The sequence below is a fragment of the Glandiceps talaboti genome, chromosome 8 (genome assembly GCF_964340395.1).
Source record: "Glandiceps talaboti chromosome 8, keGlaTala1.1, whole genome shotgun sequence".
Taxonomy (NCBI): Eukaryota; Metazoa; Hemichordata; class Enteropneusta; family Spengelidae; genus Glandiceps; species Glandiceps talaboti.
This window is the reverse complement of record NC_135556.1, coordinates 27,185,004-27,257,092: the sequence shown is the minus strand read 5'-3', so window position 1 is coordinate 27,257,092 and position 72,089 is coordinate 27,185,004. Positions and strand designations below refer to the sequence as shown.

Sequence of the window (72,089 nt, the reverse complement as noted above, 5' to 3'; positions counted from 1 at the left end):
CCACTGCTATACTGAAACTTGTTACTCATCTTTCTTATGTAATGAAACGAACTGTTAAGGATGGTAAACATCTCATGAATATTAAACCAACTTCTTGCACATAAATTTTCTAGGTGCATTGGATGTTGACAATTAATACCAGTATGATAAATCTTGAAAGGTTTATCAATTTCTTGTAAATTCTTATCTTAGGTATTGTGGACAGTGAAGATATTCCATTGAATCTTAGTAGAGAGTTACTTCAGAACAGTGCCCTCATTAGGTGAGTTTTTAAAACCATAGTTATTTGTAGAAATGTAAATATAAATTATCATTTTGAGACTTCAGACGTGTATTACAACGTACACTGACACCTTATGCACTTGTTCTACTACACAATTTGAACACATACACTTAACCCAAGACATTACATGAGGTTCATACACACTTTGAACACATACACTTAACCCAAGACATTACATTAGGGGTTCATACACATTTTGAACATAAACACTAACCCAAGACATTACATTAGGGGTTCATACATGAAATCTTGTATGAATGCTCCTGTCAATTAATGTCATCCACAAAAGGAAAAGAAGATTAAACAAAAATAATCATTACAATAGGCAAACAATAACAGACAAAAAACAAGTTGATCTTTGGAGCTGAAGACAAATTGATCCAGATACTTATTAACCAATCATGCCTCATTTTTAAAGGAAATTAAGGTCTGTGATCACATCTAGAATTGTACGGTTTCTACAAGACCAATCCAAGAAGGACCGTGGCAAGTATGATAAATTTATCACAGACTATGGCCTCTTCTTCAGAGAAGGCATAGTTACATCAGAAGAACAGTCAGAAAAGGTGAGATTGAAGCCTGATTGATTGGGTGCACTCTTTTACTGAATGACTGATTAGTCCCCGCCGGACGAAGTCCGGACGGGGACTTATGGATTGGGTTCCGTCTGTCCGTGCGTCCGTGTGTCCGTCCGTCCGCAGCCGTTTCTTGGAGATGCCTGGACCGATTTTTTTCAAACTTGGTGCAGGGGCAACATGCTATGGCATACATATGCACGTCAATTTGTTTTATGATACAATCATGCTATGGCATACATATGCACGTCAATTTGTTTTATGATACAATCCAATATGGCCACCTAGCAGCCATTTTGTTTGCGAATTTTCCCTGTCCAAAGCCATAACTCAGACATGCTTGAACAGATCTCATTCAAAGTTGGTATTAGGACAGTGTTCTATAACATACATGTGCATATTCATTGTTGTTGTGATGCGATCCAATATGGCTGCCTGGCAGCCATTTTGTTTGCGAATTTTCCATGTCCAAAGCCATAACTCAGACACTTGAACAGATCTCATTCAAAGTTGGTATTAGCTCAGTGTTCTATGACATACATGTGCATATCCATTTTCGTTGTGATACAATCTGATATGACTGCCTGCCATTTTGTTGGTGCAGTTTTCATGTCCAAAGCCATAACTCAGACATGCTTGAACTGAGTAGTGATATCAAAAACAACCATATGAGGCCAAACAACATTAACCAGGTTAGAAAATGACAACATAAACTGCCAGTTCCTTAAAACCCAATCATAGCAGGGACTATGTCATTTTCAATGCGAAAACTCCTGTCTGGTAATAGCTCGCGCAGTGGCCACATAGCAGCTCTGACTAGTACACATGCATGTCCTATATACCATGCAATTTTTGGGGGTTGTTTTTACCCAAAGATAAATTGTGGTGCAATGACTATGCATGCACGTTCTATATACTATGTGCATTCTCCACATGGAGGGTGCTGTCTACAATATCATCGTGAGACAGCCCAGGTAGCCAGTCACAAATGAATCTACCCTGCGTGAGCTTATGGGTTTTGCCTAGTTATGATATTACTTCCATTATCCATAGCGGTACTGAACAATGGCTGCATATTTTGACACTTGGAAGATTAGAATTTGTTGACAATTTTCACTCGGGTGATCACTTTCACTTTTGCATTTTAATAATTTTTATACTCATTTGAGACTTAAATCTGAAAACAAGTGACATTATTGTAATCTTTCATTTTGTGCCCAAACTAAACAATGTGGCTTGTTGAAAAAGTATCTGAGATTTTCAGTCTTCATGAAATGCTTACAAGCAAAGATCAAACATTTGATAATTTTCACATGTTCTTATAATAACACTTGAGGGGGAAAATTTATTACGAGTTCAAAGAAAAAATTACATATACAATTGTCAAGTTAGTTGTGAACTTTATCCCAGAGGAGTGAAAGTGTATTTTGATTTCCACTCATGAATATGTCTTTCTGAATCTTTGCAACATTCTGAGACAGTCAGTCTATGCCTTAATACCATTCTAAATGTATATCATTGCAGAATACTAAGACAGATTTATAAATAATACAGATATCGTCACTTTATAGTCACTGCTTTGTTTGACAACATGTTATGTAAATGATTGCAATCAACAGGAGGAGATAGCCAAGTTACTGAGGTTTGAATCATCAACTCAACCTGTTGGTCATAAAGTGGGTTTGTTAGATTATTGTAATAGAATGGAGGCAGGACAAAGACATATTTACTATCTGTGTGCACCAAGGTACAGTCTTTCTTTGAAGTGTATGTGTGTGTGTGTCTGTGTGTGTGTGTGCATGTGTGTGTATGCATGCGTGCATGCGTGTGTGTGTATGTGTGTATGTATGTATGTATGTATGTATGTATGTATGTATGTATGTATGCATGCATATATGTACATATGTATGTATGTATTTGTGTGTATGTATGTATGTATGTATGTATGTATGTATGTATGTATGATCGGGGTGAACAAATCCACTGATCCTGAGTCCGGGACTAGCCATTTTTTTGGGTGAACCACACAGATTTTACCTTGTCTGGTCCGTTGGACCAGTACCTTACTGTTAATAACTATGTTAAAAAGTCGTCTGAATATACAGACTTATTGATAAGGGCTGTATTACTTCTAACGTTTGCACCTGTGTGTAGATGTGTAGGCATGTCTGCAAACAGTATTTGTCAAGGATGATAAGTTGGTAATATCTACCTGTGTGCCACTGGTATGTTTTCCACCAAAATTATGGTACAAGGTATGGATATCTGTACATAAAAAAATTAACCAGTTTTCTCAATCTGTGACAATTGTTCCCACAACATAGCAAAGAAAGAAAGAATTGAGCATTTCACATGACACCACCTACAGTTAACCCTCAATTTTATAAATTTTGAATTATTTTGATACAGTCGACAGCTAGCTGAAAACTCACCATATTTTGAAGCGGCAAAGAAGAGGAATTTAGAAATTCTTTATTGCTATGACGATTACGATGAACTATCACTCCTACAGCTGAGAGAATTTGAGAAAAAAATTGTGACATCAGTTGAGAGTGAAATGATGGCTACATCTGATAAAGAAACAAGTACTGAAGCTGTTGAAGGTGAGAAGAGTAACACTCAAAATCTAATAATAGTTTGTTTTATCTTTCCTCTTGAGTCATTTTGAGCACCACAAAACCAATGACATAGACATATTGCTGTAGAATGACCACAAAGTAAATCCTGTATTTTCTATTTCAGCGTGTACAATTTGGTATGTGCATAATAATTAATCAAATTATCTGCTATGCTACTTGATGTTATAGTTGCATTTTGAACTGGATAAGTTGTGGCATGTATTACTAGAATTTTATAGTTATTCTTATTCAAAACAACCTCATGGATTGCATTGCTGGATCAATACACTAACCTCATGTCATGGTTATATGTACAGAAACAGATTAATTGAAATTGATATTTTATTGAAGTACAGCAACAAATGAATTGTAGAAGAAAGAATAGTAAAAGTCTTTGTTTGTGTGTTTTTAGGGGAAGGCAATCTGTCTGTCACAGAAACAGATTCACTAACTGAATACCTCAAGTCAGCACTTGGAAACAAAGTAACACAGATTAAGGTAGGAGTTGTAAACAGATTCACTAACCCAGTTTTACCCAATACCTCAAGTCCGTACTTACAATGTAACACAGATTAGATAAGTTAGTTCCAGTGTGAACAGTCTAAATCGTCCCAGAGTCAGACTAAGTTAGTTCCAGTGCAAGAGGGTGGTTAGAGTCTGAGCTAAGTTTTAATTACATAAAAGCATTTGCCAGCATCGTCGAAACAATGTGCAGATTCCAAGCCAACCACTCTAACCATTCAACCATCAGAACTCCACATACCACATCATTTAAATTATTCATATGACCTGTCATAATTCATTTCAGGTCAGTAAAAGATTAGATACACATCCTGCCATGGTAACCGTTCTGGAGATGGGGGCTGCTAGGCATTTTCTACGAAATGCCTTGAAAGGACGCAGTGAAGATGAAAAACTGCAAGTTTTACAGCCAACTCTGGAAATCAACACCAGGTATTATATTAACATAAAATTTACTTATGAAACCAACAAGGACTAAGCCATATTTGTTTCAACAATGTTACTCATCATCATATTAGCTAGTCTAGATGCTATCCATGGCTTCAAATCTCAAGATCTCTCTTTGCCCCATCTAGCTCAATGAGAAATCAACAGTTATTCATGAGTAAACCTCCAACTGTTAGAATGATGTAGACAATGTATAAGTAGTGTCCTGATCTGACAAATGTACCATATTTGGACGTTATGGAGCTATCACTAACTTACCATTGGGCAGAATGTTTTGATGATGTGAATGACTAGCTGTGAGGGTGGTTTCATTTGAATTTACCATTTCATCTCAGGACCTCATTCAGCTAGATGTGAGAAGAAATTACAAACCATGGATAGCCTCTAGACTACTTCTTAGCTATGTGATTTAGAATTGTAAACACGATAAAAATGTGAAGAATAAAGTTTGAAAACAGATGAATGACACCACATCTACCAGAATGCAAAAATCTAGTGTAAAAAAAATCATCATGAACAATGTTCGGATTTCATACAAATTCATTTATACAAATTTTCGAATTCCATGCAAATTTAGTTATACTAATTTTTGAATTCCATGCAAATTCAGTTATACTAATTTTCGAATTCCATGCAAATTCAGTTATGCTAATTTTTGAATTCCATGCAAATGTTAGCAATTTCAGGAGTTTTTAATGAGCTGTGTTTCCAAAGCACATCAGGGTAAAAAAAAAGAAAGAGACGAGGTAAAAAAAAAAAGAGGATTTGATTATTGCATCGTGAGTATCCTCCTAAACAAAGTAAAGAGAGATGCCAAGAACTTGTAATTCCTGAAAAGCCTTCTTGCTATCATGAAAATCATACTCCAAAACACTTCATTTTATTTCAAAATACACTGTATCAAACCAGTCACATATACATGTATTTCCCATGCCTTCTTTCCAACCGACATGTACAGAGTATGTTATTGTACTTGAGTGTTCTTTTGAAAACATTCTAAAATCACCATACATGTTGGGGAAAATATGTTTTATATTTTATCATATGGTAATGACAGTCATGAATGAAATAAACACTATTATAGTGCAGTACTATCATTTTATAAACCACAAGTGTATTTTATCATTGCAATATTTTGGAAATGTCCATGTTTGTGATAATAATGATAATAAATAAGCACTTATAGAGCACCTTATATCCAGAAAGTGCTCATAGGCGCGTAACAGGAAATATTAAAATGAGACAAATCAAGAAGAAAAAAATGATATGTCAGTCAGATGATTTGTGATACAAGTCAGAAATTATCTTTACTTTATATACCTCCCTAATAAACAAGTTTACCTTATACTTGGCTCTAGATAAATCTATTTCTAATTTTTGTAATTTTTATCTATTTAGTCATCCAATCATAAAGAAGTTGTATGAATTGAAAACCAGTGATCCACCCCTTGCAAGACTTGTTGCTGAACAGGTATTTGTGCTCATTTCACTCTCTCTCAGAAAAAAACCCCTCCGTGTTGAAACCTTCAAAATCAAAAGTTTTACACTAATACTTTCTCCTTATAGGGGACAGTTTATCATGTCATTTCCCTGCCTAGTGTTTCCTTAGACTGTTTACCCTCGGCACCATGTTGCATTTTGTCATGTGATAGATGTGTATGAGGATTCAATGTAATAGCACAAACTCTACAAAGGTTCTAAAACTAGGGTTTAAAAGTCTGTGTTTCAGTGAGAAATTAATTGGTTCAAAAAGTCTGTGCATCCATGCATCAATATGGTGAATTTGCTCTTGAAGTCATGGAATGCTAGCGGCATAACAGCGCCACCAGTGCTGATAATCAGGTCAGGACACTGGGACACAGCTGAGCCTGCTATGGCCTCAAAAATGTGAAAAGTTAAAGCTTAAAAAATATTTACGAAGTGATGTCAAAGTAGGAGCTGGGCCAAACCTCTACATTATGTTTCAAAATTTAAATGAAAATCATGATTCATATGTCTCTCCCCCCACCCCCACCCCCCCCCCTTCTGTGGGGGTACTTGTAGTACTAGAATACTTGGATTTGTCTACCCAGTAAAGGAGTGATATTAAAACAAAACTGTATAATTTTCATATTTTACAGGTCTATGATAACGCCATGATGGCTGCAGGTTTAATGGAAGACCCAAGGTCAATGTTAGGTCGTTTAAATGAACTCATGACGAGGTCACTCAGCAAAAACTGAAATGAAATGGACAACGTGAATTGTGCTACTGTAATGGGGTGTCAATATTGGTGACAAGTGACACAGTTAATATATGTGAATACTTTGTAGAGATTTGTCTGATGTCCTTTGTCACAAAAGATACTGTTTGTACAGATATTGTGTGGAGTGGAATAGAGGAGATAACTTATTATTGTTCCATTTCAATTTCACCTTATAGTATACATGTATTTGGCTGTAGGAATGATAAACAATGGTTACTGTTATTCCAGAATTCTTTTTTAGCCCCCAATGGGCACCACCAGAGGGGGCTATTACATTGGTTTCTCTCCGTGGGTCCATCATTCCATGTATGGATTCACCCTCATATCTCTGGTATGCATCATCTGAGTTCAACCAAACCTGGTATAAAGGTAGATGAGACATCGGCTTGTCACTTTGTTTTACGACCAAATCAAATATGGCTGAATGGTGGCCATATTTGTTGTATATGCATTCACCCTCATATCTCAGGCATGCACCAACTAATTTTCACCAAACTTGGTACAAAGGCTTAAATGATAAAAAAGATATATGCACGTCACTATGTGTTGCGACTGAATCAAATATGGCCGAATGGAAGATAATTCCTCCTGATCTGACATTGTTCACTTGCAATATTTACAATAATACCACATTTCACACTAAAAGTGACTGTGATCCATATCACATTGGTATCTATAGGTCTTCCTGACTCCATAGACTGAAATTGAGAGATGTGTATTGTTTGTGATAGAGGGACACGAGAATAACTGAAACCAAAATAATGATGATGATGATGGTGGTGGTGATAACAGAGGGACATGAGAATAACTGAAACCAAAAGAATAATGATGACTGTGTCTGAATTAGCTGTTTTGTTTTCTACAAGTATAGTCTGAGTAATGATTTTGTTTTTGCATTTCTGTACTTCGTAGTGTTTCTCAAGTAAATATATATTGTACCAAGACACACAGGTCTGTTGTATTTCAGATACAAAGCAATCATTTTTTGTAGCAAAACTGACAAATACTATATTTCCAAGTCATAGATATTCTTGGTTACCCAGCCTCACTGTAGGATATTCTTGGTTACCCAGACTCACTGCAGGTTGCTCACTTATTCTGATTTGTCCCCAGCAGAGACTGGAGAAGTGATTGGGAACAATAAGTAATCTAACTTTGATAGTGACTGTCTCAAAACTCTGATAATTTCTCTTTGGATGAAAATGATTCCTAATTTTGTTTTTCACCAACACAATATTACCATATTTCACAGAAATCATGCAATGAAATTCTTGAAAATAGTCAATATTAGAAGATTTAACCGAAAATTGTCAATAATAAAAGATTTACTGAAATTCTCTTTGTCAGAGTAGCCATTGTGTGATTTCACTCGGGTATTATAGTCTTGCTGCCAGACTTAATGTCCCCACACCGGATCACTTTCCACTCCAGGAATGCCCCCTCACCTCATCACTTTCCACTCCAGGAATGCCCCCTCACTTGATCACTTTCCACTAAAGAAATGTCCCCACACCGGATCACTTTCCACTCCAGGAATGCCGCCTCACCTCATCACTTTCCACTCCAGGAATGCCCCCTCACTTGATCACTTTCCACTCCAAGAATGCCCCTCATTTGATCACTTTCCACTCCAGGCATGCCCCCTCACGATCACTTTCCACTGCAGGTATGCCCCCTCACCTGATCACTTTCCACTGCAGGAATGCCCCCTCACTTGATCACTTTCCACTAGAGGAATGCCCCCTCACTTGATCACTTTCCACTAAAGAAATGTCCCCTCACCTCATCACTTTCCACTAAAGAAATGCCCCCTCACCTCATCACTTTCCACTGCAGGTATGCCCCCTCACCTGATCACTTTCCACTGCAGGAATGCCCCCTCACCTGATCACTTTCCACTCCAGGAATGCCCCCTCACTTGATCACTTTCCACTAAAGAAATGTCCCCTCACCTGATCACTTTCCACTAGAGGAATGACCCATCACCTGATCACTTTCCACTCCAGGAATGCCCCCTCACTTGATCACTTTCCACTAAAGAAATGTCCCCTCACCTGATCACTTTCCACTAGAGGAATGACCCATCACCTGATCACTTTCCACTCCAGGCATGCCCCCTCACGATCACTTTCCACTGCAGGAATGCCCCTCACTTGATCACTTTCCACTCCAGGAATGCCCCTCACTTAATCACTGTCCGCTCCAGGAATGCCCCCTCACTTAATCACTTTCCACTCCAGGAATGCCCCCTCCCAGGATCACTTTCCACTCCAGGAATGCCCCCTCCCAGGATCACTTTCCACTCCAGGAATGCCCCATCACTTGATCACTTTCCACTCCAGGAATGCCCCATCACCTGATCACTTTCCACTAGAGGAATGCCCCCTCACTTGATTACTTTCCACTAGAGGAATGCCCCATCACTTGATCACTTTCCACAAAAGAAATGTCCCCTCACCTGATCACTTTCCACTCCAGGAATGCCCCATCACCTGATCACTTTCCACTCCAGGAATGCCCCATCACCTGATCACTTTCCACTAAAGAAATGTCCCCTCACCTGATCACTTTCCACTAAAGAAATGTCCCCTCACCTGATCACTTTCCACTAGAGGAATGCCCCATCACCTGATCACTTTCCACTAAAGAAATGCCCCCTCACTTGATCACTTTCCACTAAAGAAATGTCCCCTCACCTGATCACTTTCCACTCCAGGAATGCCGCCTCACCTGATCACTTTCCACTAGAGGAATGCCCCATCACCTGATCACTTTCCACTCCAGGCATGCCCCCTCACTTGATCACTTTCCACTAAAGAAATGTCCCCTCACCTGATCACTTTCCACTAGAGGAATGACCCATGACTTGATCACTTTCCACTGCAGGAATGCCCCCTCACTTGATCACTTTCCACTCCAGGCATGCCCCCTCACTTGATCACTTTCCACTAAAGAAATGTCCCCTCACCTGATCACTTTCCACTCCAGGCATGCCCCCTCACCTGATCACTTTCCACTAAAGAAATGTCCCCTCACTTGATCACTTTCCACTAGAGGAATGCCCCCTCACCTGATCACTTTCCACTAGAGGAATGCCCCCTCACCTGATCACTTTCCACTGCAGGAATGCCCCATCACCTGATCACTTTCCACTAAAGAAATGCCCCCTCACTTGATCACTTTCCACTAAAGAAATGTCCCCTCACCTGATCACTTTCCACTAGAGGAATGCCCCATGACTTGATCACTTTCCACTGCAGGAATGCCCCCTCACTTGATCACTTTCCACTCCAGGAATGCCCCATCACTTGATCACTTTCCACTAAAGAAATGCCCCCTCACTTGATCACTTTCCACTAGAGGAATGCCCCCTCACTTGATCACTTTCCACTAGAGGAATTCCCCATGACCTGATCATTTGAACCTTTATTGAATGACAGTGTATACTGTAGCACCTGTGTATTCATCAGAAACGGTGAGATAATATGCATGTATGACTTTGTTTTGCATGTGTTAAAGTGGTCATATGGATGAGAATTGAGTATTTATTTTGGATTTTTAATTTATAAAACAATTTTATCATGGCTTCCTACTTGAAAAATTTACATGAAAAAATATATGCCAAGTCCTTGTTTGTAACTCAATAAATTGCAAATACAATAACAAACTTTTTACACATTTTTTAGCTTTTTGCAATGTATTGAGTTACAAACACAGACTTGGTCAGTTTTTGATAAATACCCAATCCTCATCCATATGACCACTTTAATATCAATTACTTTGAAAGATAGCATGAATTATAGCAGTCATGTTTGTCCTTTTTCTGTAACTAGGTAAATATCGCTGAGAAATACAGAAAGAAACTTAGTGTGTGCGGGGGTGTGTGACTTTGTGTGTACTGTAGATATTGGTGTCTGTAATTGCTGGTGTATAAGCATTTGCATAAAATATGACAACACATTTGTATTTTAACAATGGAATATAAATAGGACATGGAAATGACTAATATAGTCTTTTCTATTGTTCTGATTAAATATAGAGACAGTTGTATACACTGCTGTCATACTGTCTATGATGTCACAATAACAGCTGTATACACTGCTGTCATACTGTCTATGATGTCACAATAACAGCTGTATACACTGCTGTCATACTGTCTGTGATGTCACAATAACAGCTGTATACACTGCTGTCTATGATATCATATAATTAGTATGCTATGGGAGTATATAGTCCAACAGATCACAAGGATTGGTTTTTGCAGTCGGTGCAATTTTGATATGATTAAAGATAGCTGTATATGCATGGAGGAATTACCCACTTGATATTGATAAATGTACACTGTGTGGACTGCAGTTCACCAACAAATTAATTCCTACAGCCACCTCTCACCCAAGGGTCCTGTTCATTCTATACATATTCTATATACCAATTTTTTTCAACTGCTCTGTCAACAACTGTCTTTCAGACCCAATTTTATTCTTATCTAACATGTGATGTTTAAAGTCATATATATATATATAGATATATTATATAATTTCTTCCTTGGCCATGTCTGTGCAAAGTTGGTAAGTGAGGGTATATCCTGTACAGACTATGGAGTTATTTATCCCAATATAAGTACAGCCACAGAGTGTCTTCCTTGTCTGTGATATTGCCCAACATGCTGTACACCAGTATGTACATGCCTACATTATGCTACTGTATGCTGTGAATAGTCTCTGCTATCTTAATAAATTTAGAATATGAACAGTGAATGTACGTGCTGATATCTTGAGTATGGATATACCAACTTTTTAGCACAACTGAACTGATAAGGTTCAGTAGTCCTGAGTATGGATATACGAACTTTTTTTGTACAACTGTGTCAGTCAATGCACTGTCTTTCAAACAAAATTTTATTCTAACCCATCATGAGACTTTAAGTCATATATCAATGATCACAGAATAGACAGACATGCTACTGGTTCTTTTCCAACAAAATGTTTTGTAGCATATGTTAATTGTGGAGTTTAATCCACCTGATGCTTATAATGCAACTTTAAGTAGAATAGCTGGTTTCATCAACTGAAAAAAATTATTAAAGCTCTCCTAATCAAAGAATGGGCCCACGTAATCTGGCTCCACTGATGAGAAAACAGTTGTTTGGCAAAACTGTCCTAATCAAAGGAATGGGCCCATGTAATCTGGCTCCACTGATGAGAAAACAGTTGTTTGGCAAAGCTCTCCTAATCAAAGGAATGGGCCTATGTAATCTGGCTCCACTGATGAGAAAACAGTTGTTTGGCAAAACTCTCCTAATCAAAGGAATGGGCCCATGTAATCTGGCTCCACTGATGAGAAAACAGTTGTTTGGCAAAGCTCTCCTAATCAAAGGAATGGGCCTATGTAATCTGGCTCCACTGATGAGAAAACAGTTGTTTGGCAAAACTCTCCTAATCAAAGGAATGGGCCCATGTAATCTGGCTCCACTGATGAGAAAACAGTTGTTTGGCAAAGCTCTCCTAATCAAAGGAATGGGCCTATGTAATCTGGCTCCACTGATGAGAAAACAGTTGTTTGGCAAAACTCCTAATCAAAGCAATGGGCCTATGTAATCTGGCTCCACTAATGAGAAAACAGTTGTTTGGCAAAGCTCTCCTAATCAAAGGAATGGGCCTATGTAATCTGGCTCCACTGATGAGAAAACAGTTGTTTGGCAAAACTGTCCTAATCAAAGCAATGGGCCCATGTAATCTGGCTCCACTGATGAGAAAACAGTTGTTTGGCAAAACTGTCCTAATCAAAGCAATGGGCCTATGTAATCTGGCTCCACTAATGAGAAAACAGTTGTTTGGCAAAGCTCTCCTAATCAAAGCAATGGGCCTATGTAATCTGGCTCCACTAATGAGAAAACAGTTGTTTGGCAAAGCTCTCCTAATCAAAGGAATGGGCCTATGTAATCTGGCTCCACTGATGAGACAGCAGTAGTACATGCAAGGGCCTTGGATTGAATCATGGACCATGTTCATGAATCATAATCATAATAAATCTGTATCACTCTAATAATTATAATAGTAGAACATGTAGTCTCTTCAAAAAATAGAATTAAGATTTGAATAATGTAACTTCACTATTACTTCTATATACCACTTGTCTTCAACTATGTCATTTTCTTGAAGAAGCTCAATTTCCAAGACTCCTCATGTAACGTTACATAAATTCACATCAACTAGTGTCATCTTCCATGAGTATTTTGTAGTACTGTTTGTTGATCTAAAGGCTAACATATTATTTGTTCTGGCATAAAGTTTACTTGTCAGTCAGTAGGAATGGTTTATATGTAAAGTAGTATGCATGAAGAAATTTCTGGATTGCATAAATCAATCTGATTCACAGCTACACATCAAAATAAATTGTAAATCAGCAAAATTGGACTTTGCAAAACAGGTGTCATGTGTACATTAGAACAATTAGTTTTTACTTTTATGTGAGTATGCCAGTATAACCATGTACTAGATAAACAATTACACAATCACAATTCTTGTAGCAAGTTTTATACTTTGCTAATAATAAATGATAAGTGTATACCTGCAATGCACCTAAATGTGTGTCAAATATGATCAGATCATGCAACAATTTCAAATAATGGTTAAGAAAATATTACTGTTTAGGTGAAATGTTAGCAGTACTAGAGACATGAATGTATCTACTCCAGTAACCCCTGTACACTTGATATAAATATAAATAACTGATTGCGGATAATGAAAATTATAAATAACTACTTGGGGCTTATTACCTATGCTAATCACTCTGTATATAGGTATGCCAAGCAGATACCAGCATTTCAGATATAATTTTAAAAGCACTGATGACTGAATGAATGATATAGTAGTGCTTCCTAACCTAGTACCTGTGTCTTTTGATGTCATACCTACACATCACCATACAAAGGCTAATAACCTGAGAGGTAGGTTCTGTTTCTATGTTTATCAGTAAGACTAACAAAAGGTCAGTCATGCGTGATTAGTCAGGAAACCTGTGTTGCTCAGTAAGACTTCTTTTTATAGAGTTAATGACTGGTTACAACTGAAATTACAGAAATTTGAGATTTAAAATAACTGCATAAATCTGTACAGGGTGAAGTGTCGCAATTTAGAGTGGCAATCTTGTCATTTGAAATTCCATTGATTAGGGGTAGCCATTTTTAAAAGTATCATTCTTCTAGGGCAAGCTGTCACTGAAATATAAATATTAGCTGGGATTATATTTTTCTTACGTTTGTAGATTTTTGTTTTGGTACTGAAAAAAAAATTGTGACAATCAGTTTACCCAGAAATTCAACACAGCTTACATACATTTGATGAATTGGAGAAAATAAACTCTAACAAAATGGGCATTCAGAGATAGAGTCAGAGATAGAAAATTATGTACTGGATGGTTTACAATGAATTCTACCCTTGTTAAATACTTATGTCAAATGTCTTTACACACTGGCAAAATATGAGGAATTACATCAACAGACTCCTTCTGTAACTGATAGCATTATAATTCAGTCAGAATGGATGAAATCATTTCAAATAATACTTTCAATGCCACATACATATATGGTCTCTCCTGTAACATTCTCTGCAAGGATGTTAAATCAAATATTAAATGAGGAAACCTTGAAATGTAGCATGTTTTGTACTTTCCATATGACACAGCAAATCTGTACATAATTCCCTATTTATATTTTTGTTGTGTGATTAGCCTTTCATTTTCAAACACATGAGACAGACTAAAATATGTAGACTAACCATACAAGAACATTCAGTCATCAAATTATAAATTATGGCATGAACAACAATTCCTCCCTGATAATGAATTGAAACACCTTGCATAAGGTTAAATGTCTACCATACATCAAGCAAAAACATTTCAAGGTCAAAGTTCATACTCGGCTGAAAGGCTCCTTTATACAGCTATGTAATGGCCTTGTGCACATAATCAGTATCCTTCTCTCAAACTCATTCAAAAAGACACAAAACTACACAATAAGCATATCCACACTGAGAACATAATTTATTCTCACATTTGACATTGTTCAAGTACAGATAACTGATACATGACTATGTATTGCCCTAATACACTACATTCTCTCGTTTTAATAGTAGTTCCATACATACTGACTTTCAAGTTCAACATAAAAATGTAAAATCTACCATGCGATATCTACAATACATTTAAAGATTCCTACATCAACTTACAGATATAGTATGGAACATCCATTATGTACAATCTACATACAGTTTATTTCAAACCTTGATGCATGCATCGTTCAGCTTTTTTTCAATAAATAAACATCACATTTAAGGAATGATTTCATCTGAAAATCTTGATTTGACATGTATCAGAGCAGGCCCCTAATAGAACAGTCAAAAAATCAGCATTTCTGTACAAACCCCTATTTGAACATATGGTCCTCTTTTTCTCTTTTTTTTTTTTTGAATCTAAAGATAGACAGGCTGAATGAAAAATAATGGTATAATTCTTTTTGATCTAAGAATGGACCATTTCGGGCACTATTAAAAGTCAAGTCACATTTCTTGGCTGTATATATCATAACACTGAGATGTTTGATTCGAAACTACAAACTAATCAATTTTATATCTAAATCTAAGGTCACGTCTCCCCACCAGTGAACTATATACCATGCCTGGAAGACTGACCCCCTCTATTTCACCATTTCATCACATTTTGCACAGACAATCTAAATTCCACCCACAATAACTTTATTAATTTTACTGATATAAAGTCCTCCCTAGAACTGTTCCACTAGAAAGCAAACTGACATGATCACAATAAAAAATACACTGATAAAGACTGCACTTGTTTGGTATCTTTGGGTCACACTGAACCACAAAAAAATAACTTTGAATACGATGGTTTTCTTATATTGTAAATCTGGGGTACGAAACAAATCGACTGTACAACTATGATACTTTACATAATCTTTACAGGTGCCCTAGTGGTCTTTGTATTTTTTTTTATGGTTTTAAATTATAAACAGCCATTCTAGCATAGATCTTCACGATTGTCAATGTCACACATACAATTTATTGTTTAGTTGTCAGAAGCAGAGCGACTATAAGTCCGTACAGACCCAAGACTTCAGCGAAGATGAGGATCAAAATCATACCGACAAAAAGACGAGGTTGCTGTGCTGTACCACGAACACCGGCATCTCCAACAATACCAATGGCAAAACCAGCTGCTAGACCACTGAGACCAACACTTAGACCAGCACCCATGTCAACAAAACTCCTGCAAAATGAAAAAAGAAAACAAGCTACGTTTTACAATGGAAATATGTTTCATATAATGTCATGTTTTACAAAAATTACTTGCAAATTTTTTTTCTCATGTATCTGAAACTGGCCTGACATAGTCAGGTCATGACCTTTATGCATAATACAATACATTGTGAATTTATACATCACTACACATCTAATTTGAGTTTAGGTAGTTTTAACAGCTTACAAAACCTATTTTTACCATGCAGCTGATCATGAAATTTACTACTTTGTGCAAAATTAGCATGTTTGCTTTGAGTAAGCAATATTTTTTTTAATATTAATAATCAGATCCCCTTGGCAAGCTTTTTGAATAGAAAACCTTTTGAACTTGTAAACAGTTTAAAATATCTTGTATGTTATGTAAACAGAAGAAAGATCTTTGCTGTGATTGTTGTATAAGAATTACAACAGTTTTAAACAATTTTTAGCAGAAATGGTTATAAATATGGCAAACTATTTTGGGATGCATGTTTATCAAAATTACAGAATTATCAATGGCCTATCTTGTAAGTATGAAATATTGAAAAATCTTTACATGGTGGGAGGCTATATTTTCCTTTCAACTCTCCTGTAATCTAATTATATAGTGTTCATTTATGACTATCACAAATAGACTGAGAGAAAGCCTGAAAATTAATTCTACATTACAAGCCAGGTTTGAAACATGACAGTGTTGCTGGTTGGGGTGGGGTGATTAAATTACTTTGGTCAAGTATTGTTTGATATTTTAAAACTTACTTGAATAATGAATAATTTTCCTTTTCGAGACCATTCGATATTAGTAAAGCGACAACTAAACCATAAATGGCGACAATACCCGCCATAACCACGGGAATAATGGATTTCATGATTAACTCTGGCCTCATAACACTCATGGCGGCGATACCGGTTCCACTTTTAGCCGTTCCATAGGCTGCTCCAAGAGCTAAAATATAGGAATAAAGAAAAACCATCATTTCATAACATAAATATAGCAAAAATATATGGATGGTTTACATAGGAACCCATCTGTAGTTCGGTAAAATATAAGGGCGCCCTGAGTACGACGACGGCCCTATTTACGAACGGCTGTAATATTACGAAGAATCCAGTTCATGTTCGGCGGACACTGTCTCAATATTCGGGCACTTTTAGTTCATAATTTCATTATTTAGTAATTACTTTCATATATTTCGATTGAATCTTATTCAAGATCGTTGCTGAAATGCGAATACTGTACAAAATTATGTTAAAACGTCATGAACAATAAGGGGCCATTTTGGTTTTTCATCGTCACATGATTCTCATTTCATACGTGCTACTAGTCGTAGGGCTAGGCTTCAATCGCCGTGTAGACAGAATCTATCAAATCATTTTTGTTCGTACTTACCACTGAATACCATGGCTGATGTCGCACCAAGAACACCGAAAAAAGGTGCATACACAGGGTGGGCTTCGTCGTAAACCATGATTTAAAGAATATTTTCAATTTTGACAAGAAAAATTGGAAGTCAAATTTCCACAACGGCAACCACTAAAATGACCTTTCTAATGATGGTAGAGGGGCGAGTGATCATGTGATCATGTTATCAAATTATCTCCTTGCATAACAGCGTATGCGATTGGATTAGGTTCCCAGCACTTCAATATCGTTGCAACATAGACCAATCAGTGAGCTAGTAAGTAACGTGTATTCTCTGTATGACATCATCATATAGTGAGTCACATGACTTCCTGTTCCCGTCTACGAACGTCTGCTACTAGTATATCATTATCAACACGTGAGGGTGAACGTCGTATATTGCATTGGTACAGGAACAGGCCATTTGTGCGATCATCTTCGAAATTTAATAGCAAAGCGTGATTAATGTATTATCACAAAAACACTCCTGTATGCACGTAAAAAGACGACAATGAAGACCGCGAAAACTTCAAATATTGAAAAAGACTTTGTTTTAAATTGTATTAGAAATGGCAAGGTAAAAGAAACAGCTTTCATAACTTTATGATTGATACATTGTATCAATGAGTAATGAACTTGGCACCTGTTGTTTTCTGTTGCTATGGAAATTACATTTCACAATTTGGCATCTCATTAGTTAACAAGTATGTCACCAATTTATTTGCACAGTGATATATAAATTTGGCCTCGTGATGTTAAATTTCCTTCACTCTATTTGTATATATGTGATTGGTTATCTGAAAAACAAAATTACACCAGAGTTAGGTTTAATAGTTTCTTAAGTTTGTTGGTTAGTTAGTTAGTTAGTTTCTTTAAGTTTGTTGGTTGGTTATTTAGTGATATATAAAAGTAAAAGGAAATCCTATTGGTAATTATATATCCCACCATATAGTCAAATGTAGATGTGTATATCAAGTTGATATTTTGGAGAAAGCCAAATAACATGGGCATGTAACATCTTGCTTGTACAATTATTTCATATATATGAATGCTGCACAGAGATTTCCTGTATTCAATCAATCTCTGTCTTTCCTGCATTTTGCCAACTCTGGATGTATACACTGCAGGGTTTTGACATGTCTTCTCCCCTACGCTATGGTTCTTCCCAGTATTTCAAACAGAGAGATTTCATTAACACGGATTTTCGGAATAAAAACCACCCATACCCATGCTAATTAGTATATAAAATACAGAAATTAACCTTAAATCGCTAAATTCAACCTACATCTTGTCTATTCTGTCAATTATTGTCTTACATGCACTCGGGCCACAAAACGGACAACGGTAGGTGATGCAAACAGATTAACTCAATATTGCACATGCACACAAACATTTACACGTTTAAGCAGCTGTCATATCGTATATTTTGCAGCTCAAGTGAACGTTAGACAAAAAATGACAGAATAGACGACAAGACGTAGGTTGCAATTAATGATCTTCAGTTGTTTTCTGTACTTTTTATAGTCATTAGCAAGGGTATGGGTAGATTTTATTCCCCCAAATTCGTGCGAATGAAATCTGTTCGCAGTTTCACTATGTGAAATAGGGAAGAACCTTAGCAGAGGGGAGAAGATGTGTCGAAACCCAGCAGCATATACATCCAGAGCTACATTTTGGCAAAAAAGCTAGCATTGTCAAGCCTTCTAGTCTTGACTCTCTGGGCTAATCTAGTCTTGACTCTCTGGGCTAATCTAGTCTTGACTCTCTGGGCTAATCTAGTCTTGACTCTCTGGACTAATAATAATTTTTGGAATTGTTCATATTCTGTTAAATGTATATTATTTCAAGCGTATTGTTCGTCAATGTATTGTTCGCATATTTGGAGTGTTTATACCAGTAAGTGTTTTAATGATGTACGAGTTGCGTACAATAATGCTTTTAGAATTTTACTTGGTATCAAGAGGCGTGTTAGTATTTCTAACATGTTTGTTCGTAGTTTCATTATGACTTTTGAAAGTAAGCAGCGTATTCTGAAATCTAAATTTTATTTTAGACTTAAAGCGAGTAATAATATTTTGATTGCTGCATCGTTGTCAGATTTTGTCATTTTTAATAGTAAATTTTGGAGAAGATTCTTTATTGAATGTTTTTAAATGTGTACTGTAAATTAGTCTTTTTGAGTCTGTTTTTATGTTGTTCGTGCAATTTATTTTGTTTATGAGTTTGCTCTCGAAATAAAACTATTACAATAAGTCTTAACTCCCTGGGCTAATCTAGTTAAGTCTCTGGGCTAATCTATTCTTGACTCTCTGAGCTAATAATAAGTCTTAACTCTCTGGGCTAATCTAGTTAAGTCTCTGGGCTAATCTAGTTAAGTCTTAACTCCCTGGGCTAATCTAGTTAAGTCTCTGGGCTAATCTAGTTAAGTCTTAACTCCCTGGGCTAATCTAGTTAAGTCTCTGGGCTAATCTAGTTAAGTCTCTGGGCTAATCTAGTCTTGACTCTCTGGGCTAAAAATAAGTCTTAACTCTCTGGGCTAATCTAGTTCAGTCGCTGGGCTAATCTAGTCTTGACTCGCTGGGCTAATAATAAGTCTTAACTCTCTGGGCTGATCTAGTTAAGTCTCTGCAGGGTCTAATCTAGTCTTAACTCTCTGGGCTAATCTAGTTAACTCTCTGGGCTAATCTAGTTAAGTCTCTGGACTAATCTAGTTAATTCTCTGCAGGGGCTAATCTAGTCTTAACTCTCTGGGCTAATCTAGTTAACTCTCTGGGCTAATCTAGTTAAGTCTCTGGGCTAATCTAGTTAAGTCTCTGCAGGGTCTAATATGTGAATAACATAATTTCCTTAAAGCTATAGGATAGAGATGTTGTTTTTTCAAGTTGAATTTTTTTTCCCTCACTGGTATTCAACTTTGATCGCATATTTTCCCAATGAAATTATGTGAAAGTCAAATTTATCAAAAATAATATGTATATATTCTCTTTACTTCATCAGAGACTTGATGGCCGACAACCTTACGATATTCGCCATGTCAAAGTATCATTTGGTAAGGATAGAGGCTGCTGTGAAGTCCAACTAGGAGATACTAGGTATGTATTTACAAGTTATGGCAAGGAAAATGGAGTGACCACCCTACAATAAATATGCAGTTTTGATGAAAGTTTTTTGGACTAGTCCAGTCAGGCTTATTTCTGTCTATAGTACAGCGTACATATGATTTAGGTAATAAAATAGCACCTTGGTATTAAACCTCTGAAATCTTGTAAACAAGCCCGACTATACAACTATACATAACATATTTTCAGCAATTTTTGGAATTTCCTGCATTGGTTTATGGGAAAAAACTTCTGGTGATGACATAATCATATACCACAAACTCTTTGTCTTGACGCTCTGTGTAATTTTCACAGCAACGTGATTGTGGTAAATACAAATGTCCTTAGGCAGAAATAGTCTGATTTGACTTTCCTTTTAAGATTGCTCATATATAAACAATCTTTTAGATATTAGTCCATTTTCCACTCACATGAAAGGACTTTGGCAAAATCCATTCAAACTTGAAGGGAAGAAATAGAATTTCAAAGCCAGTATATGTTACTTTGCTGATTCACAGACATTAAGCAATAGGGAGGGCAGCATATTTAGCAGCATTAGTATGTATAAAATGATATACACAATGATATACCATCATGTCAATGATTTAGTATATTACCAGTGTCTATAGTGAAGTACAACATCACGTGTTCATCAGTTTGTATAACCACTTTGCTAAGAAAAAATGTTCCAGTTACATTGTTTGCAGCTTTGAAATGAATATGTATTTTTTTTGCTTCATTGAAATCCGTGGGTCAGAGTATCATTCCATAATAAGGTATCACAGTTTGATTTGTAGTTGTTACTATCAGATAACACTGTCACTTTGGATAGATATCAAATTTGTACGTGAAGGGACCCTAGGAATGTAGTTTGTGAATTCTTCATTGTCTGAGATCTGTTATCAGAATTTGTTAATAATACAGAATCAAAACTACTGTTGCAAATTTTGAGTCAGACTACACCATGAAAAGATAGAAATTCATACTCAGCACCAGGTATTTCCTTTATGCCAGCATTAGTCTGTGTACCAAGCAATTGAATGATATGACATGCCTACACGTAGTGGTAAATTTTATTTCAGGTAACAAGGATTTAAAGAGTTCAGCAATGAAATATCAGGTGTAATATGTGAGATAAAGCTTGAAGAATGAAGTAGTTAACTGCATATGAAGTGCATTCATGTCTAGTCTGACCATTTATCATGTAATTAAGGTTTTCAAATCACTCTGAACTAAAATTGGTAATTTCTTGGACAGAGTTCTATGTCAAGTGTCGTGTGAGATTGTTGAACCTAGACAGAATCGACCAACAGAGGGCGGTATATATTTCAATGTTGAGCTGTCACCAATGGCTTCACCAACTTTTGAAGTTGGCAGGTAGGGTAGCCCTAAATCACTTTAATTTAACCAATACCTGATTTTCTTGTAGGTGCAAAAATACAAAAAAGAGTAGAAAATTTTAGAAGCTCTATCTGTTTATATTCTCATGATCTGACATCAAATAAAATACTTTCTGAGAAAAACATTTTATCATTGTAACTTCTTGCTTTGAAATGCAGAACAAATATTTTTTTGTGTCTTTGTGTACAACATACATCCAACATATAATCAGGCGTGGCTTGAAAATAGCAGTAGTCCAGGGCAAATAGACTTATAGCTGGCACAGCAGCTCAATGACTAGTACACATGCGCATCCTATATACTATGCATTTTTTTTTTTTGGGGGGGGGGGGGGGGGGGGGGGGTACCCAAGTAAGCATTGCAGTGCAATGACTATGCATGCACATTCTATATGTTTTGCGCATTCTCCACGCGGAGGGCGCTATCTACAATATCATTGTGAGGCAGCCCAGGTAGCCAGTCACAAATGAATCTACCCTGCATGAGCTTATGGGCTTTGCCTAGTTATGATATTAACAATTAATGTCTAGACTACCAATTAAATTAGCAGTAGTCCAGGGCAAATAGACTTGTAACCATCAAGATCTAGACTACCAAATTAGCAGAAGTCCAGAGCACATAGATTACTACACATTGTATCAAGACTACCAAATTAGCAGTAGATTTCTAAACATTGTGTCAAGACTACCAAATTAGCAGTAGTCCAGGGCACATAGACTTATAACCATCAATGTCTAGACTACCAAATTAGCAGTAGTCAAGGGCACATACTTTTAAACATTGTATCTGGACTACCAAATTAGCAGTAGTCCAGGACACATAGATTTATAAACATCATATCTAGACTAACAAATTTATGAGTTAGTAATCTGTTAAACCAATGGAAAAAAGCAATAGAAAACTGTAGCTGAAGCAGCATAAATTGGAATTGAGCCCTGTCAGATAATCCTACTCATCGAAGTATCACATTCAAGATCCACAGCACCTACAGATGACTTATATAACACAGTGACAATAAATTTGCTGTACACTTTCAAACTGAGAAGACATCACTTTACTATAATTCTGTGATAACTTCATCACAGAGTAAATGAATACACACCCAGGAAAGTAGTCCACACTGTGGCTTGATTGTTAATTTGAACTCCTAGATACATGCCTTTTTAAAAAACAAAATGAATGAAATGAAAGTACTTTGTGAATTAAAACTTAATGAAAGACACTAGAGAGAGAAGAATGTAGTGTTTAATTAAAACTCACATAGCAAAAAAGGACAAATTTTATCATCATAAAGCTTTCATTTTTCAACACTTACTAACTGTCCTTTGGTATGAATATGATGAGAAATATGATTTTGGGAGAGATCAAGGTTTTCTTCACCTCATGTTCAATCTGTTTTTATTTCAACTATATATTTGGACAATATTCCGATATCACCTTTTTATTCATTATATCGCTGTGAGTGCTGTTTCCACAACATGACAAGAGTACAGTGAAACAAGTGTCATGTTGCAGAAATGGCATGAATGGTGATATGGCTAGCAAAGAGGTGATATCAGGTAATAACAGATTTATCATATTCCATATGTTAATAAAGCTAGATTGTCAACCACAAGCCTAACTTCTGTAGTACTGTAGTGTGGTGTGTAGTGTACACATAGTGGGTGGCCTACAGTCACATCAGTGATACCATTTGGAAATGCACATACCTGTACAGTGTTGTTATGAATTTGAAATTTAATGTACAATCATAAATAATATAATTTTGCTATGGATGTTTTTCTCAAAAATTCCCTGGTTTGAAAGATGTCTCAATTTTATGACCACATGCCATAATATCAGCATCCAAGATCGGCCACCAATTTTGTTTGTTTAATGATTGTTGATGTTCAGAATTGCCATGTCCAATCAGAAAGCCATTTTCTGATGACATATAACATGAATATCATGAGATTTAACATCCCATATCAGAAGTGATATCTGGTGTTTATAAACGTCATCATGAATGATTGATCTTGGCATAGGTATATAATAAGTGCTAATAACAACGATTTCTAAGGCCAATGTCCATGTTTTAACATGTTGAACTTTCATACACAGACAATCAGAGTTTGCTGTTGAAATAACCAGACTGCTGGAGAGGACAGTCCGTGACTCAAGAGCTATAGACACAGAATCATTATGTATCATAGCAGGTGAAAAGGTCAGTCTTTAATTCTTCATTAAATTATTTTGAATATAGAAATGTATGCGTTGTAGCTGAATACAAAAATCACTTGAATTTCTGACTAGTTTCCATTCATTACCAGACTTGTTCAAGAAAGCTGGAGATTCTTCAACTTAAAGTTCAGGACAATGGCAATGTGAGTGACTTGTGCCATTGTTGTAAAAGTTTGTAATCTATCCATGACATCTACAGCAATTTTGCAAGGGCAATGTGACTTACAATGAAGTTAGTTTATCAGAGTGCAGCGAGTCACTGGGAATACTTTATGGTCCATGAGATTCAAATACTAACACTAGAATATAAAGTGTTAATATGTTGAGTAAAAAAATAGTTGATTTATAAAATACAGAGTTTGAAATATATGTCACCACTTTCATTCATGTTGACTCGGTTGAAGATTATTTTTTCTGAAAGCCAATGTAATGGGATAGGGTACGTATTAACTAGTCTGTAAGGTATGCCCCGACAGGGCGCCCTCACACATCCGTCAACCCCTTTCACATGTAACAGGTCATGGTTGTATGTTGAGGGCAGTATTTATGATAGGGATAGAAGATTAGGGACACATTCAGGAAACATAATATTCAGCATAAAGCTAGCAAAATGTTTTTGGGCATATATTAAACAATTATACTGGTGAAATGCCAAAATCAAAAACTTTGCATATTTAGTGTCAACAATGGCGAGTCGGCCAATTGGAACAAACCACTGTAATATCATCGGGACACAAGTAAGCCTCAAAAAGTCATTAATTTACAATTCTTTGAACTATTTATCTCACTGTTCATACAATTGAAGCAATCTTTGACCTATGACCTAGCTTTAAGTGTTGGGTCAACTCTCACTCTACCAAATAAGCAATCATACCAGTATACCCATATGCTCATATGGTTTTGCACTTTTGAAAAAATGTCTACATTACCTTTCTCGGTGAAATGGGTTAAAAAGATGAACGAGTACATTATCAATACTACATGCAAAGTTAAATTAGCCAATGATATCGGTAATATAACTTTATTGCCTTTTGCATAAATTCATTGGAAATTGGCTTTCCATGTGCACTCATGAGTTGGTGTTGACACAGAAGCCATCTGACTTGTTGTCATATCCCAAGTATGCACACCACTGTTAGCTTACAGTTTTCAAAGAAAGGGAACATTCATACAAAATGCTACCTAATGGATCACTAACTTCATTTAACTGGAATATACCCACGGATAACAATATGGATGATCTGTTGTATGACAGTGTTTAGTGCCCTCCCAAGGCCATTCAAAGACTGCAGTTTTGTAACCTTTCCTTGATTGGTTGTAGGTTTGGGAAATTAGAGTAGATGTCCACGTACTCAATCATGATGGCAACATTATAGACTGCGTTTCCATGGCAGCAATTAGTGGATTGTCACATTTTAGGCGACCGGATGTCAGTGTCGTTGGGGAGGAAGTACAAGTGGTAAGTGTGTACATATTTGATACAATCTTTCACATTACAATTTACCAAAACAAAGGGAAGAGAAACATGTATATGAAGATTAATTATCCAGTCTTGAGATTTTATTTCAAGTGATTCCATAGCTTTTATCTTCATTACTCAAACATTTTAAACATGTGTCTTTGAATCCCTTATTCTTGCATACAGTATTGTCTTATCATTAGAGCCATATGAATATATAGGATCATTCTTTTGTTTAGGTTAAGTTAGATTGGCATTCAAATAAAAGGCCAGGGTTTCAAGCTAAGGTTCTCACATTAGTGTTATCTTATCAGTGGAGCCATGAGGATCCACTTTTTTCTATAACTCTACCAGATGACCGACAACTATAAGTGGAGCGTCCACAATGATAAACCTTTCACACCACTGCTCTACATTCTTGTCATACATTACCAATACAAATCAGGTTCAAGCTAGGGAGGCTAAACCTATCCCTATCCCTAGACATACCCTAACCCTAACTCCTTAGCTTGCATAGAATTATGTAATATCCATTATTCTGTATTTTTGCACAAGTAATTGCATGAGACACTCAGAAATAATTTAGAATGACATAACCATAAAGTTTTATCAACGTTTCTCATTTCATAACTTATACGTTATAGCTGGCTTACCATTTTGCCTTCTTTTACTGCTTACTATCAGAATTATTTACTAAGTCTAGTGTCTAAGAACTAATATACTGAATGTCAAGAATGTTCCATCTAAATTTTCAATTCTATTGACAAGATTGCTAAAAAAAATCTTGTTTTCCAGCTGTCATATTTGTTGTATATCTTTTCTATTTTCTAACCCCAGCATTCTGCCGAAGACAAAGACCCAGTTCCTTTAAGTGTTCACCATCTTCCTGTATCTGTCACATTTACATATTTTGATCAAGGGTATGTACAATCAGACATTTGTTGCCATAACAACCACATCAACATATTTTGATCAAGGGTAGGTACAATCAGACATGTGTTGCCATAGCAATCACATTTACATACTGCATTTTGATCAAGGGTAGGTACAAACAAACAAACAGTTGTTGTCATTAGCAATTATGTAATACATAAAAGTCTCTCTTGTGGTGCTAACACCCAGTGAAAATAGTTTAGTCTTCGAGAGGAAAGTTGACTGTAATATTCAAGTAGTCCCATTTGTCCAAAAGGAAGAAGTTGATAATATCTTTTTGGTAACATTTCATAGAAATTACTCAAAGTTGATTAAATACTGCAGCTAGGCTGAAAAAATTCAAAAGTTGTTTAAATACATGGATACTGACATTGCATGGAGAGGTGGCAGTGTTAGTTTCATAAACAGTTTAAATATATGGATACTGACATTGCATGGAGAGGTGGCAGTGTTAGTTTCATAAACAGTTTAAATACATGGATACTGACATTGCATGGAAAGGTGGCAGTGTTAGTTTCATAAACAGTTTAAATACATGGATACTGACATTGCATGGAGAGGTGGCAATGTTAGTTTCATAAACAGTTTAAATATATGGATACTGACATTGCATGGAGAGGTGGCAGTGTTAGTTTGATAAACAGTTTAAATATATGGATACTGACATTGCATGGAGAGGTGGCAGTGTTAGTTTGATAAACAGTTTAAATATATGGATACTGACATTGCATGGAGAGGTGGCAATGTTAGTTTGATAAACAGTTTAAATATATGGATACTGACATTGCATGGAGAGGTGGCAGTGTTAGTTTGCTAATTTTAAAACAGTTTAAATATATGGATACTGACATTGCATGGAGAGGTGGCAATGTTAGTTTCATAAACAGTTTAAATATATGGATACTGACATTGCATGGAGAGGTGGCAGTGTTAGTTTCATAAACAGTTTAAATACATGGATACTGACATTGCATGGAGAGGTGGCAGTGTTAGTTTCATAAACAGTTTAAATATATGGATACTGACATTGCATGGAGAGGTAGCAATGTTAGTTTCATAAACAGTTTAAATATATGGATACTGACATTGCATGGAGAGGTGGCAGTGTTAGTTTCATAAACAGTTTAAATTTTGTTAAAATGCATTCTTTTTGATTCGATAATTACAAAGAAAATGAATTTTCTTTTGCAAGGACCAAGAATATACTAGTATGAATGCCTTAAAAACAACATAATTTGCAAAATGTGTGGCCAGACCTCTGAAAAGCAATAAAAATGCTATCCATTTGGAGTAATTGTTGATTTAATTATTGCCCTCATATAGGTATAATTGAAGTGTATATAAGCACCTTATGGAAAGTGACATTTTTTGTGATAATTTTAGAGCCATGGTATGAAGAAAGTAAGGAACTTGAGGTCATCCATTAAATTGTATTGCCCAATTAGGCTTGGCGGTGGCCAAGCAGTTAACTCGTACACCTCTTGCCTCTGCAGTGTGGGTTCGAAATTTACTACACTGTAAGTAAGAAGAGTGTCATTCAGTTTGACTCTACCATACAACACAGGTTTTCCCCGGGTACGCCGGTTTCCTCCTGCACTGAACACTGAACCAAAGGAGCCTATAAATGGGACTAGCTCCCATTGGTCATCAAATAAATAAATAAATGAATTTATTTATTTATTTATTTATGCAGACATTTTTAAATCAGTGCAGAATCAGACTTAAACACATTAAGTTTAGAGTGACATCCCCTGTGGCATAGTGGTTAAAATGCAGTAGATGGAATGTCATGGGTTCAAAGCCTACTGGAGACAGGAGATTTTCTGTGTCCAACCCAAACACCTGGTGAGTGTTCTACAGACAGACTTGATGGATGGGCTGTATCACTCAACAGATGAGTGAAAATTTGAGGGGTCTCCTGGACTGAAGACTCAGCAGTTACGGGAGCCTGCTAAAAACAAAATGTTGATTTTGTTGATTTTCTTTTAGGAAATTCCTGTTAGTTGATCCTACACATCTAGAAGAGAGAGTGATGGATGGTAACATGATAATTACAATGAATGTCCATAGAGAAATCTGTGCAGTACAAATGAGTGGAGATATGCTATTAGTTAAAGACCAGGTAAAATCACCTAGTAACTGTAATGCATGTATAATATGTATGTAATGCATGTATTTTCAATGGTGACATAAATTTCATGTATAACTATTTTCAATTCAAATAGAACCTTACTCACAAGGTGTACCATAGAAATAACAATCATTCAATTTCTTGGTTGACACCAAGACTTCACCTCTACACACTACACATGTATTACTATAGACATGCCTAAGAATAGGTCAACCTTCTTGCTCTATTTTGGCCCTCTAGCATGAGGTAAAATACTATTGTAGGTACTGAGAATGATGGATGGATGGTAACACCACAAACGTTTGAGTTTGTGTCATTTGTAGGTCACTGTACCATTGCCCACTAGGTTCATTAAAAATTAGCCAATTCTGTAAGTAAGAATCAATCATTCAGTGAATATATAAAGCACTAATTTTCCATACAATTTAGAGTGCAAAGGCACAGTACAGATAGAATGCATCTGGAGAATAGATATGTCTTTTAAGTTTGAAGGAATTATCTCTTTGCTTTTGTCGTATTTCCAATGACAATACATTCCATAGACAGGGTGCTGACATGAGAATGCACACCCACCACATGACACTAATTTGTACTTGGGTTAATGCACTAAACATTTGGTGGATGATCACAGTGTCCTGGGAGTTGACTTCAAGTGAATTAGGTCAGACATGTGGGTTAGCAATGAACTATTCAGAGATTTGTATTTGATCAATGAGAGCTTAAATTTAATCCTATCCTGTACTGGTAGCCAGTGGGTGATGGTCAGTTTGACTCTACCAAATAATGCAGCCAGTGGGTGATGGTCAGTTTGACCCTACAAAATAATGCAGCCAGTGGGTGATGGTCAGTTTGACCCTACCAAATAATGCAGCCAGTGGGTGATGGTCAGTTTGACCCTACCAAATAATGCAGCCAGTGAGTGATGGTCAGTTTGACTCTATCAAATAATGCAGCCAGTGGGTGATGGTCAGTTTGACTCTACCAAATAATGCAGCCAGTGGGTGATGGTCAGTTTGACCCTGCCAAATAATGCAGATTTTCCTCAGGTACACCATGTTCCTTATGTTTTGGCACTTGGACACTGCTCAGTAGCGACCATTCAATAAATTACAAATAAATACACCAATAAAGCTTATCATTCTTAATGTGTTATTAATATAAACAAATCATATTTTTCTTTAAACTGTAATCAACAGATTTTACGATGTACTCAAATTGCTGTAGTCAAAGTGTCAGAACTTGTAGATGTCATTAAAAAGGCATTGGAAAATGACAGACTAGCCAGGTGAGTTATCCTGCAATATGATAATTTCATTTCATACCTTTGACATAAATATTGGAAAATGACAGATAATTTCAATATGCAATATGATAATTTCATTTCATACCTTTGACATAAACAAATGGTAAGATTCATCTCTTTAGCATATTACCATGTGAAAGGCAATTTGCAGACCAATCCATCACTGATCTGTCCAAGACACCAGATGACAACATTACTGAAAACCAAATCAGAATCATCACACTGGGAGGAAGTGAAATGGCACAGTTCGGTGCAGATAAAACAAAAAAAAAAATAAAATTACAAAGTCTTGTTTCGTACAATGTAGTAATAATCCACAAACATAAAATACCCTATGAAGAATTGAAACTGATGTTGAGATCAGAGATAGCGCATGGAAAAAAGGATGATTTCAAATGGTTGTTTTTAGTTACTGATGGACTGCATCTACCATTCTTAGTGATTTGCTTATTGTTGAATTCTGCATAGCAGGGGCCGGGGATGGTTAGATTCTTTCAGAACACTGTGAGCCTTGGTTAGATTCTTTTAGAACACTATAACCCTTGGTTAGATTCTTTTAGAACACTGAGCCTTGGTTAGATTATTTTAGAACACTATGAGCCTTGGCTAGATTCTTTTAGAACACTATGAGCCTTGGTTAGATTCTTGTAGAACACTATGAGCCTTTGTTAGATTCTTACAGAACACTATGAGCCTTGGTTAGATTCTTATAGAACACTATGAGCCTTGGTTAGATTCGTATAGAACACTGAGCCTTGTTAGATTCTTTTAGAACACTGAGCCTTGGTTAGATTCTTTTAGAACACTATGAGCCTTGATTACATTCTTGTAGAACACTATGAGCCTTGGTTAGATTCTTGTAGAACACTGAGCCTTGGTTAGATTCTTGTAGAACACTGAGCCTTGGTTAGATTCTTGTAGAACACTCAGCCATAGTCAGATTCTTGTAGAACACTATGAGCCTTGGTTAGATTCTTTTAGAACACTGTGAGCCTTGGTTAGATTCTTTTAGAACACTATGAGCCTTGGTTAGATTCTTATAGAACACTATGAGCCTTGGTTAGATTCTTGTAGAACACTATGAGCCTTGGTTAGATTCTTATAGAACACTGAGCCTTGGTTAGATTCTTTTAGAACACTGAGCCTTGGTAGATTCTTTTAGAACACTATGAGCCTTTTATATAAAATGGTTGTTGTGAATTTGACTGTAACAGTAGTATAGGAGTCAGTTGTCCTGAAACTGAGTATGAATTGGTTTGACCAAAATCTAGGATTATTGCTACATTTTATCATCTGGCCGTTTAATCCTTTTAAGTAGCTTATATGAAAAAGATGTAACAATGATGGTAAAGTTTTTGTCCTGTCAGAAAATGAAACAATACAGTATGTGTTACTAAGATTTTTGTCGAGCCAGGCAGCATTCTGTTTCTGGTTTAATAACTGGTTTGTATTGTATAAAATGACCTCACTTGAGTGTACAGCATTCTGTTTCTGGTTTAATAACTGGCTTGTATTGTATAAACTGACCTCACTTGAGTGTACTTTGTAATGAATTTGACATTGACCCTGAAGGTATGAAAACAATATAATAATATATCAACATCTTCTACTTTCCTTCACTTTCAGATCCTTGGGTGGAAAATTTGGTTTTGCGGAATCATTTTCAAGGCAGAAAATTACCAGTTTTTTAAAAGAAGAAACAGAAGTCGATATACAGAATGTAAAAGAAGCAGTATCAGAAAAGTCTGATAAAGAAACAATAGAATCTAATCAACCAACCAATGAGTATCCTTGTATATATTTCTTAAAATTTTTGCTATCACAATGGCTCCGTCCGTCCGTCTGTCCATAATACGTCATTTCTCAGACATACAATATCTGATTTCTTTCAAACTTGACACAAAGGTGACATATCATGTGGGACATATTCATATGTCACTGTATCAGTGGTCCTCTGACTTTAGTTTGCATTTATAAGGTGTCCAGACCTGCTAAGTCAAATGGTTCACTGTATCAGTGGTCCTCTGACTTTAGTTTGCATTTGTAAGGTGTCCAGACCTTCTAAGTCAAATGGTTCACTGTATCAGTGGTCCTCTGACTTTAGTTTGCATTTATAAGGTGTCCAGACCTGCTAAATCAAATGGTTCACTGTATCAGTGGTCCTCTGACTTTAGTTTGCATTTATAAGGTGTCCAGACCTTCTAAGTCAAATGGTTCACTGTATCAGTGGTCCTCTGACTTAAGTTTGCATTTATAAGGTGTCCAGACCTGCTAAGTCAAATGGTTCACTGTATCAGTGGTCCTCTGACTTAAGTTTGCATTTATAAGGTGTCCAGACCTGCTAAGTCAAATGGTTCACTGTATCAGTGGTCCTCTGACTTTAGTTTGCATTTGTAAGGTGTCCAGACCTTCTAAGTCAAATGGTTCACTGTATCAGTGGTCCTCTGACTTTAGTTTGCATTTATAAGGTGTCCAGACCTTCTAAGTCAAATGGTTCACTGTACCAGTGGTCCTCTGACTTTAGTTTGCATTTATAAGGTGTCCAGACCTTCTAAGTCAAATGGTTCACTGTATCAGTGGTCCTCTGACTTAAGTTTGCATTTATAAGGTGTCCAGACCTGCTAAGTCAAATGGTTCACTGTATCAGTGGTCCTCTGACTTTAGTTTGCATTTATAAGGTGTCCAGACCTTCTAAGTCAAATGGTTCACTGTATCAGTGGTCCTCTGACTTAAGTTTGCATTTGTAAGGTGTCCAGACCTTCTAAGTCAAATGGTTCACTGTATCAGTGGTCCTCTGACTTTAGTTTGCATTTATAAGGTGTCCAGACCTTCTAAGTCAAATGGTTCACTGTATCAGTGGTCCTCTGACTTTAGTTTGCATTTGTAAGGTGTCCAGACCTTCTAAGTCAAATGGTTCACTGTATCAGTGGTCCTCTGACTTTAGTTTGCATTTGTAAGGTGTCCAGACCTTCTAAGTCAAATGGTTCACTGTACCAGTGGTCCTCTGACTTAAGTTTGCATTTATAAGGTGTCCAGACCTGCTAAGTCAAATGGTTCACTGTATCAGTGGTCCTCTGACTTTAGTTTGCATTTATAAGGTGTCCAGACCTGCTAAGTCAAATGGTTCACTGTATCAGTGGTCCTCTGACTTTAGTTTGCATTTATAAGGTGTCCAGACCTTCTAAGTCAAATGGTTCACTGTATCAGTGGTCCTCTGACTTTAGTTTGCATTTGTAAGGTGTCCAGACCTTCTAAGTCAAATGGTTCACTGTATCAGTGGTCCTCTGACTTTAGTTTGCATTTGTAAGGTGTCCAGACCTTCTAAGTCAAATGGTTCACTGTATCAGTGGTCCTCTGACTTAAGTTTGCATTTATAAGGTGTCCAGACCTGCTAAGTCAAATGGTTCACTGTATCAGTGGTCCTCTGACTTTAGTTTGCATTTATAAGGTGTCCAGACCTGCTAAGTCAAATGGTTCACTGTATCAGTGGTCCTCTGACTTTAGTTTGCATTTATAAGGTGTCCAGACCTTCTAAGTCAAATGGTTCACTGTATCAGTGGTCCTCTGACTTTAGTTTTCATTTGTAAGGTGTCCAGACCTTCTGAGTCAAATGGTTCACTGTATCAGTGGTCCTCTGACTTTAGTTTGCATCTGTAAGGTGTCCAGACCTTCTAAGTCAAATGGTTCACTGTATCAGTGGTCCTCTGACTTTAGTTTGCATCTGTAAGGTGTCCAGACCTTCTAAGTCAAATGGTTCACTGTATCAGTGGTCCTCTGACTTTAGTTTTCATTTGTAAGGTGTCCAGACCTTCTGAGTCAAATGGTTCACTGTATCAGTGGTCCTCTGACTTTAGTTTGCATCTGTAAGGTGTCCAGACTGTTATAGTGTTAAAAGTAAGATTTCAATGTATATCCCTGAACAAAGTGAACAGATCAACATCTGTTACAGTTCTTGGTGTTGGTACTGCCCAGGTTGGGGAAGGAGGACAAAACACATGGTTCACAGATGATGTTGTAGCAACACAAGAATCAAATCAAGAAGAAAAACCCAGGAAAAAGAAAAAGAACAAGAAGAAAAGAACCCAAACAGGTAGGTACAGTACACATTGCCAGTGTATTGATAAATGGTAATTTAAAACTCATAACTCCTCAACCTTGCAGAGATACGATATAATGAGATTTAAACTGAATGCAAGGGCAAAACCATAGATTTTTGGTCCTACACATATTGTTGGAATACAAAATTCTGAGCTATAGCTATTATACATGATGTACCTTAATTGGAAAATTAATTAGATTAAATTATATGAAATTTGAAGCTAAAAATAAAAAAAATTAACCATTAAGATTATAAGCTACATCAACAAGCTTTCAGGGACACATGGACTTCTTTACTATAAATGCATATACTAAATTATCAGAAATTTAAAGTTCTAAACATATTGCCTAATTATTGAAAATGATTATTTTAATATGCAAATTACACATCACAATTAAAAACTACATCAAGCACATGTGATTTATTATGGTTGATGTATGTACCAAGTTATATGAAATTTGAAGTTTGCATTCTTAAGATATAGCCTAATTACCGAAAATCATTATTTATGCAAATAACTCATTAAATCTAAAACTATGTCAACAAGCTTTATAGGATATGTGTGATTTGTTATGGTTGATATATATACCAAATTATGTGATATTCGAAGCTTGCATTCTTAAGATATAGCCTAATTACCAAAGATAATTAATTATGCAAATTACTCATTAAAATTAAAAACAGGCTGTATAGGATGTGTGGTTATTATGGTTGATGTATGTATGCAAATTACTCCTGATATTAAAACTGAAAACTATGCCAACTAGCTTCATAGGACATGTGTGCCTTGTTATGGTTGATGTGTGTACCAAATGTTACGGAATTTGAAGTGTACATTCCTAGGATATAGCTTAACTATTGCAAATCATTAATTATTCATTATAATTATAAGCTATATCAACAAACTTTTATATTTATCTTACATATAAATTATTGTTAATTTTATATACTGAAAACCCAACACTACAAACATTTGCATCCCTGGAAAGTCTAACAAATCAAGTGCTAACCATCTTACACAATACAACACACAAGTTTGTGGTTGGGAGAGGGGGACTATGTCTTGGACTGAAGGCTTATATAATTATATGTATGTTTATCTGATCTGTTTTATTTCCTTCCTCTCTTTTTCAAATCAGCGGAAAGTGGTAGTGAAGAAGAAGAAGTAATAGTCTTGGACCAAGATGATATGTGAACAACAAAAGTATGTGACATTCAAGTGAAACTCAATTGAACAACCAGACCACTATGTAGTTTTGTACAATTTGGATTCACTTTGCTGTTTTTGATGATGGGCATTATCAATAAACACCAACTTACCAATCTTCAATTTTTGATCCAAAAAATGTATAAATAGTAATGGTTGTTTGACAGGATAACACACCCATTTATTTGCTGGAATAAAAACATCTTTTCAGTATATCTTTTATATAATGTTGTTCATAATCTTTGTTTTCATCCCAACATTCTTATTTTCTGGTAAAAATGTGTGAGCAATAAAATCATATTTGAACCCAACAAAAAATGCAATTACCTTGCTCTTTAATCATCCTATGGTCATATACTACACTACATCATTTAATCATTCTATGGTCATATACTACACTACATCATTGAATCATTCTATGGTCATATACTACACTACATCATTGAATCATCCTATGGTCATATACTACACTACATCATTGAATCATCCTATGGTCATATACTACACTGCATCATTGACTCATCCTATGGTCATATATTACACTACATCATTGAATCATTCTATGGTCATATACTACACTACATCATTGAATCATCCTATGGTCATATACTACACTACATCATTGACTCATCCTATGGTCATATACTACACTACATCATTGAATCATCCTATGGTCATATACTACACTACATCATTGACTCATTCTATGGTCATATACTGCACTACATCATTGACTCATCCTATGGTCATATACTACACTACATCATTGAATCATCCTATGGTCATATACTACACTACATCATTGACTCATTCCATGGTCATATACTGCACTACATCATTTAATCATTCTATGGTCATATACTGCACCGCATCATTGAATCATCCTATGGTTATATGCTACACTACATCATTGAATCATCCTATGGTCATATACTACACTACATCATTGAATCATCCTATGGTCATTTACTACACTACATCATTGAATCATCATATGGTTATATGCTACACTACATCATTGAATCATCCTATGGTTATATGCTACACTACATCATTGAATCATCCTGTGGTCATATACTACGCTACATCATTGAATCATCCTATGGTTAAAGAAGGCGGAGTGATTTAGCCGAAATTATACCATGTATTGAGTGTAGAAATACTTCAAAATATTTGAATCCAGTTTTTGTACTTCTATGATGACTCATTGTACGTAATTGTCAGTACATCCCAAAGTAGAGGTTCATCAGTATCTTGCAGCACTGCAAAGATCGACTACACTAGAACCACCTAGGCAGAGGGGGTTCATCAGTATCTTGCAGCACTGCATAGATTGACTACACCAGAACCACCTAGGCAGAGGGGGTTCATCAGTATCTTGCAGCACTGCATAGATTGACTACACCAGAACCACCTAGGCAGAGGGGGTTCATCAGTATCTTACAGCACTGCATAGATTGACTACACCAGAACCACCTAGGCAGAGGGGGTTCATCAGTATCTTGCAGCACTGCATAGATTGACTACACCAGAACCACCTAGGCAGAGGGGGTTCATCAGTATCTTGCAGCACTGCATAGATTGACTACACCAGAACCACCTAGGCAGAGGGGGTTCATCAGTATCTTGCAGCACTGCATAGATTGACTACACCAGAACCACCTAGGCAGAGGGGGTTCATCAGTATCTTGCAGCACTGCATAGATTGACTACACCAGAACCACCTAGGCAGAGGGTGTTCATCAGTGTCTTGCAGCACTGCAAAGATCGACTACACTAGAACCACCTCGGCAGGGATGCATCAGTATCTTGCAGCACTGCATAGATTGACTACACTAGAACCATATAGGCAGAGGGGGTTCATCAGTATCTTACCGCACTGCATAGATTGACTACACTAGAACCATTATAGCTATCACCAGTGATGTCAGTCTCCTACTCTAACAATGACAAATACGACATCGTCTCTATAATACATTATCATTGTAAATCAAACATTTCATTTCTGCTCAAAAAATGTGACATTTTGATCAAAGATATTTAATTCCAAAACTACTGAGCAGATTGTGCCAAAATTTAATGGGAATGAATTTTGTGGTTTATGTCGATAGGAACTATGAAATGTGATGATCTCATAAGTGATATGCAAATTAGGTGTAAAAACGTGAATTTTTGTGAAAAACTTGTATCTTAAAAAGTGCTTGGTCAATGGGGCTGAAATTTAGTGAAGTGTTTCTAGATGTGTGATTCTGTTGATGTTGTTCAAAACATTTTGACATAATTGGCCCTAGTAACGATGACCACATCCTTAGCAACAACCAAATGCCAGTATATTTTCCTGAAATAACTGGTTGGCAAGTGAATAAACATTCAAAAAATGTATGCAAATATCCCTAGCAACAAGTCCACGCCCATAGCAACAGCCAAAAGGTGTTTATTGCAAAGATAACAACAGGAATTAATAGACAAGTTAATAAGCATTCAAAAAATGTATGTAAGTATGCCTAGCAACAAGACCATGCCAATAGCAACAATCTACTGATGGTGTTTATTGTAAATATAACAATAGGGCTGAATAGGCAACTGGATAAACCTCAATAGGGAAACCAATAGGAATATTCAATCATTAATTCAGATTCGAGTATATTTTCTATTTACTTCTTAACACTTGTCAATGTCTTATCAAGTGAGAGTTCTACTCTTTGTGGTTGGTAATACCTCAGACCACTGTGATCCACAACTAGCTGCCAGACTTTTTCATCCCTGAATCTTCACCAAATTAGACCATCCACCAATAACACTTTTTGTGCCAGTATCCTTTCTGTGAAATGTTTTGAGACCAACATAGTGTTGTGAAAGTTGAAGTTAAAAAGTGGTTTCATTTGTCAATTCCATTAGCGTTGATATGAGTTGATCTGTCAATTGTGTAATAATAATAGTATAACCATGGAAACACAGAATTGACACTTCATCTTAGTTGGTTTCTACATCGTCTGGATGTTTGATATAACATTTGTAATGAATGGTCCCACATGCAACCTTCACAATAAAGTTTTTACGTGACGCTGTGTGGACCATTCATATGATTTTTGAGGCCAAGGGGTATTTCAGACTGTCTTTCATGTAACATCAGAGTTCCAACTACACATATTGTGTAGGCCTGTAAAGACTTTAAACCTAACACACGCACACACATGCTATAATACCCACCCTCTCTGTCTCCATCAATACACACAAACCCCTTTTGTTTTTGCACACAGCCCCCCACCCCCTCCCCCTTTTGTTTTTTTATTGTAAGCAGCAATATTACAGTACAATTGTGGCAGTGGCAGGATAGAGCTGCAGTGAGATTTGACAGTGGTGGCAGCGATGGATACCTAAATTTCAAAATAATTGAAGTTAAATAATACATTGAGTCAAAGTAAAATGTGACCCTCCCCTAATTTAGTTTTCTAAAATATGACCCAATATACCCTTGAATTGATTCTTAGCCCATACTGGACAGTGATAGTGTATAGTTAACTTTATAGAAATAAGCTTTGGGTGAAAAAAGACAGCAATAGACATGTGACCTTTAACCCACTACATTTTATTGTTCTATGCGTTTCATACCCAATTGTATACCATAGCCCAGAGAACTGTAATGTCTTCTATTGACAGAGAGGAATCCTGGCAGATTATGTATATGAATCTGCTGACTTGACTAGGAAAATCTTGACATGGCATCTGCATAACTTGGGAAACATTTCAAGAAGTGGAATTTGTGGAATTGTTTTGATTCTATGATATTTGAAATTGCAAAAGACATATCAACATTTCATGATGTGAATTGAATACAGTTAGTTAATGTTGACCCTTTGACATCTGTATGTCAACAAACAACAGAATTAAACGTTTACTCCATATCAATTAGGTTATGAGGGATTCTCATCATTTCTCATAACGTTCTTTCTTTATCGACGTCTGACTGATATTTGTGGAACGGTGTTTTTTTTATCTCATAACAATTGTTTGATAAAGTTTGATGTTTACAGGGCAATTTAGTTGACACATGTTTTCTGTCTTTTACCAAATATAAGGGATATCGCTATGAGGAAATAAGATCTAGATGAAAAGTATCCATGTGTGTGTGTGTGTGTGTGTGTGTTTGTTTGTTTGTTTGTTTGTTTGTTTGTTTGTTTTGAAACGTTTACATACATGCGAGTCGGCTTAAATTTCGAGGCCTTGTCATGAAGTTATACTTTCTTTAGCCACATAGTGGACTTGCTCATACATATGTGCTGCCAGCCGGACAGATACCATGTAATACCAATGGCACTGGGACAGGAAGTACTGCGGGGCCCATTCAGACTAGCCGTGAAACACAGGTATGTCATGCCCCCATTCTGACCGTACCTAAACCACCATGCCCCTTTTGCTAATTGTGCGCAGTGGTAACTCGGGTTGTTGTCATTGTCTCTATCTTTGGTACAGAATGGTCGACCTTTATGGTAAGATAGCGAATCAACTGCATTGCCGCCAACTTTGTTTCCAATATTAAGAACATATTGGGACGCCTCATTACCGATCGAAAAGCCGCTATACTCAGCCGAGTACTTAGTGCCTGCCCAATTTTCCATATCTATGACGAGGTTGTACGTGCCCGTTGTTGTCAGTTCATGGATCTTGTCATTTCCCATCCAATATTCCCCAGTGGGATCACCAAAACCAGCTTTGTACTCTGCCCAGGTGCGTTCAAAATTGACAGATCCATCAATTCGTCTTTGAATGACAGTTCCACCACCACCACTAGCCATGTTACAGTATACTGAAATTTCTGTTGTACTGCCCGGTGGTGTTATAGAATATACCCCACTCGATGTTTGCCCGGAGTTGTAGATTTCATTGCAGTCAGCAAACTCTGTGAAGGTAGGGGAAAGCAAAATCAACAGCTGAATTCAGTCCATTAAGTAAATGTACTCAAAATATACAATGCTGTTGATAAAAGGAATAACCAAATAATCTAACGCGTTTATCAGAGTTATCATTCGCTGACACATTTTGTGCAACAGCATCGCCTGAAAGGTAACTACTTTTAGAATCCAAAATATCCATCAACTTAAAATTCTGTGTTAACTCTATGGGGAAAATGGGGTTTGACAAGGAATATGTTCTCATGTGGCAAAGTTTGGAGAGATTTGAATAGGTGGTCTGCCATCAGTGTAATCCGTCAAATAATTTTGACCGTCTAATTTATATTAACATTTTAACACAGCACAGTCGTGATATGCCCGAATTCAAATCAAATATACCTTGTTACACGAAATTCTTGATTCTATTTTTTAAAAAGGTAATTCTCTTTGAAAAGATCAGACTTTTTAAACGTTTTTTTCCATTACTTGAATGTATTATGCCCAATATCCTATTAAAATGATATATATATTTTAGTAACTTACGGTTTCTGGCACAAGTTGGGACGCCACCACTCCAAGTTCCATCTTCGCATGTACTCGACGATGCCCCCTCTAGCTCATACCCGTCAACACAGCTGTACGATACCGACGAACCATCTGGATACGAGTCCACTGTTACTGCTCCGTTGGTTGGAGTACTAGGAGGTGAACATGGAACTAGGAAAAATAGAATCGGTATAAATGATTGTGTTTCCTCCATCGACAATTTCTTTAATTGTTGAACTTTCGCAACAACTCATAGTAGCTCCTTTAGTTATTAGTATGCCATTCGAACATCGGTTGACCGAATTTATGCCGAAATCGAGCAAACGCACGTAACTATAAATAAATGTAGGATTATTGCATGAAATTGATGAAGTGTTATTAGAGTGCGTCGTCAAATCAGGAATTTCTTGTAAAATATGACTAGCCTGTACAAATATGATGTTCCTCAGATAAAATCATGCAATTGAACAAAATCATGTAAGCTTCACAAACAACTGTGAGTCAATTTATCGAAGTCCTTTACAGAAAAACATCCACTGCATGTCATGAGCATTTATTCATCATGCAAATTGCTTTTGATAACGCTGTGCATACTTGCTGGTTCAGGGGTTGTCGGTTCGGGAGTTGTTGGTTTGAGAGTTGTTGGCTCAGGAGTTGGAGGTGGTAGGGTCGTAGCTGGTGGTATTATATTTTCTATGTAATCAAAAGAAAAGAGGGAAAGAAATATGTAAGGGTTGAAAATTATAAATATAATATTTCATAAACATTATTTACCAGTGAAATCAGATAGACTGTATAAGGTCTTATGACGTCATCAAATTATCACATTATTATTTACATGTAAGATGACAACTGCTGTAATTACTAGTCGTATAGAATATGTCTTGCTGACAACTGGAGAAATGCAGGCATGCGGGAATTCACATTATAAAATAAAGAAGACCTGATATAAGCTATTGTCATAATAGCTACTATAATTCTAATGTTCGAAAAACTGCGAAAATGTGCTAATGAAGTGGAAATGAGTAAAATAATGGGTCAATATAAAACGTGGTTGCGTTAAAGTTTTGTAAGTTAGAGTTACACACCTAAATTGTCAAATGAGGCGATTGAAGTGACACAGCTACTGGCGGTGAGTTCTGGTCCCCATCTACCCGATGCCGCATCATAAACATGCACTCCACAACCACCTTCTTGAATACCAAGCATAGTTCCGTCAGGTTGGATCGCTATGTCCTCTGCACTGAAATCTCTGCTTGGCATTTGTTTCCAGTCTCCATTTAAACCATTACGTGATTTGACGGAACCACTTGCCGTTACACCATATAGCTTACCATCACAGTCAGATTCAACCCTCACCACTCCCTTACTGCCTTTCACTGTAGTCCACTGGCCGTTTATTGTGTCACGGGTTACCAGTTTTTTGTCCATGCTTACACCAACAATGGTGCCATCAGGCATTACCGAAATATCTTGAACGCAGCAGCTGTTGGGAATTGGTCCTTCCCAGGAACCGGTGTCTGGTGATGATTTTGTATACAACTGTTTGTCTGTACCAACGCCGATTAAAGAATCATCATTCATGAATTCGACTCTAGTGACACAGCAGCTACCACCAATGGAATCCCACTGGCCGCCAAAGCCGACATCTCTTGACACAAGACTTTTACTATCGGTAACCCCTAACAACGCTGCAAGTGTTGATGGAAAGTCAAAATACAGAATCTAATATAAGTAGCTATTCAATACAATGAACGAAATTGACAAAATAACGACTATTTGCTTTATTTTGTTAATACATATCTGACTTGCAATTGCTTAAAAACAGTCCAAATTTAATAGAATAGAATGGAGAAATATAAAAGATCATATCACATTCCACATGTCTTTGGACGCCACCAATGTCTATCTTTATTAGTACTTGTGAAACTTGTAACATTTGGAGAATAGCTGATATTGTATTGGAGAGCCATACGGTAGTAACATGAATAGCGTGACTAAGGCGGAAATTCAGACTGGAAATATTTTATTCATGTTTTCCAGGCCGACTACAAATAGTAGTTCGATCTAATAGTACACTTTATTTACCTCCATAGTCTCCGCTCACACCATTTCCCAAAGCCTGGACATTTGGGGAAAAAATGAAATCATTTTCGTCAGAAAACACTATCAAAATTGCCGTTCTTGGTATATACAATTTGTTTACAATTAAACATCAGGGAATGAAAGATTACACTGTAATCGATAGAGAAACTACTGCTGTTAGTATGTAGTTTCAGCACAGCTTGAGACAGCCTAAGAGATACAGTTGGTCGAACATTGTTGTAAGAACAGGAAGGCCAACTTATTCTTATGCGTACCTATACGGTAATGTGTAGTTCATGGAACGCAAATCATTGTGTCGACCGCAACAAATTGATCCATTGTATGACGCATCTAGGTGGTAAAATTATGTGCTACGTTTCAAGTAGCGAGAAATAAATCACGTTGACTTAATTAAAAATTCATCCCAAAGTGTTCCATCCATAATTTATTTGTATGATTTGGTAAGGAAAGTGCAATTTAATAAAACTGCTAACCACTGCAATGCATGTTCACTTCGAACTATTTTTTCTCATAAATCAGAATGTGTTGATGTAATTAAAAATGGAATTTAATTAACTTTTAATTAAAATAAACTACTGACCACTGAAATATGTGTGTCTACATGCAATAAATCAACTATGACCTGTTATTAACTTTTGATTGTACCTTCCACATATTGAATGCATTAAGAATTGTAGAAATTGTAAATAGCTTAAGCTGATTTATAACGATTTTTTAATTTAAGATCTAAGAGGGTGTGTACATTTAAAACTAAGGCCAGAAACCATTTTTAAAAACTCTGCTCAACGGGCAACCAAGCCCATCACATTGGGTAGGTAGGCCGATTTTGTTACTACTATGAGTGGACAAGGATGTTAAAATCGAGTTATATATAACGATAGTAAAACGTTTCAAGTTGCGCTTACATAGTATTTATTCTGTCATTTTGATTTTATCTCTTTGATATTTGTACATGGCAAGCGACTTCTTGCCATCAGTTTTACAGTTAGGAAATGTGTACAATTTACTGTTAAACAAATTGTGTAGCTGCTCTCCCCCTCTCCTCTCAAAAAAAGTTTAAGTCCCACCAAATGAAACTCCTGAATTATTGTAGCCACTCCCTCTGTCACCTACACTACAATGAAGACGTAATATTATATGGTACAACGATGCGTTAAAATAACAGTGACAACCGATTACAATAATTAGTCCAAACGAGATTAGTTTTTTCAAAGGATGTGGATTTCACATGCATAAAGAGATGTCTCAAAACGAACTCTAACCTATACATGGAGGCACTTAACCAGCAGTTCTTCCACCTCCCATCTTGATTTGAGGAAAGACAGTATCACCCTGCTGGCTACTGGTTGGGAAGGGACACCTTTGAAGTTGAAAAACTTCTTGAAAATAATACCCTGTATAGGAGGCCATTTAGAGACATAAAATATTAAACCATAGACATAATTTAAAGTTTTACAATACCTGAATATGTTACTTAAATACCATAATTGAAACAGTTTTACTGTGCAGTACATGTTATCTGATTGCAGATGTGCACTTGGTAAGCGGATTTCCTGAAGTTTAATTTGATTCTACACAACTAAAGAGCAAAACATTTCAAGTCCCCTTTTCAGAATTTTATGGTTCAGATTTCATCTCAGAACAACCCCCACCCCCACCCCCACCCCCACCCCCGTCGTAAATTATGCTCGTACCTTTAGTGCACGTTGGATATATCAGAGCCAAGCATTATCAGAGCCAAGTCAACCACTGTATGTAGATATTATATAATTTGGAATTGACTCAAACGTGTATAATGACATGTATTTGTCAGAACATATAAAGAAAATACCCATAAATAATTTTGAAAAAAAAAATATGTTCATAGTAGTCAAACAGCCATTTTACTGACACACACAAAAAGTGAAATAGCATAAATATGGGTGTGTGGGCCAGCGAACCCGTTTTTTCCCCCTGGTCTAAAATGTATTTTCATTAGATGTTTACAAATTTTGCAGGTATACATACGTGGCAGTATGTGCACACAGAGCTTCCTACGCATGCTCGCTCTCAAAAAGCTATTTAAAAACTGGCAAAAAGTGAGGGTATAACAACAGCAAATTTATGGGTCTTAATTTTTAGTTAAACATGAATATAATACTCTTTGTACATATTACACAGAAATGAAGGCAAGGAAGAAGCCGGGGTCTAAGACTCACTTTGCCCATACAACTCATAACAAACAGTTTTATTAAACCTGTTGGGCGAAACATTACTCGTAAGTAATTAGAACCCTTGATTTATATCAAGAACTATTTATTGCAATTTGCCAACCTGATCACATTACCATAGAACTGTTTTGTAACAAGTCCCTATAGTACACACCACTATCCTACTAAAATTTGACAGACATTTTCTCTGTTTTAAAACCTGACATTAGTGACTGGAGTCTATATACTCTAATTTCTACAATGGCACAATGCAAAAACGGAGCCAGCATCTTCGAATCTGATCTCAACGTTCGAGTATCTGTTAAAAGTGTGTATATGTGCTGGTGGCATATGTAGTTTGGTAAAGTAAATTACAAACACGAACTGTCGTTTGACCTCACACTGTTTACCCTTTCAAACAATGACAAACGCACAGTGGTGTGGTTATTGTTGTATGTGGCAAGTGGGTAGGATGTGTTCTCACAACTTTAATACCAGATTTTCAGGTAAGTCTTCCAATAGAAATTAAAATTGTACACAATTGTAAGAGCATATTGCCAACGACAACAAGGGTCATGAGACTTCTATCCTAACATACTAATAACCTGGTCGCAAATGCTATGTATGACTGCTTCAATAATCAATGCTCCATTTACGTTGCGCATGGGGTAAAATTGAAAGTTGCGTAGCAGGTTTAAAAGTTATCATTGTAATAGATAGGTTTGGAAACAAGTCTCAATTGTTTCACTTTTCGGAATGGAGAGAGTAATATGTATATATACTTTGTGCTTCTGGCACTTCATGTTCTGGACACTTCATGTTGCGGATACAAATCATCACTTCGCACAGAGTCTAGAGCATACATATGTGATTGCACACATTAGGTATGAGTACCCGGAGTTCTCTATATCATATCTACAATCATGGTAACAGTACTATACCAATGTTACGGACACCAGCTGTTTTGCGTGACAAGACTAATTTTTATGAGCCCTTGATGTTCTTCTATATAAAGCGTATCTCCTAACTAGCTTCAAAACTTGCCATGTTCCACGAACTTACTGTATTAAATGTACAAAAATAAACCATAAATGGTGGACCTAACCTCTTGTCAAATCTTACCTGATCTTATATTGGACATCATATTATCTAATGGTTATGGGGCACCTCGCTTTCACCTCAGTCGAGTTGAGTGTAAGTTTGTATGTTGTAGTATAGGTGAGACCTAATGGTTATTTACGATAATACGACAGGCCTACCAATAATAAACTAATGTGCTCAAATCCCTAGGATGTGAATTCCAGAAGTAGACACGTACATAACAAAATCGTTCTGACATAACATTCAAAAGGAGCATTTGTTGGACCTTTCTTGTTTTCCCAACACGTCTGATCTTGTGGTTGAAGGAAGAAACTTCCCAGTCTTGTAGATCTTGCATTGAATTCGTTTAAATCAAGCCATAGCAATGAACCTGTGAAAATGAAGCACTGGTTGTGAAATAACCAATAGTCTTTATTGTCCTTTCTCGATTGTACATAATTTGGAAATGTCATTTCTTTGTTGTCAAACTAATTTATCGTTTGGGCTAACTCTGTGATCGTGTGTTATTATTCTGTACACGTAGAGAGTTAAACTTTTTCCTTTACTTGGCTATATCATGATATTTTCCAAATTTACACTGTACGTTTATTTGTCTCGTCAAAGTGTTTACCTGAACCTAAAGTACACCTTTAACGAAAGTTTATGGAACGAGAAAATGATCTTATGATTTTGGATTACTACTATAAATTAACTCAAGCTTTGTCATGATTTCAGGTGTTCGTTTCTTTCATGCACTGTCTTGCATACAACGTATACGATGAATAAAGGTTAAATGAAATTCCAAACACTAATAAGTGTATTTACTACAAATGTCGTGTTTAACCTATGTAAATGTGTTTGCAAATGTATGGACCTGAGGAAAACATTCTTTCACATCTGCCATTTTCTGTACGAGAAATCCTTTTTTTCACACTGACTATTCTGTACGACAGAAATCCTTTTTTCACACTGACTATTCTGTACGACAGAAATCCTTTTTTCGCACTGACTATTCTGTACGACAGAAATCCTTTTTTCACACTGACTATTCTGTACGCCAGAAATCCTTTTTTTTCACACTGACTATTCTGTACGCCAGAAATCCTTTTTTCACACTGACTATTCTGTACGCCAGAAATCCTTTTTTCACACTGACTATTCTGTACGCCAGAAATCCTTTTTTCACACTGACTATTCTGTACGCCAGAAATCCTTTTTTTTCACTGACTATTCTGTACGCCAGAAATCCTTTTTTCACACTGACTATTCTGTACGACAGAAATCCTTTGTATTGTTCCATATGTTGACCAATTGCCTTCAAACACAATTAAACTCTCTATATTTGTTTAGATACTTGGTTGTTTATTGTTGTTTTGGTTTGTTTTCACACATTTCCCAGGTGTTTGTGATAAAAAAAATATACATTTGCATGGAATGTGACTCTATTCGTAAGGTTTAAAAAGAGAACTATGGAAATGACGATAATATACTATGTATAACTGATGTACGTATTTAAGGGTACTATGATGAATGTTTTTGTTTTTACTTTGCATTCATTTAGTCGTCTAGTGCTATTTATGCTAAATGATAAAATAACATCGGTAGACAACAACAATACCAACTTTGTCAGGATGTGTTGCCATGAACTAAGAACATAATCAACAATGACAGTTTGGAAGACGTTTATTTTGCAAAGTAAAAGTAATGTTAACTGCCCATTTTGCAACGTGTACTATACAATATCAGAAAACGACGTGATATGATTATATTTTTCTCTCACTCTTCCTACAGTACCATGAAGTTTTGTCATTTCGTAAAAATTATATCTCTAAAACAAACTAACTTGCCGTGAGTTGAATAATATTCCGTTGTCTATGTACTGTGTCACAATTGTGCGGCCAAATAGCGATGTAAATAATTGAACACTGTTGTCAGCTTATAGGTAGTAATAGCAGTATATATAATTTGACATATATGTGTACTATTTGTCTGTTAGCTATAATATGCCAATAGATACAAAAAATGACAAATCAACATTATATTAGTTGTTCAACCATTGAATCTGTTAAACCAACTGGCAAAAGCCATTTATGTTAGCGAATATGCGCTGTAAAATTGAATTTATCAAAATTCTTAATTTTATGGGATATGTCGAACTTCATATCCTTAATTTCAGAAAATAATGATTGTACAAAATCTATTCCTTTTGATGTTGTTAGTTTGTCTTACCAAGATATAGTTCAAAAAAGTAACATTGGTATCTTTATGAAATATGTTACGGGCTCAAAATTTGTTTTATCACGATAAAACACATTCACGTCGCTAAAATCAACCAAACTACACCGACATTCATTATAGTAGTTTGACTTTCAGAAATTTCGAAATGTGAACAGAATTCGTTTTATTACAATAGATGAACGTAAAAATCAAAATCAAACAACTTCAATTGTTATATTGTCTAATCGTAAAAATATAACATATGCTTGCTTGCAATTGCAAACACCATACCTGTACAAGGCAGACGACAGCAAGGATCAGCTTCATCTTCCACGCATTCGTCGTTCGAAGCAATGCTTGATTTTTCCAAACCCAAGGTATTTTATCGTTTAACAGTAGGTTTAACATATTTAAAACAACGTTGATAAAAATAAACCCTGTACAGGCGTCGCCCACAGTACCCCCTAGCAATCGTTTATAATACAGAAACATACTACTAGTTATTTTTCATTTCATGTTAATTCATTTTTCTATCTTTTTTTGTTTTATCACTTGTAATTTACAGCATGATTCACGTAAACCGAACGACAATGCTTCGCAAATAAATGTCAACCACGACACAAAACAGACAGTATTTTCTGTTGTTACAGATCGACGCAACCTTTCATATGTTCTGTTTTAAAGCAAGATTGTAGAACACTTTTGACCAGAAATGTGAAGTTGTGGATACATTACTGTTCACTCCTTATCAAAAATGCCTAGCAGTTTGAGGATTCTACTCACCAATTTACTCTTAAGAAGTCACAAAAAGTGAAGATGCGTCAATATAAATCAATGGAAATGTTTAGGTAATTGACTCGTCCTTTGACGTGTTCGGCTTTAGAATAAATTGTTTCATGGCACTTTAACCGCAAGTTTATATATCCAAAGCAGAGAGATGTTTGCATTGTATACGCAGTTCCTGCAAATCCTGGGCGATCAAAAGGACATCCCCTCGACTGAAAGTATCTGGGTAACCAGGACCAGAATGTGTAATTGTTAATGAACGATAGCGGAACTATACGATAGATATTGCACCTATCGAGTGCGTAGTACAACAGAGCACGAGCGTGGTGCAATATGTGGTTACTAACTATGCAACATATTTTTTCTTCTTTTTTTTTTTTACAATAGTCACTGATTCATGTTTTACCAGATGTAAACGGAACGACTTCCGTCAGGACTGCTGTTCCTATATCCTTTGTTATCACCAACCTGTACCACCTGAAGATATAGCATAATTACTAAAACCATTAATTTTACAAAATATATTAAATATACTATACTAATTATATAAACGTAAACTATATGAATTTTGAAGCTTGCATATTTAAGACATTATTGACGTATCATTAATTAATAATATGCAAATATTATAGCTGAATTAACAAGCTACATAGGACAAGTGCAAGTCGTCATTATGAATGTATCTACCACATTATATGAAATTGTAAGCTTGCATTCTTAAGATGTAACCTAATTACTGAAAATCGTTAATTATACAAATAACTATTAGTTGCGTCAACAAGCTTCATAAAATATGTGCGCTTTGTAATGGTTGACGTATGTATCAATTTATATGGACTTTGAAATGTGCATTGTCAAGATACAATCTAATTACTGAAAATCATTAATTATGCAAATTACTCAAGTGTTATAACCTACATTAACAAGCTTTATAAAACACGTGCACATGAAATTACAAAATTACTTAAATTTAAGGCATGCACTTGTAAGATATAGCTTAATTACCGATTATTGATACAGATTCCTCGTGAACACTCATAGGATATTTACCCTAACCTATTTTAGCCATTACCCTATAAAATATGTGTACCAAATTTCGTTTGAATTGCACAAGCAGTTTATGAGAAAACGATGACACGGACAGACATACACTTAGACAGACAGACATACACTTAGACAGACAGACAGACAGACAGACAGACAGACAGACAGACAGACAGACAGACAGACAGACAGACAGACAGACAGACAGACAGACAGACAGACAGACAGACAGACAGACAGAACTGATATAAGCTTTTTTTGACACCCTTGCTTAATAACATTTTTCAGTTGCTTTACATATCACCCTTTCTTACACTGTCCATTTTGCTTGATAAATGTCCAAGGACAGATTGTGCTGGTTGTCACTTATTTTTACAACTATATATTTACGCGTTGAAAATGTTGATGAAAGCATACTGCCAAAGAAGTTTTAAGTTAATAATTTATAAAACGTTCGTTCACATTAATGCAAGTCGAATGGCTGAAGGTATACAATATTTTTGTTTTAATCTCGTCCTTTGTCAAAGTTTCTATGTATACCCAATTCTTTGATGTAACACACACAGGATGTATACATCGTAAACTGTTTTGTACGATAAAAAATACACACCCATACTTCACACTTCATTTTTGTAAGTTAGCCCAAGCAAAAGTGTAGATTCAGTTACTTTACGCATCACCAATAAATCTTATTAGCGACTATATTTGTCTATGCAACGTGTACACTCCTTGAGCTGCATATATATATGTTTGTTTTAATTCAAACGGGTTGCGCCAGATCCCCTAACTTAATGGGATAATGCTCATCTCCTTAATGCATTGGATGAATATGTTTCAGAACCTCTAAACATCCTGTCGTACCAATATCGCTGCTCAAGCTATTTTTGCTGACAATTTTACAAATGTCATTTCGAAATATATACTGGTAGTGATGTTACATACTGAAGCATTTAGTGTTACTATCCCTGGCAAAAATGTCATTTTAGTGCGCGCAGTGATGTTGACCCACCCTTTTACAGAATGCACCAGGAGCGATCTAAAGTTCACAATATTACGCACTAGTGCAGGACAACATTATTGACATTATTAAGCAGAGCACACCCAAGAACGTAATACAGACAGACAGACAGACAGACAGACAGACAGACAGACAGACAGACAGACAGACAGACAGACAGACAGACAGACAGACAGACAGACAGACAGACTGGCAGGCAGGCAGACAGACAGACAGACAGACAGACAGACAGACAGACAGACAGACAGACAGACAGACAGACAGACAGACAGACAGACAGACAGACAGACAACAAAGAGCAAAGCCTTTGTTTTTGTTCAACTATACTTTGTGGTCTTAAATTCTTTGTATTGAAACACATTGGCCTCGTCGGGAAGAGCTCTAAAGCAATTAATTGAACCACCTTTATTTCTGTTACTTCAATATCAATAGCGAATATCTGTGTTACACACTGTAAGTAAGTAAGGACAAGTGGATTTGGTAGAATCCCCAATATGGTTACCTCTAATGTAAATGATATCATTGCATTGATATGGATATGGATAGAAGGGACTTGATTATGATGTCTTCACTTGCGTGACGTCATCTCTATCATGATTTAAACCCATGCCTGTATTTATATGTTTGTTCTCTTATCAACCACTCTAATAAAAGTGAATTAGTGTTGTAAATTATTTCGATCTTTATGTCGGTGCAGTTTATGTCTTACCACGTTACAACCATTGGCTAATTTTCCTATCACACTTTCCTACAATGCCACGTGATATCTCTCCGCGTCATAAACTGTTGACTTCCATTGCAGCTGTTTTACATAATGTCAAATTATGCATCAGTTATCCCACTCTTTATTAAAACATTGCAATGTTTACATTCACACTCGTACAGCCATCGAAAACATCGCCACCAATTTTCTATTCCGTTAATATTAATAAAATTGCACTGCTGAAAAAGCAAATCGAATGTGTTGGCTGAAGCAAGCAATTTATTACTAATATATTGTAAGGAGACCTCAATTACACTCTAGAGGTAGTGATCACATTTTGAATGAAAGTAATGATATTATTGCACAAGTGATGAATGTTAATTTTGTATTACTTTGTGATACAAATGTATATTGATTCCTCAAAAAAAATCTACATGATATAATTCTTCCGGGAACTGTTATGTTATATTATGTTATGTTATGTTATGTTATGTTATGTTATGTTATGTTATGTTATGTCATGTCATGTCATGTCATGTCATGTCATGTCATGTCATGTCATGTCATGTCATGTCATGTCATGTCATGTCATGTCATGTCATGTTATTTTTACTGTGTACTCAGCTGCTCCGATCTTTAATTTCAATTCTCACTACTCAAGATTTTGATTTCGAATCTACGTAGTAGATTTCCAACTTTCAGTAGATAAAACAATGGGCGTTTACTTAATACTTAAATCATCTACTAGGTCTAATTGTCATTATTACGTTTCAATGCACCTTTACTATCATTTAAAACTGCTCTAAATCATAACTGATCCAGTCATTTTTAGAGTCTGTTTTTGAAGTGTGTTATTCCATATCCGAATAGATGCAATAACTGATAATTTCCTCACATGTAATATTATTCGAGTAATAAAATTTCACAAAATGCACAATCATAAAACATATAATAATATCGCAGATAATGAACGGTCGTATGTGATTTCCCTTTTGGAATTAATTGTAATGCACGGACACAATTCAGAAGAGGACATTGAATTTAGTCTAATTTAGTTTCAATTTAGGTTCTTAATTAAAAATGTTTGCTTGTAAGACGTGTTACTACCATTCATTGAACAAGAAACGTACGGACCGATCGAGCACGCATTCGAAATCTTCATAATATCACCGCAGGTAGAACAGAGAGACCTTTCTAGTAGGGAAACTACTGTTATGTCGATGTCTGCCTGTCAGTCGCGTATGTATCTGTGTGTCTATCTTTGTATCGGTTATCCATGGATTTTAATGAAATGTAATATACAATTGCAATGAGGGTACGGCTAGAACTTAGTAGCATATCAGCCAATTCCGTGCATACATTGTTAGCCTTATATTTATATATATTTTTTAAAATGTTTTTCATGAGTATTTCAATATCCTTGCCTGAGACATATTATAGCTTATGTTTAACAGTATGTGATCAAATTTAGGTTAAAGTCCATGCGTATTGACAAGACAAATTAGCATATTGTTGATAATTTTCACATGCTACAGCTACAGCTACCGGAACTTTAAAAGTATTATATACTGGAATTTAACTTTGAAATATTTGTCATTTATGGCATCCATTGATTTTAACTACTTTATTGGGAATTTCGTACTATTAGTATGGTTGACTATTACCCTGTATATGTTTGAGGTGTTAGTATAATAACACTATCATGTCGTAATAGAAAATAAATCGTTAAACTCTCATCGTTACACTTTCCTTTCTCTAATAGCATACCATTTGCGACGACTTTGTAGCATTTCAAAGTGCTCCTCACTCCATCTCTCTCTCTCTCTCTCTCTCTCTCTCTCTCTCTCTCTCTCTCTCTCTCTCTCTCTCTCTCTCTCTCAATCAATATATATACTTGGATCAAGGAAAATAACATGATGAAAATAGACTGGAAATAGACTTTGCGGGCATACACGAAGGAGAGTCGTAAATTTGTGACATTTTTAGGAGGGAAAACGGTTATAACTTCATACATATTTGTATATATTTGCTTTAAATCAAGCTAATATATTTTAACAAAGAAATGCTATAGTTTCAATTGTTTGTGTTACTATTTTATCAGACTATGATTTAGTTATTTCAGCAGTATATAGATAACTACAGATTTTGTTCCTTTTGGCTCCGGCATAAAATATTTTTTACATGTTCATAGGTTCATGATTTTTTTTATTTTTGAAATTATTTGTACCATTTATACAATTACCAAGTTCCAATTCTACCGCTATCAAAAATTGTTTCCAACACAAACCTAAACAGAATCAATGTGTTTTTTCGACACTGAACTTCAGTCAAGATAATAATTCTTATTCTGTTGATAATATTGCACTCACATGTTGTATGTTGATGTGGATTGACGTTAGCATAATAAAATTACCATCAGAATTGGTTTAATTTACTTGCAGAACTCTGCGATTTCAATATTCAATTAACTTTTCTATAACTGTGTCGATAGTAGATTCTGAAGAAAGCACCTTTAGAGAATGAAATAATTGGATGGTAGTTATTTCTCTTTCACCTCCTCTGTGTCGATAGTAGAGTTTTGAAATTAAAAAAAAAACAGCATCTCGAGAGAATGAAAGGAAAGGATTTCATTATTTGTCTTGTTTTATTGTGTTTCACGTGTAAAGGTATATCACTGTTTACTATGACTAGCCAAATCCTTAGAATTGTATTTGTTCAAATATGCCCTTTCTCAAAGGACAAGAACAGGAATACAGAAGAACTGACACATTTGTTTCTTTACGATAGCCTCAGCTGGTTGCTGTGTTTCTGTCAGTGTCTACGTACATGTCTTACTCTTAAATATTCCGCTGAAAGGGTATCCATATATGAAACTCTCAATATAAAATCACCCTTTTATAATTACAGTCATAAACCAATATTTCGAATTTAATTTCCTATAAACATTCAAATCCGTTTTTAGTTTTCACACATTGTGGATTTGTAGTGTAGCGTACTTTATTGATTTCGAATAAGCTTAAGTACATGTAATTACGTCTCCCTTATGAAGTTATATAATAGTACTTTCAAAGATTACCTACGGATGTTAGTTTTCAATATTAGTCGTAAAAAATTCGTTATAATATCCTCTTGAGATTAGTCAATGAAATGAAAATGAACATTTTTATTCATCGAACAACTGTTCTGTTGGGCCGCTCTGAAATTATCTGTATATATGAATCGGCTAAAACCATGTATTGGCTTGTAATATATACTGTCCCATACCTTAAGTCCACGTGACGGTAGTATTTTTTTCAAAAGCTCAAAGTACTGTATTATATATAGCCTACGAAATATGATTGTAAATCGGCATCCCAACATATTTGCTTGCTACATTGGTCTAACTTTCATTTCAGCCTTACGTAGGCAATGTTTAACATTATATAGCCCTACACCATAAAACATTCCATTATCTACACACTCAATATCATATTTTCTGTTTAAATCCGTGTAATAACACAGTATACTATATTGTGTTGGGCCATCAAAGAACGTATTATACCTATACCACCATGCACTACGTTTGGATCGCGCACAGTGTAAATCGACGTTGTTTTCATTATCGCTATCTCTGGTACAGAAAGGTCTTCCAGAGTGATACGACAACTGATCTACTTCGTTGCCATCGATTTCCCATACATTTGAAAGCTTGTATTTCGAGTTTTCATCACCAATTGAAAAATTTCCATACTTTGCCCATATAACATTGCCATCAAAATCCTCCATATCAAGTCGAAGGGTATACAACTTCTGAGTTGTTAAATAGTGGATATTGTCATTTCCAAACCAATACTCCCCACTGATATTACCAAAGCCATTTTTATAATCGTCCCAGTAGAGATAGAAGTCAACAGAACCATCAAAGCGTTTTTGTATAACGGTCCATCCACCGCCATCAGTGTCCATGTCGCAATAGACCTCTACGGGGTACGTCAACCCATACGGTTTGATGTAATACATCCCGCTTGTGATCATGCCATATTCTCGTATCGCATTACAATCTTCAAAACCTACAGGTATATACAAATATAGAACTCACTTTTCTGTCAGTTTGTACGCATCTTAGAATTTGAACCCGACATTGTTTTCATACATAATATAATGTACGTGTTACTCACTCTCCTTTTCACAAAGCGTCAACCGCATACAACAAAATTTACATCTTACACGAAACTTTGAAATTTTATCCTGTGTATTAAAACACACATTACATATCCTACTCGTCTGAACAGTTAAAAGGGTACACACTGTCTTCGACTCGTAGTGAGAGGGCCCTTTATGTCACGAGTATTTTCGGCTGAATGAAGAAAACTATTGGCCAGAACTGAAGAAAAGAAAAGACCAACATGATGACAGTAAAGGTATGTCGTTATGTGATAAGTGTGTTATAAAATTGTGTTCTTACTTTTACACGTTGGTGCAGGGTTGTTCCAGCTACCATTGTTACAAACACTTCTGTTGAAACCTTCCATAGTGTAACCAATGTTACAACTAAATTGTACCGTGGCGTTCTGAACGTATTCTCCAGTTTGGTCACCATTCGCTGGTGTTCCAGGGTCAGTGCAGTTTGCTGTAAGAAGTTATAGCAATATGCATGTTATTCGATCGCTCTATCTATCACGCTATCACTCTATCACTCTATCACTCTATCACTCTATCACTCTATCTATTTATCTATCTATCTATCTATCTATCTATCTATCTATCTATCTATCTATCTATCTATCTATCTATCTATCTATATGTGTGTCTGTGTGTTTGTGTTTTGTGTTTATTTATTTGTGTCTGTGTGTCTGTGTCTGTCTGTCTGTCTGTCTGTCTGTCTGTCTGTCTGTTTGCCTGCCTGCCTGCCCTCTTCTACTAAGATGTGCACATGTATATCTACATAATATAAAATGAATGGTATATAAGTGTCGTATTAGTCTTGAATGGTGAATATCTATAAATGACTCCTGAGCATGTAAGCGCAGAATATTAAGTGCCTGTACCAAATTTATGAAAGTGTACGTCAATGAGTTTTGCGTTGCAAACTATCCGGTTTATTGTATTCGTCTGGATACCATTTTTACTTCGAAAAAAATCGATACGATACGATACGATACGATACGATGCGATGCGATGCGATGCGATGCGATACGATACGATACGATACGATACGATACGATACGATCAATGTAAACTTAATACTTACCATATATCTGAATGCACCTGTAATCTCTACTTGATTTACAAGTAGGCTGACATACTTCTCTGTCATTGCAGGTATTAATGAAGCAAGCCGGGTGACCGTTCTAAAGAGTAATAAACAACTTTTATTTATATCACACAGTATACTTTAGGGACCGGTCAGATTCTTCGGCCTGGGGGGGGGGCGGTGGATTGGTAGGGGGGTCACCCTGTTTTTGAAATTGGCAGTAGGGGGGGGTCATGCTGTTTTGAAAATTGTGGATAGGGGGGTCATTGTCAAAAAATACCTGTCACTCATGCGAATATCATATATGGGGGGGGGGGTCATCATGTTTTAGAATTAAGTGATAGGGGGGGTCAGCCTGTTTTGGGTTTTACAGATGGGGGGGGGGGGGGTCAGTGACTTTTTGTCGGCCCGATTTAAGAATCCACCGCCCCCCCCCCCCCAGGCTGGAGAAACTGAGCAAATATACATAACTTTGGATATCTTTACCTCTTGTTGCCGGATTTCAACTTCGAAAAGTTGTGAATTCTCCGACGGTGACACATCACTTGGAAATGAAGTACTGGTTGCGTTATTTATTTCACATATCTTCTTTTCTGTATTGTAGTTGATTGATAGACATCCGGGGATCTTTTGACATTCAAAGGCGCATCTTATCTGAGTGTGGGTCTTCAAGGTTATAAGAACGTGATCATTCAGCGCTAAATCGGTTCCCTTTGAGGATAGGTACATTGACTTGTGGCATAGATCTCTGTCGTCTCCTGACCATGGTATTGCTTCTTTCGAAAGAAAATTGTTTGATCAATATTACAGACCATTCAGAACAAATCGAGACACACGTGATACATTCGTTGATTTGAGAGAGAGAGAGAGAGAGAGAGATATGCAGACAGACAGACAGACAGACAGACAGACAGACAGACAGACGGACGGACGGACGGACGGACGGACAGACAGGCAGGCAGGCAGACAGACGGACGGACGGACGGACGGGCGGGTGGGCGGACGGAGGGACGGGCGGACGGACGGACGGTCGGACGGACGGACGGACGGACGGACGGACAGACAGACAGACAGACAGACAGACAGACAGACAGACAGACAGACAGACAGAAGGAAGGATGTGTATGTACTCTTCGTTGGGTTCAAATATCCTAGACAAGATGTAGAAGGTGTGAAAGTCAAAGTTTATTGTCATTTTTTGCTTGTATAAAACATAAAAACATGTAAAACACTGTTGTAGGCCTTTGGTATATACACTCAATAACACTACTGACAATGTAGATTACTAGCGCTAGCAATACCATTGAATGGTAGAGAGAGGATTTCGTTGACGAGTCCTGATAGTCCGAGTAGCGCTCGTAATTATATATATGAAGGCGATATTGTCTATAATGTTCGACTTGCTGAATGTTTGCCACAAATCTCAATAAAAATAGAAACTAGAATAGGTGAGGTGAAAGACAGAATGATTATGCTAAAACAAAGGAAAACAACTGAAATATTCTAGGGGTAATTTTACCTTCTTGTTCAATATGGTGTCTTGAAGCTCTGTATTTTACTTTCTCTTTGACATGCAAATACAGTTTATAGACGAAGAAACAAATATTTACATAAACTGGATAATATAATGAGTGGACCTACCTTCCTGTAAAAGAATTCCAACCAGTATGAATACAATCACAAAGATGTTCATTGTGGAGCAGCAAGTTAGAAATTTGTGTTTGAGTGTACGTGTGTAGTAGTCACATATACGATGATTGACAACTTCAAAGTAATGCTAATTCTAGGCTATTTGCTCTTTAGATTATGATAATCACAGATATGATTCGTTCAGCAACGTTGGGGGCGTTGTTTATAGTTGTGCGTTGTTATGGCGACTGTCATTGGACACAACAGTTGCTTCCGTTTAAATTTCACTCATTTTGTTGCTGACTTCATCACACTGAAGTACGTATATATCTTTCAACAAAGATGAAATAGTCAGAAGTTGCCATATTATCCCGATATGGTCTGGATTAAAACTTTTCTCCATTATTGTCACAAAGACGATGTTTTTCTAAACCAAATATTTCGAGGGGACTGACAGCCCCCCCCCCTTCAATAAGTCACCAGTACTGTTAAACAACTAAATACTTATTTGATAGTACTGTTGATTAATTAAAGAAAGGGGCTTTGTCCCCTCAAAATGTTTGGGTCAGAAGTGTATGTCACAGACAGACAGACAGATAGACAGACAGACAGACAGACAGACAGACAGACAGACAGACAGACAGACAGATAGACAGACAGACAGACAGACAGACAGACAGACAACTACGCACGCGCACGCAAATGTACCCTCTGGTACTTATTAACTGGCTCTTGTCCTCATTAAACCCTAATATATATTTTTTATATACATTAGAAAGTCTGCATATTAGGAATGTATGCATTTACTTTCTCCTAGTAATTACCTTCTTCACTGCCCCCTCCAGTACCTGCTCCCTTAAATGTATCTGTTGCTCTTAGAAGGATCTATTTCTGGGTCAGCCTGTGACTGGTTTATACAGTACATTCTGTCAGATATTGAGTCAACCAACAAAGGGACTTTCAAATGAGCAAGTTTTTAAAGCTGAGGTTAAGGGTCAAATTTAAACCTTTTATCCTGCAGTTCGATAAGTTGTCGGTTGATATGATACATTTACACGGGTGAAAAGGTGTGTAATTTATACGTCACAAATTGCACGGCAGCTTTTTGGCTACTCATTGTGTTAGGGTCAGTCTCATTAGGTTATTTATACCATGGATCTATTATGATAGATGCATGTTTATACCATGGAGGTATAAGGGGAGGTGCTGAGAGAAAGAGTATGTGTGTTCCTCGCTTGTGACACAACATAACTTTATTTCTTTTCGACAGTCGCTAACATCGACTACACTAACTTATCCATAGCAACCATACAGGGTAAAGTGGAGTAATTGCACTTTCTGTTGTTGTCATTGTTCAGTAGTACAACGGGGTACATGCAATGGTCTCTTGAAAATATCACAATTGCACTGATTAAACGGTTTGTGAAATTTGACCTCCCACCTTTCACGTATTGCTTTATTATGCAAATTATCGTCAAGGTATGTAAGGTCAAATGGTGCAACGAGACAGTCAAACATGCTCGCAAAGAGAGTATGCAAGATGGACAGGCAAGACCTAAGTCGACGTGCCGAGCACGAAACAAAAGGCAAATACAGCGTCCGAAGGGTGCTACGACACAGCGAGCACCGTCCGTAACACAGCGAGAAACTGATAAGATGGGATGTGGGGCCAGCAACTATACGAATGTCGACAGACAATTATCCAGACCCAGGTAAGGATAGACGGGCAGTAAATTTCAACATAAAGTGTTAGAAAACTTTCATAACTAACAGCGTACTAATATGTTATTACGCCGTTCATGTCTACTACTCAAGTTGGTTGGTGGAAAGAAAACCAACGAGCCACTTTCTCTGACAGACTAAAACTTGTGCATTTTGTAACCTTTGAGATCAATAGTATTGGACACCAACTCCCGAGAATGTTTCAAAATTGAATGATAGATTTAAGGTGAACCAATTGACATGTAGGGCCATTAAGCATTGGAGTACGTGTAGACACAGAGAGTAGCTAAGTGCATCGTAAAATGTTAGTCTACTGATAAACGTATTCAATCAAATCGCTTTCAGTATAATGTATGTCTTAAGAATTGAATGGTAGTGTTAGCAATACGAGTATTTGATTACCATTGTCGTTATTCTGAAAATCGATTTGTTTTTCGACTTGGACAAGTGCGGCAATTCAATAGCTTTACCCCGGAGAAATGTAAACACACTACCCCGATACCCTTTCGTTTAAGTCTGGAATTCCGATACTGTCAATATTTAGTGGTCCTATCGTTTGAATTATTAGTACCGGGACAACCGATAGTCGGCATTCATACAAAGCTTCTTAAATTTACTGTTTAGATTTGGAACGTTTGGACTTTCAATAATGCATTGTCGTGAATACATGTCGATATAATACTTCGGAGGGTATCTATTACAAAACTATCGTAGGTTTTTCATGTTTATGACCGATTGTTGCCAGTGTCACGACTAGATCCAGAATGCCTTTGAAATCTGAAATTGGCCAAAGGGTACTAATCCTACTTCATTCTGTAGGATTACAGTCGGTTGACAAAGGGATTGAAGTTGTTTCAAATTATAACCGTAGTACATGTTGGCAATAACTATACAGTATGTTGTATTTTTTGCTTATAGTCGGAAGATTTATCATGAAATACATATTTACAACATCTGTAACGTGGTTGGGTTGTGAAAATACTGTATAATAGTATAGAACTATTTAAATCTTCAGCAAAAAGTCAAATATTTGGTTCTCTGTGTATTGTAGTCCAGGCTGCCCGACATCCTATAAGCTATGTGTCTACGCATACAGTATAGTTAGGTATTACATTGCTGAGGTCAGTCAACAACGCAACGATCGAAATATCTTTGTCCAAAGTTTATCTGATAATACTTCAGGAAAACTTAATGTCTGTTCGTTCTATGAATGTTTTGTCACGTTCCAAGGTTTTGTTGACAAAGACTGTTTGATCGACCAATCAATCACTACTCATAATTAATAACTTATAAATGTCGTATTACATATTTAATGTTATTTAATGGCCATTTAATGTTTACTCTGTATTATCTTGTATGGGTAGAGCCACTCTGGCTGTAATTTTCGTACGTTTTTCTAGTATTTTTTGTTATGGAAGATGACCCGTTCGTATGTATGTATGTATGTATGTATGTATGTATGTATGTATGTATGTATGTATGTATGTATGTATGTATGTATACAAGTAATAAATGCCTATGAATGTATGTATGTATGTATGTATGTATGTATGTATGTATGTATGTATGTATGTATGTATGTATGTATGTATGTATGTATGTGTGTGTGTGTATGTATGTATGTATGTATGTATGGATGTGTATGTATGTATGTATGTATACAAGTAATAAATGCCTATGAATGTATGTATGTATGTATGTATGTATGTATGTATGTATGTATGTATGTATGTATGTATGTATGTATGTATGTATGTGTTCAATATACAATGTTCAGTTATCTGAAATTTGGGAAAAGTTTAGAGAAAGTTTAATTTTGTTGACGTGTTATTACACATTTATATTTTGCAAGACTATAATTGTACATTGAATGCCTTTGTTGTTTGTGTCTTTTGCCCGTAGACATGGTCGTCTAAGTTTGGTATACGGTCATCTGGATACTTACAATGCCCCCTCCCACAAACTGGTTCGACTTTACATCAACTCCACATTTGAAGGTATAGTGTCATGCAATTAATACTTACAATTGGTTCGTAGTTTCCTCTCATTGTAAAATTTTACGATTCTCATGGGTTTTCACTTCTTAAGAAATGTTCACCTATCCATGGCACATTGATTTAAAAAAAGATGTAACAAATAATCAGAAGAATTTTCACCATAACTTTCAAAAATATGACCTTTACGTTTCATTCATCACCCCTTCACTTATTATACAAGTTAAGATTGTATTTCATTTGTCACAACGCTTGTAGCTAGGCTCTGCTTTTCAACTTTTATGTTTTTATGACCCCCAAAATTTACAAATTTCAGCACTTTTGCTAGGCGATCATCATAACTACTAAAACTACACCGTTATAAGTTTAAACGATTGACATGTGTATCAAATATTTACATGTAGATCTCGAGGCAGAGAGAAATGCATTGGCAAGCAGAGTTTATCCAAAACTACGAACGTTTTGTCGGGAGAGAGGCTACGAATTCCAAGCCATAGATTTAAAAGGAGGTCTCTCCAGGAAGATGTATGACAGTCTTATCACTTTGGACACCTGTATTCATGAACTTCAAAGATGTCAACAACTCTCCATTGGTCCGTCCTTGTTGGTGAGTCCATTCATTTAAAGCAATAACGGTGTATGTGATTGGGTGAAACTACACAACCGGGGCTTGATAAGCATTTTAGGTATTAGTGTTTCACAGAGAAAAAGTTACTGAAAGATTAAGAGAACAAACCTTTACCATGATAAATATAGATGTGATTAAAAGATGTATCAGACTTCTAAGTGGTGATTGATCAGATAATGGGATCTAAATTTGTGGGGGTGGGGATATTGGTTCAGTCTAAAAGTTAGTCTTTATATCATTTTCAAGGTTTTTTCATTGAGCTATGAGTAAAGCAATAGCAATTTTGAAAAACATTCGTAAAAATAACAATCTGTCAGTCAGAATGTCAACTGTTGATTTTGTTAGCAAGACTCTTTGTGAACGCTCAACACAAGCACAAAGAACTTCTTTGCAAAATTGTGTATGCTTCTTATAACACGTCTTTCTTATTAATTGGTATTGTAGATTGTGTTGTCAGAGAAGCTTGGTGACAAACCATTACCCCTCACCATTAATACTGGAGATTTTGAAAAGATCAAAGAGAATGTGATGATAGAAGATCGAGATTTGCTCAACTCGTAAGATTATACAATTGTTTGTGTTTTCCTTTAAAACTGTAACATCCCTGTAGTATGATAAACTCCGAAAGGGGTCATTCGTACACTAAATTTACAAATCATTTCCTTATAACAATAATAAACTTTTTTTCTCGTTTATAGGTTTTTATAATTTATTGACTTGGTCTATGCTATTTCACATTGTGTGCTCCAGTAAGCTTAACAAACCATAGTAATTAAATACCAATTTCTCAACATTCTCTCTCAACACTTTAAAGTGTTAGAATACTCTCTATATTATTTGAGATTATCCAAAAGAAACAAATCACTCATGAGTGTTAGAGCTTAAACAACTGATGTGTTTGAATTAAGGTTGTACAGACTGGACAAGAACGAGAGCAACCCAGTATATGTCTTACAGTTGAACGGACATATGCATCGCCAAACTCCATACGATACCGGGGAAGAAACTCAGGGCACAGACCCAATTGGGATACAACTCAGGCAGAGATTGAAAATGTTGTTGATGATGGCAGCTAAGAAAGCAGGACTCATGTCAACGCTTTTGCCTACGGGTTAGTGGACTCTACTTTAGAATTATAATAGGTAGATTTATAGCTAGTTAGAACACGTACACCTTTGGACACCCATTGTTCACACCGTACGTATGCAACGTCAGACTACTCTGTAGGCCTAGAGTAGTCTTAGGTTTAACAAACGTGATTACTATTATATATAACCGTATGTTTATTAAAAAAGCCCATCTCTGTGCTGATAGAATCAAGGATGAACAGATCATCAATTTTCGCGCAATCTTTTGGAATCATGCAGTCAGATCGCATTATTTAAAATTTGATAACTCATGTGAACATTTAAAGTTTGGAAGACTGCATTCAGAACAGTACTCCAAGAATTCAGACAAAAGCTTATTTGCCTAAAATTTGTGTGTGTTCAATTGTAACATGGGATAATTTTGATTTTAATTTCTACCTTACACAGAAAGTGAAGTCATTTTAGGAATACAGTCGTACAGCCCAGAGAATGACTGCCTATGGTGTCATAGATCTATCGAAGTATTGACAACAATGCCACAAATAACAACCACTACTACAATGGTAACTGCTGCCACTACGACCAGAAAACCAAATGACTATTCGGGGAAGGGTAAAGCTAAATCTTTAGCCGCAAGTACATCGAATTTCATGGACACTGGAGAGGAGAAAGAGGTTTTAGATAAATTGAAACGGGAACACCATCATAAAATGTGCCAAACTAATGCTCTTAGATTCTCAGTTCACTGGAATAACGAATATGGTAAGTACCTCGTTGTGTATGTTTGTTTGTCTGTTAGTTTGTACGTTGGACTGTAGTTTGTCTGACCAATTGTACATGTTTTATTACATGTATATGTGTACGTTGTGGTTTTAGGGTGTGTTTGTCCGTTATTTGTTTGTATATCGGTTTGACGTTCATCTGATCCCTTGTACACGTTTAGCCTGACGATTGTTACATTTGATTTAGTGATGTATTTAGTTTTAGGAGATACACGAGGATGTGCTTTGGCAAAGACAAGGAAGTGTCTGTGGTTTGGGATGATAGGTTACACAGATGAAAAATTTCCCTGTCTGGCTTATTTACTACTGTTGGAATACACTTGAGATTACTATCTGACATGTTTGTGATTATATAACGTAGAGTTTGTCGATCGTCTCGATAACTCTTAAAGGTTTTTGGTAGAGTTCTAATATTGCAATTGATTTGAATTGATGTGCACAAAGCTATGTTATACCTCAGAGTATAGTGGTATGAGCTGGTATTCTACAGTGGTATGAGCTGGGGTTCTACAGTAGTATGAGCTGGGGTTCTACAGTGGTATGAGCTGGGATTCTACAGTGTCGAGCTGGTGTTCTACGGTGGTATGAGCTGGGGTTCTACAGTCGTATGAACTGGGGTTCAACAGTGGTATGCGCTGGTGTTCTACAGTGATATGAGCTGGTGTTCTACAGTGTTATGAGCTGGTTATACTGAAAGTCATGATTTGCATCATCGTCGGCGTTGCAGTTATGTATGAACTGTTGCTTTGTCTCTTTACTCTTAACAGGTATTGACACTGAAAAGGTGAAAACCCATTCCGATTACATCGACAATTTTAGCTGTCGTTTGGAAGATAGACTAAAGAGTATGATCACAACGAAGTTTATCTCACAACATGAAGAACATTGTGAAAGACAGGATTCAGTGCTATGTGAAATTGGCCACCATATCGGTATCTGCTATGAAGTGAATAGGAGGTGTATTGGAAGGGCAGATCTTCTAAAGGTAATGTTAGTAATCATATTATTTGGCCTGCATTTTCCCCATTTGAAGCAGAACCTTTCTTTGGTGTTTCAGACAGATAAGACATACATACGTATCCGTTCTATGTTTCTTACTACAGGACATTGAAAGTTACATTCTGAACAACAACAAGCACCCCTATGTGGTCTACGGAGCTCCTGGTAGTGGAAAGACATCATTAGTTTCTATGGCAATGAAGCTAGCGCGAAAATGGTTGCCAAGCAAAGTGACTCCAGTTCTTGTGATTCGTTATATTGGCACGTCTCCACACAGCAATGCTCTACGGAGACTTTTATTCTGTCTCTGTACGCAAATTAACGAAGCATATGGGCATGGTGATGACGATATTTCACAGGTATGTGCATAACTTCTTATAAACGAACCAAGTTAATAACAATAACTAGAATGACAACATTAGAAACCATTCAGTACTGGTCGTCACTATTTGAAGACGTACTAATTTCAGGATTTACTTTTAAGTGACCTAATACTTATCTTTCAATATTTTGGTGTGTTAGAAAAAAACACCTTGTTAACAATATTATTTTAGTCACGATTCCCTAACCAAATGTCTAATACATTCCAACATCGGGAAAGGGGTAAAATTCATAACCTTCGGACACTTTCAAAATGCTTGCTTTGGCCCTGACGGTTTTTACGATCTGTAATGACCCACGTACAGTTCCAGACATATATATCAATATATGGATTTGTGAGGTTATGTGATGTAGCACTGTCCTCCATCAGTGAGCCTGTGATAGAGGAATGTGTTCTGTCCTGTATGTATCACACTGTCCGCTATCAGAGAGACTGTGATAGAGGAATGTGTTCTGTCCTGTATGTATCACACTGTCCGCTATCAGAGAGACTGTGATAGAGGAATGAGTTCTGTCCTGTATGTATCACACCGTCCTCCATCAGTGAGCCTGTGATAGAGGAGCGAGTTCTGTCGTGTATGTTTCACACTGTCCGCTATCAGAGAGACTGTGCTAGAGGAATGTGTTCTGTCCCGTATATATCACACTGTCCGCTATCAGAGAGACTGTGATAGAGGAATGTGTTCTGTCCTGTATGTATCACACTGTCCGCTATCAGAGAGTCTGTGATAGAGGAATGAGTTCTGTCCTGTATGTATCACACCGTCCTCCATCAGTGAGCCTGTGATAGAGGAGCGAGTTCTGTCGTGTATGTTTCACACTGTCCGCTATCAGAGAGACTGTGATAGAGGAATGTGTTCTGTCCTGTATATATCACACTGTCCGCTATCAGTGAGACTGTGATAGAGGAGCGAGTTCTGTCGTGTATGTTTCACACTGTCCGCTATCAGAGAGACTGTGATAGAGGAATGTGTTCTGTCGTGTATGTTTCACACTGTCCGCTATCAGAGAGACTGTGCTAGAGGAATGTGTTCTGTCCTGTATGTATCACACTGTCCGCTATCAGAGAGACTGTGATAGAGGAATGTGTTCTGTCCTGTATATATCACACTGTCCTCTATTAGCCAAAGGGGTTGTCCCTTAACTGAAGTAGTTAATCGTTGCTTTTACAAGAACACGAATCTTTTGACATTCGCATTCAGAACCAATCATCCTCTATATATTGTGTTCGATTTCTTATTTGAAATTCTTTGAAGTCATGTCGTCTTTGTATGACCATGACCCTACACGTGTAAGGTCTATGGTATGACATAAGACTTCACCAGGACAACATAAATCGCATACAAAGTGTTAGTTACGTGTTAGTCTTTACAGAGAGGAATACGTAATGGCCTGTTTCACTTATCGCTAAGACTTGCTTTGTGAGAGGGGTAAGTGATGGCGTGTCCCCAAAGAGACTTTGCCATGTAAAAATATATTCCATGTTCACAATTTTTAAAGTCTGGGTTTTCTTTTGTAGCCATGAACAATGACAACATCAGTGAAACGTTTAACGACTGTCGTAAAACATTTTGTTTGCCAGAGTGAAAAGATGTAAATCAATACTATGGGCTAGCCTTGTAAAAGGGTAGTCTTTTGTACGAATTAATGGACGTTTTACGTTTAATAGTTCACTTTACTGATTTTACAGTATTAGTTAATAATCACAAATTATAAGGCTTTTCTCCCGCCAATTTCAGGAACTAAATGACCTCGTGCGGATTTTCCCGAAAATATTGACTCAAGCTTCCGACAAGCGACCTCTGGTGATTTTCTTCGATTCAATATGTAACTTGGAAACGTATTGCTCATCGCGTCGGTTGTCATGGTTACCCATACAACTGCCACCTCATGTGAAGATAATTGTTACCACGACAGCCGGTGAAAGGTCTGGGACTCTGACAAGTCTACAGGTAGGGAACTATAAATCGAGTTAAATACTTGGCTAAAGAGGGATTTCAGTTAAAGAATCACGACAAGTACTATCAAAACTTTTGCTACATGTCATCGTCTGGCATGACAAAAATCTTACCAACATTGTTGAAATTACTTTGAGTGGATGGGCTATTTTTAAGGAATCCACAATGGTTAAAATGTAACAAATACAATGTATCAGTAAGCTGTTTGTTGAGCCAGACGACGGTTTATTTTAGGTGAACTGGTTTCTATTGTATCCTTAAGTCAATTCTGAATGTATGTTGCTAATATATCACACATTTTTTATTTAAAATTAACCTAGTGACCTACCTTTTTTTTATAAAAATTAATCCAACTTCTTCATTTCCTAGGAGTACATTGACGACAAATCTAGTTTCCTAGAAGTACCGAGACTTACCGAAAGTGGGGTAGCCGAGTACACTCGACGATGGTTAGCCGAGAAAGGACGAACACTGACGGCTCGGCAATGGAATGTTGTCATAACTGCATGCAAACGATATCCGTCACCTCTATATGTGAAACTAGCCACCAATGAAGCTATGCGATGGAAATCGTACGATTCATTACAGGACGCGTGGTTAGAAATGACAGTAAAGGGGATATTCAATATGATTTGCGAGAGACTGGAAAACAATTATGGTAGGGTTCTTGTGGGGCGAATACTTGGATATTTCACTGTAGGTATGTAGTCCTTTCAATTCAGTTTCTGTCGGCTTGCTATAGCGCTAAAAATACAAATGCATCACTTATTTGAAGGGAACTTTCTGATTGGTCAAAAAGTTACAGTACAATGACAATTTATGGCCATATGGGGGCGTGCTTCACAAACGAAAGACAGACTTTGATACTAATATCTAGGTTTATCAAACCATTGATAATTCAAGATGGCAAAGTGATAGTGAGTATATTATTGATTTTACGCGGTAATATTTAAATATATATCATTAGCATCATATTGCAACATTATACACTCATACACATGTATATACTTGCTTCTTTTGATGTACATTATCTTTGAACATGATATGTGTCGTTTGCCATCGAGCCAATTAAAAACTTTAGCGTTATGAAACTGATATTATAACCACAAATCTTAGAAAACTCATTCATTTTATTCATTCCTTTTCGTCTTATATCTGTTTATTTTTTTTACATAGCAAGGTACGGTCTAAGTGAAAATGAGCTAGAAGATATTTTATCACTAGATGATGACGTATTAAACGATATTTACATGGATTGCATCCCCACGATTGGTCGAATACCTTCGTTACTATGGATACGTGTATGTGACGAGTTATCACCATATTTGGTAGAGAGGACGATAGATGGCGTACTAGTAAAATCATGGAGTCATGAACAAATGAGGGAAATTGCCGGCAGTCGTTACTTTGGAAGTCAGGATAAGAAAAGACTTCTACACTCAAACGTTGCAGATTATTTTCTAGGCGTATGGTCAAATGGTATGTGTAGATATGGGTACTTGTGGTAGAGAGGGGCAATCATTTGTTGAATATGTGAGCAAGTCTGACGTCAAAATATTCTCTGAAAAATATATTTATTCATAATAATAATAATAATAATAATAATAATTTTTATTATTATTATTTTTTGATATCTGAAAACAGGACAATACCAATTTATGCTAGTTCTAATGGTTTTTGCTCGGGTAGAAGTTTTCCAGGTTGTGACAATGGGACGATATCACAGATGATAGGGGTTTCATGTGGACAAATTCGACAAACTTTGTGTTAAACCATAGTCGCTATAATTTTTGCTATTTTCAGTTTACATCAAAAAATACACCAAGCCTTTATTGGAAATGGTTCAAATCTAGACCTTTTCGCTAGCCGAATTCACCTGTCCACTAGCTATTCATCATGTTTATGGTATATTGTATACTGGCTTGTGTAAATAGTAACAGAGAACGATTCTAATTTGTCAACAATATTGCAATTAGTGCATGGGACACATACACTTTATTCACAGGGTGATCATAGACGCAACAAGAACAAAAATATATCAAATTAAAAAATTGCAACAAAATTCATGTTTTTAAGATTTCAAGTAACAACTACTGTCTGTTCTACGTTTTATATCACTTGTCTTTATGTTGACTCATACTATTACTGTTAGTTGTGTCTCAAGAATTCTATGTCCTTTGGTCCTTAGGTGTCAAGAAACCTATTGTTACTATAAGTGGAGATTTTGGTAAGAAAGACCGTCTTGTTGCAAATCAACCTCTTCAATTTTTCGATGGACTGCCAAATTATAGAAAATTACACGAATTACCCTATCACCTGCTAGAAAGTGACCGTCTTGGCACCTTGAAAGTAAAAGCATTATGTAACTATGAATGGTTAGCTGCCAAAATGACAGTCACTTGTTTTAGGTAAGCTTTATTTGCTGTTACTAACTATGACCGCATTTCCGAGTTTCTGAAATTCCCACAATTTATATGGCCACGACTTTCTTTTGTGCTATATCTACTTCTTTTAAAAGCTGTAATAATGGTTATTTGTAATATTATGTTTCCATTGTGAAAGAAGGAAATGCCCCATGTGGAATAAAATATATGAGGTCGATAGACTGACAGACAGCCCGCCATAACGACTGACAGACAGACAGACAGACAGACAGACAGACAGACAGACAGACAGACAGACAGACAGATAGCTGGACAAAGACAGATAGACCTACGTGATTAACGACCACCTGATCGATAATGTTTTTATTCATTCATTCATTCATTCATTCATTCATTCATTCATTCATTCATTCATTCATTCATTCATTCATTCATTCATTTATTGGTACACAGACTAGCTCAAAACGAGTCATACATCGTTTATCTATGAGTTATTATGTTGATGATGATTAACATTGTCTTAATTGCGTTTTGAGAAAAGGCCGTATTATTAAACATTGTGCTAATTTTTTTCAGCGATGTTATCGAAGATTTTACAATGGCGTTTAAGAAATACCCGGATGATGAACAACTTAAAACTGTGTCGGAAACACTTCAACTCTCCAAATATGCTCTACTACTTGATACAACTCATTTATCATCCCAATTGATAGGACGAATAACAAGGGTAAGTAAGTCATATGGGACATTGGCAAAGTCGCATTTTTATTTGTGTTATCGAGAATTAAAACTTTCATTGATCTTTGCCAGCGTCCCGTTGAAGGGGACAGATCACTGGTGATGAATCTCCACTAGTATTTATGTTAATCTCATTGTCCCGTTATCCTTGGGGGACTACTACTAACTGACAAATTATTTTTTTAAAGTTGAAGAAATTTTCCTTAAAAAAACCTGAAAGAGAATAACTCGAAACATTTGAAGTTTATGAGACATAAAAAATCCCCCAAGGAATTGGTGCCAGTCTAGAAATACAAATAAAGCCTTTCATTCAGCCCGTATTCATTTTAACTTAGGCTAACGGACTAGAAGAGTTGTTAAAGCAAGCCCATGCATCGATCACTCCAAGTCTGGTTCCTTCACTGCCATTTTTATCACCACCAAATAGTCAAATGGTTCATTGTCTAAATGGACATTCGACAACTATAACAACCATCGATATGACACAGGATGGGAAATACATCGCCACTGGTAGGTGTCTTATACAATGTTCACTTCAATATTCTCCTTGTATAGATGTGCCGTGTATTTGGATTCAGAAAATTGATTCCGAAAAGTTGGAACATTTTCAGAAAATTAATGCCAACAAGTCTAAAGGTTAAACAATATCATTTTCATATATAATTTAAGACCACAGTTTTGTGTAAGTTTAGTACTAACCTTACTGATGACGACACCAAGTTTTATTGAAATA

At 36.4% G+C, this 72,089-nt stretch overlaps 5 protein-coding genes across 6 annotated transcripts in view; 3 read left to right on the top strand and 2 right to left on the bottom strand.

Annotated features, from left to right (window-relative positions):
* Window positions 1-7,937, top strand: part of LOC144439451 (heat shock protein 75 kDa, mitochondrial-like) — a 9,173-nt gene extending 1,236 nt beyond the window's left edge. The window contains exons 2-9 of the mRNA XM_078128737.1: window positions 193-262; window positions 702-849; window positions 2,478-2,605; window positions 3,268-3,461; window positions 3,889-3,974; window positions 4,285-4,430; window positions 5,844-5,916; window positions 6,566-7,937. Of these exons, the coding sequence (XP_077984863.1) occupies window positions 193-262; window positions 702-849; window positions 2,478-2,605; window positions 3,268-3,461; window positions 3,889-3,974; window positions 4,285-4,430; window positions 5,844-5,916; window positions 6,566-6,667 (947 nt within the window). The 3' untranslated portion in view covers window positions 6,668-7,937. The remainder of the gene's footprint in view (window positions 1-192; window positions 263-701; window positions 850-2,477; window positions 2,606-3,267; window positions 3,462-3,888; window positions 3,975-4,284; window positions 4,431-5,843; window positions 5,917-6,565) is intronic.
* A 6,779-nt stretch (window positions 7,938-14,716) lies between these two features.
* Window positions 14,717-17,570, bottom strand: LOC144438683 (V-type proton ATPase 16 kDa proteolipid subunit c-like). Its single transcript, XM_078127825.1, has 3 exons — window positions 17,377-17,570; window positions 16,746-16,932; window positions 14,717-15,975 (listed from the first exon to the last, which is right to left on the bottom strand). Exons 1-3 carry the CDS (start codon window positions 17,453-17,455, stop codon window positions 15,768-15,770), a joined length of 474 nt encoding a protein of 157 aa, XP_077983951.1. The 5' UTR covers window positions 17,456-17,570; the 3' UTR covers window positions 14,717-15,767.
* A 190-nt stretch (window positions 17,571-17,760) lies between these two features.
* Window positions 17,761-35,520, top strand: LOC144438623 (exosome complex component RRP45-like). Of its 2 annotated transcripts, none has more exons than XM_078127725.1 (11): window positions 17,761-17,965; window positions 20,386-20,480; window positions 21,744-21,863; window positions 23,988-24,090; window positions 25,429-25,566; window positions 26,404-26,486; window positions 28,489-28,621; window positions 29,827-29,915; window positions 31,560-31,718; window positions 33,866-34,023; window positions 35,172-35,520. In XM_078127725.1, the coding sequence occupies exons 1-11, from the start codon at window positions 17,900-17,902 to the stop codon at window positions 35,225-35,227; spliced, it is 1,200 nt and encodes a 399-aa protein (XP_077983851.1). In that variant the 5' UTR covers window positions 17,761-17,899; the 3' UTR covers window positions 35,228-35,520. The 2 variants fall into 2 exon arrangements, with proteins under 2 accessions (XP_077983851.1, XP_077983852.1); XM_078127726.1 differs by having other exon boundaries at window positions 31,560-31,726; window positions 33,883-34,023.
* A 3,287-nt stretch (window positions 35,521-38,807) lies between these two features.
* On the bottom strand, window positions 38,808-48,684 carry LOC144438590 (uncharacterized). The gene is made up of 6 exons (XM_078127684.1): window positions 48,561-48,684; window positions 42,766-42,799; window positions 41,766-42,368; window positions 41,272-41,370; window positions 40,675-40,848; window positions 38,808-40,139 (listed from the first exon to the last, which is right to left on the bottom strand). Exons 1-6 carry the CDS (start codon window positions 48,675-48,677, stop codon window positions 39,475-39,477), a joined length of 1,692 nt encoding a protein of 563 aa, XP_077983810.1. The 5' UTR covers window positions 48,678-48,684; the 3' UTR covers window positions 38,808-39,474.
* A 20,177-nt stretch (window positions 48,685-68,861) lies between these two features.
* LOC144439450 (NACHT domain- and WD repeat-containing protein 1-like) overlaps window positions 68,862-72,089 on the top strand; it is a 4,184-nt gene continuing 956 nt past the window's right edge. The window contains exons 1-5 of the mRNA XM_078128736.1: window positions 68,862-68,934; window positions 69,411-69,713; window positions 70,423-70,642; window positions 71,195-71,345; window positions 71,692-71,866. Coding sequence (XP_077984862.1) covers window positions 68,862-68,934; window positions 69,411-69,713; window positions 70,423-70,642; window positions 71,195-71,345; window positions 71,692-71,866 — 922 coding nt within the window. The remainder of the gene's footprint in view (window positions 68,935-69,410; window positions 69,714-70,422; window positions 70,643-71,194; window positions 71,346-71,691; window positions 71,867-72,089) is intronic.

What these genes read in the sequence shown, in the direction of transcription:
- LOC144438683 (XM_078127825.1), bottom strand. Translation starts at nt 17,455, where the DNA reads ATGGTTTACGACGAAGCCCACCCTGTGTATGCACCTTTTTTCGGTGTT. An exon ending in ATCAGCCATGGTATTCAGTG is followed by an intron (nt 16,933 to 17,376) that starts GTAAGTACGAAC and finishes CCTATATTTTAG; the next exon opens with CTCTTGGAGCAGCCTATGGA. An exon ending in GAAAATTATTCATTATTCAA is followed by an intron (nt 15,976 to 16,745) that starts GTAAGTTTTAAA and finishes TTCATTTTGCAG; the next exon opens with GAGTTTTGTTGACATGGGTG.
- LOC144438623 (XM_078127725.1), top strand. Translation starts at nt 17,900, where the DNA reads ATGAAGACCGCGAAAACTTCAAATATTGAAAAAGACTTTGTTTTAAAT. An exon ending in GTCCAACTAGGAGATACTAG is followed by an intron (nt 20,481 to 21,743) that starts GTATGTATTTAC and finishes TTTCTTGGACAG; the next exon opens with AGTTCTATGTCAAGTGTCGT. An exon ending in TTGGGGAGGAAGTACAAGTG is followed by an intron (nt 25,567 to 26,403) that starts GTAAGTGTGTAC and finishes TTCTAACCCCAG; the next exon opens with CATTCTGCCGAAGACAAAGA.
- LOC144438590 (XM_078127684.1), bottom strand. Translation starts at nt 48,677, where the DNA reads ATGTTAAACCTACTGTTAAACGATAAAATACCTTGGGTTTGGAAAAAT. An exon ending in CTGTCGTCTGCCTTGTACAG is followed by an intron (nt 42,800 to 48,560) that starts GTATGGTGTTTG and finishes CCAAATGTCCAG; the next exon opens with GCTTTGGGAAATGGTGTGAG. An exon ending in CGCCTCATTTGACAATTTAG is followed by an intron (nt 41,371 to 41,765) that starts GTGTGTAACTCT and finishes TTGATTACATAG; the next exon opens with AAAATATAATACCACCAGCT.